The sequence below is a fragment of the Mesoplodon mirus genome, assembly GCF_964341445.2.
Source record: "Mesoplodon mirus genome assembly, chromosome: 1".
In the NCBI taxonomy this organism is placed as follows: Eukaryota; Metazoa; Chordata; class Mammalia; order Artiodactyla; family Ziphiidae; genus Mesoplodon; species Mesoplodon mirus.
In genome coordinates, this window is record NC_138976.1 from 57,066,136 (window position 1) to 57,129,436 (window position 63,301).

General features: G+C 41.1%; 5 protein-coding genes across 5 annotated transcripts; all 5 read left to right on the forward strand.

Annotated features, from left to right (window-relative positions):
- Positions 1-11,485: 11,485 nt before the first annotated feature.
- Positions 11,486-12,055, forward strand: LOC309813582 (interferon alpha-1-like; the record flags this gene model as incomplete). The annotated part of the gene is made up of 1 exon (XM_082638568.1): positions 11,486-12,055. One exon carries the CDS (start codon positions 11,486-11,488, stop codon positions 12,053-12,055), a length of 570 nt encoding a protein of 189 aa, XP_082494694.1.
- A 10,003-nt stretch (positions 12,056-22,058) lies between these two features.
- Positions 22,059-22,741, forward strand: LOC309802889 (interferon omega-1-like; the record flags this gene model as incomplete). Its single annotated transcript, XM_082618763.1, is given in 2 exon segments — positions 22,059-22,083; positions 22,086-22,741. Coding segments are annotated over 2 exon segments (681 nt in total).
- Positions 22,742-33,431: 10,690 nt separating this feature from the next.
- Positions 33,432-33,944, forward strand: LOC309802795 (interferon alpha-13-like; the record flags this gene model as incomplete). Its single annotated transcript, XM_082618674.1, has 1 exon — positions 33,432-33,944. One exon carries the CDS (start codon positions 33,432-33,434, stop codon positions 33,942-33,944), a length of 513 nt encoding a protein of 170 aa, XP_082474800.1.
- A 4,894-nt stretch (positions 33,945-38,838) lies between these two features.
- LOC309813638 (interferon alpha-1-like) lies at positions 38,839-39,408 on the forward strand (the record flags this gene model as incomplete). Its single annotated transcript, XM_082638700.1, has 1 exon — positions 38,839-39,408. One exon carries the CDS (start codon positions 38,839-38,841, stop codon positions 39,406-39,408), a length of 570 nt encoding a protein of 189 aa, XP_082494826.1.
- Positions 39,409-53,392: 13,984 nt separating this feature from the next.
- IFNB1 (interferon beta 1) lies at positions 53,393-53,965 on the forward strand (the record flags this gene model as incomplete). The annotated part of the gene is made up of 1 exon (XM_082620505.1): positions 53,393-53,965. One exon carries the CDS (start codon positions 53,393-53,395, stop codon positions 53,963-53,965), a length of 573 nt encoding a protein of 190 aa, XP_082476631.1.
- Positions 53,966-63,301: the final 9,336 nt, after the last annotated feature.

Below are 63,301 nucleotides of genomic sequence, written 5' to 3' on the forward strand. Positions count from 1 at the left end.
CAAATTATAGGCTGACAATCTGAATTTAGTGAACATAGCTGCCTTTAGCATTAATGTGACATATAGTAACTTGTAGAGTCCATGATCAGCCCCGCCAAGAGAGGCTTTGACTGCCGCTCCTTTAACACTGTCAGGGGTCTGCGTATTGAGGCCCCCAAATGCAAACTCTAGGAGAGGGGTTGCCTGCAGGACTGTGAAGGAGCAAAGCCCAAGTTTCCAGGCCTAGAGCAGTGCCTGGTACATTAAGGAGAGAAATCCTACAGCACTTGAAACATTTGCAGAAAACCAGCATCTAAGGAAAAATGGCTGCTCTGTGAATAGTATAAATGAGATAAACAGTCCCTTCCCTCATCCTCAGTCTCAGACCACCTCTGGTGATATTATTTTAAGACAAAGGTGTTTTTAAATGTTATGGGGACCAGGAAATGGGTTATAAAATGTAGATGGGGCAGAGGGTGACAAGAAATGGGACATTCCTTTATTTTTAGCTATGGAAGATCACAACATTACTTTGAAAGCTATTTCCTGGCTATTTGGGTAAAGAAAGGGAGGGCTTCCCTCAAGCATGGAATGTAAGAAGGCACCAAATCTAAGTGATCAAGATAAATAATATTTTAAGGCAATATATGAAAATGAAAACACCACAATATACATGCTAAAGAAAATGTCAAAATTTTAAATAAAGACAGAAATGACCCTGCATTTGGATGACGCTGACAGTCTTACAGAGGAAGGCTTCACGTTGCCAGTGAAATTTGGGTAATTTCTGTTTAGTCTATAAAATTCTTACCAAAGAAAATGAGAAGATCAGACCTGGTCAATGTCCTCAGCTGCTTGTACAGGACACTAATAACTCTTCTTTCTACCCTACAGTCAAGCTGGAGTCCTGAGAAAGGTGTTTCAGAAACTCGAGTTAAATAAAAATTATTTAAGGCTGCCACAGAGTCACGAGAAATTGTCAAACACTGCAGTTCTCTCAAACAAGTAAAGAAGTAGTCTTGAAAATATTAATGAGATTGCTTCCATTAAAGCTAGGAAAGTAAAATTATATTAAATTCTCGTTTTAGTATAAAGAAACTATAGTTAAAATAGTTTAATAAAATGCTGTTTTAATACCCATATATTTTAATATCCTACCTTCAATATTTAAATATTTTCAGAAAATATTTTAAAATATAAAAAATTCTAAAATATTTAATTTAAATCAAGCAATATAAATTTAATTTAAAAATATAAAAAATAAAATGCTGTGAGTTTTTTTTTTTTTTTTTTTTTTTTCGGTACGCGGGCCTCTCACTGCTGTGGCCTCTCCCGTTGCGGAGCACAGGCTCCGGACACGCAGGCTCAGCGGCCATGGCTCACGGGCCCAGCCACTCCACGGCATGTGGGATCCTCCCGGACCGGGGCACGAACCCGTGTCCCCTGCATCGGCAGGCGTACTCTCAACCACTGTGCCACCAGGGAAGCCCCCTGTGAGTTTTTTTAATGTTCCTACTTTTCAGTTATTCAGTACTTCCTCCCCCACTTTAACGCTGTATCCTTGAAAGACACCATGAAGTCCCAGAGCATCTACAGGGGCGCTCAGCTCCCGCCTCCTCGGCCCGGTGGTGGCCGCGCTCCGACTCACCTCCAGGGCGTCCCATAGCCGCCGCGTTCTCCTCTCTCTGAGCCGTCGCAGCACAGCGCCAGAAACGAGCCCGAATCTGTAAAATCGGCCCCAACTCGCTTCCCAGCTTCAAACCCCTCAGAAAACGGCTTCTTTCCCAAAAATGGCCTCGCTCAACTTTCTGTGCGAAAATAAAGCACAAAACTCAGGGGAAAGCCCGAAAATGCAAGGTTCCAGCTTCCAACCAGACAAAAATGTCGCTGGTGCGGCCGCGACAAGGCTCCCACTTGAGAACTCAGCATCGCGAAGACAAAAGTTTTTTTCGCACTATTAAATCAGTATAAAATTGCTCCGTGTGGATGCAACTCAAATTTCTCTCGCGCTGCCCAAACCGCGGAAACTGCAAACTCTCAGTACTCAGCGTTTTCCTAGCCGAACCGATCAAAATACATCCGCTGCTCTCTAGCCGCCGCCTAGAGAAGCGCGTTGTCCCGGTTTCCAGGGAAGGAAGCTTCCCGCTAATTGTTTAGTGGTGCCCGCGCGCCCCCTCGCGGCCAGCTGGTGAATCACTGAAATTCTCAACGGCCCAGATATATTTGCTAATGGCAGGAGTGATACTCCGCTCCATCCCTGCTCGCCCTCTTGGCTGGAACTTGCCTTGCATCCATAGCCTACAGAACCGAGAACTCTTCATACTTTTGAGACAGATGAAGAAGATCCAGTTTCAGTCATGCCTAGAGGACAGAATCGACTTCAAATTGCCTTGGAAAGAGGGAATATCACAGAAATCCTGACGACTCAAGGCACCGGCTACCACCATCTGACGCTCCAGCAGATGGTAACTTCTTCAACAAGGAGGAAAGCCAAGCTGCTCGGAACAACACCCTACTCCATAAACTACTCTCTAGCCTTCATCACACCTTGGAACTACTGCATAAGCAAGTGGAAAATGGCAATCTGGATTGCCCATATTTGGGAATTGTCCCGAAATATTTCCGAAGAATCCATCTCTATCTGAAGGAAATGGAATACAGCCCCTGTGCCTGGGAGGTTATCAGAGGAGAAATTAAAGTGTTCCTTTCTCTCATGTAATAATTTTCCAATTACTGTCAACAAATAAAGAAGAAAGGTACACCTGTGACACTTCTAATCAAATGATTATTGTTTGTTTAGTCCTCTAAAGGTATATCCACTCATATTTCTGCACATGCTGAAAAATATCTGAAGTATCACAAGTTTACAAAAATATATTTACAAAGAAGAACACAATCTATTTTCTTAAACAAGTAATTTTACAATGTGCTTTCTAAAATGTGTTTAACTTCTTGGAGGGTATTTGGATTCCTAACTATGACGTTTATTTTAAAATGGAAAGGTTGTTAGCACAGTATGCTGTTCAAGACATTTATCAGTTAATTTCATGCCAGCTGCTGTAACAGAGAAACAGAAAGATGTCAGTAATTGGGTCATAATAGAAATTTATCTTTCTATCCTTAAGAGAAAAATGCAGGCATTCCTAATCAGATGAATTTTCTAGTTGGCTTCCGCTAAACAGTGATGTAGGGACATGGGTGCCCTCTATTGTGTGGTGTTGCTCTATTCAACATGAGATTTCCAATTTGTGGTGTTTGAGTCTATTCCACTCAGTGGTAAAGGAAAAAGTATGGGGATTACATGGGATGTTTTCAAGGGCCAAGACAGTATAGGGCAATATCACCTCTGCTCACATTAGTTGGCCTGAATTTATTATCATGGGAATCTAAGTGCAAAGAAGTTGGGAAGTTATTGGGTGACTAATGGAAGAGGAGATAAGTTCAATGAATAAGACTACTTTTCATTTTTATACTATTTGTACTAATGACATTCTAGAGAAAAGAAACCAAAACAATGTTCTTGCTTACACTCACATTATAAAAAAATTTGACTTGGGGTCTGATTCCACAATTTCAACTTAAGTATGATGACATGGATGTCACTCATTAGAGTTCACAGCATGACTGACTCTTTGAAAGAAGCATTCAAGTTGATTCCCAAAGGCATAGACTAACAAGGAAAATATCCGCAAGTGTAGACACAAGTTGTTTCCTTTTTGCCTGAGGGAGACAAGAAAAGTAGGGCCACGTAGCTCCTTGCAAGTACTTGAGGATGACTGAACTAAACGTGGAGAGTGGGTCTTCCATTTACGTCCAGGCCCGTGATTCTCATCCTTATCTTCTAAATACTGAAAATGCGAACTTGAAGAAAATAGTGCTGCAAAGTCTTTTAAAAAATACCTCACACAATATTCCATTGTAACTTCCCTTGTAGAACCACAAAGAATTTTAAAGTATCTGTAGATTATTGTCCTCTCACATCATATCTATCAAATATATCTATCAAATATATGATTGAGCTCCTGAAATGATAGGGACTGGACTAGCTGTCTAGGAAACGGGGTTGGGTAAGATGGTGTCTCTCCCTTTAGGTATTTTACACACTCCTGGAAGGTATTCTGAGGATACAATAGGTCAGGACATGTCTTACTATTTGGGCATCTTCAACAAAATAGCATAGACTGGGTAGTTTGTAAAGAGCAAAAATTACTCACAGTTCCATAGTTTGGAAATCCAAGATCTGGGTGTCAGCGTGGTCCAGTTCTGCTGAAAGCCTGCTTCCAGGTCACACACTGTCCACTTCTCCTTGGCAGAGACTGGGGGATTTATCTGAGACCTCTTTTAAAAGGGCACTAATTCCAATTGTGAGGCCTCCATCCTCATGACCTAATCACCTCCCAAAGGGCCCACCACCTAACACCATCACTTTGGGGATTAGGACTTTAATGAATCTTGTGGGGTACCAAACATAAGAACATAAAAGTCTTGGGGCTTCCCTGGTGATGCAGTGGTTGAGAGTCCGCCTGCCGATGCAGGGGACACGGGTTCGTGCCCCGGTCTGGGAAGATCCCACGTGCCGTGGAGCGGCTAGGCCCGTGAGCCATGGCCGCTGAGCCTGTGCGTCCAGAGCCTGTGCTCCGCAACGGGAGAGGCCACAACAGTGAGAGGCCCACGTACTGCAAAAAAAAAAAAAGAACATAAAAGTCTTTAAAGGCTACACGCCTGTCATTTAGAAGTAAGAATATATTCATGCTGAGTAAATAAAGATGAAAGGGCAGGTTAGCAGGAAAAAAGAGCAGACCAAGGACTCAGAATCCAAACTCATGGTTTTGGACCTGAAGTCATGCTTTAATTATTACCAGCCAAATTTCGGAGATCAAACTGAAAGGAGCCCACTCTCCCATGGAATGGAACAAAGATACAGGATGCAACAGATCATTCATCATTCTTTGTGAAGAGTCTCCAAGGATTCTCAGGAGAAACGTAGTAATTGCCACATCAATAAAGGTCTACTAAGGAGTAATATGTGTCTGGTTACTGCGAGCTGTGAGATTCAGGGAGAGTCTGAGTTCAGCTAGGTGGCTCTGTATATGACACCAGGCTACTTCTTTTCTATTATAACCTAGTAGAGGGCAAATTAGAGATGAGGCCATCCTCATGAGTTTAATATAGTGCCAGGCAAAGGCTGAAAATTGTGCTGCAACTTGAATCCCCAGAGCCATATGCACCTTAAAGGAAACATAATCCTAGTGGTTTTAGCAATAAACTCAGTAGGCATGACTGATACCAGTAAGGGAAGAGTGGAAATATTAGCCATTTTGATTATAATCCCAGCAAATATGGCCCTGATGAAGCAAAATAGCTTGGTCATTTGCAAATGCCTTCCAGTAGGAGGAGAAAATCTAAGAAATTGCTTTAGTTAAAACTACTTGTTGAGTGATACACTGGGCCTGGTGCCGATGATACCGCAGACAATAAGACAGAGTCCAGTTACTACAGAGCTGATTTGTCAAAGATGGTCACATACCTACTGTTGGAAGATGGGAATGTAGAGGCCTGAAGCAACATAACTTCCACTGCAAAATAAAAAGTATTAAAGATTGGAGCTGAAAGTTAATTCTTTCCACAACATAATCAATATTTATTCAGTTCTAAATTAATTATAAAGATGGTTTCCTTTTGTTTGAAAAGGATAGACTTGGATTGGCACCTCTGAAAGTCCTTAGGGAAATTTGAAATTTAATGCAAAAATAGAAAGGTTCAAATTGATTATGACTGCTAAATCATGCATTCTCATTGGGGATGATAACTGCTTCCATGGGTGCAAAAATTAGTTTTTAGGGGTATGACAAATTTTGCTATTACAATGCTGTGGCACTCCAAAGCTTAACCCTATACAACAAAATCTTATTCCTTAGTATTCATTTTTGTCTTTGGGTTTTCTTGTGTATCATACATACAAGAAGCATTGACACTGAGTTCATGGAAGATAAACAAACTGCATACACGATCAGTGCTCCACACTATGGTGACTTGATGGCTCACTGGAGGACTTTCTTTCCATTATTTGCTTGATCTCAAAGTAATATTGTGAGAGGTGGTCTTTACTTACTTCTGAGCTCCCATTGGCTGTCTTGTAGATTTTGCTTATGTTTGAGTCTCAGTATGATTTACACTATGGGAATTAAATACAAATAGAAAATTGTATTTGTATATTAAATACAAAAAAGGTTAGGGGCTTCCCTGGTGGCACAGTGGTTGAGAGTCTGCCTGCCGATGCAGGGGACACAGGTTCGTGCCCCGGTCCGGGAGGATCCCACATGCCATGGAAGCTGGGCCCATGCGCCATGGCCACTGAGCCTGCGCGTCAGGAGCCTGTGCTCCACAACGGAAGAGGTCACAACAGTGACAGGCCCGCGTACTGCAAAAAAAAAAAAAAAAAAGGTTATATTTTATCATATAATTCTACTGAAGTTGTTCAACACATCCATAATTATGGCAAGTGCTTAACAGAAAAAAATGTTTACAATATCTAGATGAATATCTAGAGGCAGTGAAATTAAAAATTATTTTCTGAAAAAACTTATTTTATGATATGAAGCAAAATTAAAAGTTAAGTACCTAAAAATAAATATTAAGAAAATAATTTAAAATTTTCAATGATTTAGAGCAGTTTTGAATGATTTTTAAGTATATCTATACCTTGGTAGTACTATAAAGTTTATAAATTTTATTTGAATATGTAGTTTGCTACATTCCTGTTTATATAAGTAAATATAGTAATTAAAAGTCACTCTTAAAACTTAGTTGTAAAGTTAAATTAAAATTCAATAGCTTATCAATCAGTGTGATACACCACATCAACAAATTGAAGAATAAAAACCATATGATCATCTCAATAGATACAGAAAAATCTTCTGACAAAATTCAACACCCATTTATGAAGAAAACTCTCAAGAAAGTGGGCATAGAGGGAACCTACCTCAACATAATAAAGACCATATACAACAAACCCACAGCAAACATCATTCTCAATGGTGAAAAACTGAAAGCATTTCCTCTAAGATCAGGAACAAGACAAGGATGTCCACTATTATTCAACATAACCTTGGAAGTCCTAGCCACAGCAATCAGAGAAGAAAAATAAAAGGAATCAAAATTGGAAAAGAAGTAAAACTGTCACTGTTTGCAGATGACATGATACTATACAGAGAAAATCCTAAAGATGCTACTAGAAAACTACTAGAGCTCATCAATGAATTTGGTAAAGTTGCAGGATACAAACTTAATACACAGAAATCTCTTGCATTCCTATACACTAACAATGAAATATCGGAAAGAGAAATCAAGAAAACAATCCCATTTACCACCAGATCAAAAACAATAAAACACTAGGAATAAACCTACCTAAGGAGGCAGAAGATTTGTACTCAGAAAACTATAAGACACTGATGAAAGAAATCAAAGATGACACAAACAGGACTTCCTTGGTGGTGCATTGGTTAAGAATCCGCCTACCAATTCAGGGGACACAGGTTCGAGCCCTGGTCCGGGAAGATCCCACATGCCGTGGAGCAACTAAGCCCATGCGCCACAACTACTGAAGCCCGTGTGCCTAGAGCCCATGCTCCACAGTGAGAGAAGCCACCACAATAAGAAGCCCGCACACTACACCAAAGAGTAGCCCCCACTCGCCTCAACTACAGAAAGCCCGCGTGCAGCAACAAAGACCCAATGCAGCCATAAATAAATAAATAAATAAATAAGAAAGACACAAACAGATGGAGAGATGTATTGATACCATGTTCTTGGATTGGAAGAATCAATATTGTGATAATGACTATACTACCCAAAGCAATCTACAGATTCAATGCAATCCCTATCAAATTACCAATGGCATTTATCACAGAGTTAGAACAAAAAATTTTACAATTTATATGGAAACACAAAAGACCATGAAAAGCTAAGCAATACTGAGAAAGAAAAACGGAGCTGGAGGAATCAGGCTCCCTGACTTCAGACTGCATTACAAAGCTATAGTAATCAAAACCGTATGGTACTGGCCCCAAAACAGAAATATAGATCAATAGAACAGGATAGAAAGTCCAGAGTTAAACCCATGCACCTATGGTCACCTAATCTATGACAAAGGAGGCAAGAATATATAATGGAGAAAAGATAGTCTCTTTAATAAGTGGTGCTGGGAAAATTGGACAGCTACATGTAAAAGAATGAAATTAAAACACTCCCTAACACCATACACAAAAATAAACTCAAAATGGATTAGAGACCTAAATGTAAGACCGGACACTATAAAACTCTTAGAGGAAAACAGAGGCAGAACACTCTATGACATAAATCACAGCAAGATCCTTTTTGACCCACCTCCTAGAGAAATGGAAATAAAAACAGAAATAAACAAATGGGACCTAATTAAACTTAAAAGCTTTTACACAGCAAAGGAAATCATAAACGAAATGAAAAGACCATCCTCAGAGTGGGAGAGAAAATATTTGCGAAAGAGGCAACTGACAAGGGATTAATTTCCAAAATATACAAACAGCTCATGTAGCTCAATATCAAAAAAACAAACAACCCAATCTAAAAACGGGTGGAAGGAACTTCCCTGGTGGCGCAGTGGCTAAGAATCTGCCTGCCAATGCAGGGGACACGGGTTCAATCTCTGGTCTGGGAAGATCCCACATTTTGCAGAGCAACTAAGCCCATGAACCACAACTACTGAGCCTGCGTGCCACAACTACAGAAGCCTGTGCACCTAGATCCCCTGCTCCACAACAAGAGAAACCACTGCAATGAGAAGCCTGCGCACTGCAACGAAGAATAGCCCCCGCTCACTGCAACCAGAGAAAGCCAGCGCACAGCAACAAAGACCCAACACAGCCAAAAAATAATTAATTAAATAAATTTATATTTTAAATAAGCTTTAAAAAAATGGGCAGAATATCTAAATAGACATTTCTCTAAAGAAGATATGCAGATGGCCAAAGAGTACATGATGCTCAGCATCACTAATTATTAGAGAAATGCAAATCAAAACTACAATGAAGTATCACTTCACACTGGTCAGAATGGCCATCATCAAAAAACCTACAATAAATGCTGGAGAGGGTGTGGAGAAAAGGGAACCCTCTTGCACTGTTTGTGGGAATGTAAATTGATACAGCCACTATGGAGAACAGTATGGAGGTTCCTTAAAAAACTAAAAATAGAGACTTCCCTGGTGGTCCAGCAGTTACAACTCCACGCTCCCAATGCAGGCAGCCCGGGTTCAATCCCTGGTCAGGTAACTAGATCCTGCATGCCACAACTAAGAGCCTGCATGCCCCAACAAAAAGATCCTGCATGCTGCAACTAAGACCCAGCTCAGCCAAATAAATAGTTTTTAAAAACCCTAAAAATAGAACTACCATATGACCCAGCAATCCCACTCCTGGGCATATACCCGAAGAAAATCATAATTCAAAAAGATACATGCACCCCAATGTTCACAGAAGCACTATTTACAATAGCCAGGACATGGAAGCAACCTAAATGTCCATCAACAGATGAATGGATAAAGAAGATGTGGTACATATATACAGTGGAATATTAGCCATAAAAAGGAACAAAATTGTGCCATTGGCAGAGATGTGGATGGACCTAGAGACTGTCATACAGAGTGAAGTAAGTCAGAAAGAAAAAAACAAATATTGTATAATATCGCTCATATGTGGATCTAGAAAAATGGTACAGACGAACTTATTTGTAAAGCAGAAATAGAGACACAGATGCAGAGAACAAACTTATTGATACCAAGGGAGGAAAAGGGGAGTAGGATGAATTGGGAGATTGGGATGGATATATATACGCTACTATGTGTAAAATAGATAACAAATGAGAACCTACTGTAGAGCACAGGGAACTCTATTCAATGATCTGTGGTGACCTAAATGGGAAGGATACCCAAAAAAGAGGGGATATATGTATACATATAACTGATTCACTTTGCTGTACAGCAGAAACTAACACAACATGGTAAAGCAACTATACTCCAATAAAAAGTAATTTAAAAAATAGAGAAAAAAGGGAAGAAAAGATACATGCACCCAAATGTTCATTGCAGCACTATTTACAATAGCCAGGACATGGAAGCAACCTAAATGTCCATTGACAGAGGAATGGATAAAGAAGATGTAGTACATATATATAATGGAATATTATTTAGCCATAAAAAAGAACGAAATAATGCCATTTGCAGCAACATGGATGGACCCAGACATGGTCATACTGAGTGAAATAAGTCAGAGAGAGAAAGACAAATATCATATGATATCGCTTTTACGTGGAATCTAAAAAAAGGGTACAAGTGAACTTATCTACAAAACAGAAACAGAGTGACAGATGTAGAAAACAAACTTATGGTTACCAGGGGGTAAGCCGGGGGAGGGATAAACTGGGAGATTGGGATTGACATATACACACTACTAAATACAAAACAGATAAATAATAAGGATCTACTTTGTAGCACAGGGAACTCTACTCAATACTCTATAATGACCTATATGGGAAAGGAATCTAAAAAAGAGTGGATATACGTATATGTCTAACTGATTCACTTTGCTGTACACCTGAAACTAACACAACACTTTAAACCAACTCTACTCCAATAAAATTTTTTTTAATTCAATAGCTTTAAAAAAAAATTCAATAGCTTTAAAACTTTTTGTCATTCTTAACCCTGCAGTGAATACAAGGAGTAAGCTTTGCACTTTTTATATGTACAGAGTAGAGATATCCATGGAGTACATAAATACATACACAGGACATATGTGTTATCAAAATTTCATGTTGGGGGGGCAATTAGGAAAAACTATCTAAGAAGGCTCTGTGGGCAGGGGCAGAGGTAATAATGGAAAAAAATATTTGTGAAACACTGCCCTAACCCAATAGTATTTGTATAAATTTTTCTTGAATATGTAATTTGGTACATTCCTATTAAGTAAATGTATTACATTAAAAGTCATTCTGCACACTTAACCAAAATGTTAAATTAACTGCAGTAGCTTTTACAGTTAATTTTTAGCCTAAATCTTTTTGTCATACTCACCCCTGCATCGAATAAAAAGAATAATCTTTTCACTTTCTTTTTCTATTTATAAAGTAGAGATATGCATGGAGTACATATCGATGTACACAGTATATCTGTGTATCAAAATTTCATAGGGAGGCCATATGGAAAGAAAATATCTAGAAAGCCTCTGGGGGCAGGAGAAGGGGGGGCAAGGAAGAAAAACAGTGGTTGAGAAACGCTGCCCTAACCTATCTGGAGAGTGCAAAATGAAAAGCAAAAACAGAAGTAGAAAGTAAGAGGGAACATTCAGAAAATGGAAACCAATTCATTCCCATTTAAGACCCAGGCCTGAAGGAAGGTCTTCAGAGAACCTAGAGAGCAGGGTTCACAGAATCACCCACCTCAGCCAGGCCGGCAGCATCTGCAAGGTCCCCGATGGCCCCCACCGTGTCCTTACTCCTGGCCCTGGTGCTGCTCAGCTGCAACTCCAACTGTTCTCTGGGCTGCGACATGCCTCAGACCCACAGCCTGGCTAACACGAGGGCCCTGATGCTCCTGCAACAAATGAGGAGAATCTCCCCCTTCTCCTGCCTGAAGGACAGAAATGACTTTGGATTCCCCCAGGAGGCGTTTGGAGGCAACCAGTTCCAGAAGGCTCAAGCCATCGCTGTCGTCCATGAGATGATCCAGCAGACCTTCCAGCTCTTCACAACGGAGGGCTCAGCTGCCGCTTGGGATGAGACCCTCCTGGACAGGTTCTGCACTGCACTTTATCAGCAGCTCACTGACCTGCAAGCCTGTCTGATGCAGGAGGCGGGGCTGGAAGGGACTCCTCTGCTGAAGGAGGACTCCATCCTGGCTGTGAGGAAATACTTCCACAGAATCACTGTCTATCTGCAAGAGAAGAAATACAGCCCTTGTGCCTGGGAGATTGTCAGAGCAGAACTCATGAGATCCTTCTCTTCATCAACAAACTTGCAAGAAAGACTCAGGAGGAAGGAATGACACACACCTGCTTCAACACGGAAATGATTCTCACTAATGAGACCACACTTCCACCTGTGCTGCCATGTCAAAGACTCTCATTTCTACTGTCATCATGCCCTGAATTGAATTAATTTGTCAAGTGTTTTCAGGAATATTAAGCAACATGATGTTCTACTCTACAGGCACTAGTCCCTCATGATACATCAGCCCATGCTGATCTATCTACTTACTTATCTACTTAAATATTTATTTATCTATTTTAATATTTATTTCACTATTTATAAAGATTTAAATTATTTTTATTTACATAATATTATGTGCATGTATACATTGTGGTTAAGAGAAAAATATATATACTTTGTATTAACTCAGTTTATGAGTTTTCTTTGTTCATTAAATTCTTACTATAGAAAACTTCCTGTTTTGTTTTTTTCTTTGAAAAAGAAACACCAAGCCTGAATGTGCAACCTGATTAAAGAATGTATGTTACAATTCCTTGATCCATCATTACGATTTTCACGTTAGAAATAAAAATAGACTTCTTCTAGCCACGTTGTGTGTTGCCCTCAGGACCTAGAGGTGAACATAACTAATCCAATTCTGCTTTGGGTAACTTTGATTTTTTTTTAAAGGAAAGTAACCTAAAAACAATAATCAGTTAATACAGGGACTTCCTTGGTGGTCCAGTGTTTAAGACTCTGCTCTGCCAATACAGGGGGCACGGATTCCATCCCTGGTCAGGGAACTAGATCCTGCATGCTGCAACTAAGAGCCCACATGCCGCAAGCAACTAAAAGATCCTGAATGCTGCAACCAAAGATCCCGAATGCCGCAATGAAGATCCTGGACGCAGCAATGAAGATCCCATGTGCTGCAACTAAGACCTGGCACAGCCAAATAAATACAGAAATACTTTTTAAAAATCAGTTAATTCACAATTAAATTTAATTATTTTTAAAATAGTACTAATTTGTAGTAGAAATTAATATCAGTTAAATTTAGTGCTACAGTGAGAAGGTGGGAGAATGGAATTCCCCCAGCAGAAGGTGGATCATGTCATGCGAGGATGTAGAACTTAAAGCAGTAGATATTACCTATAGTTAACTAGTAGACATTTCAGTGCAAATGTCCATTGGATACTGGAGATGGCAATCTATAAGCAATTCCATGAAGTGTAAAGCATGGAACAGAAGAAGTGATCAAATAGGAGGAGAGTATCAAATGAGAAAAGGACTGAAAATTGAATCCTATGACCTCAACGTTAAAAGGGAGGGAATGCTACAAAGGAAAGCAAGGGGAAAGGCCATATGTTAACAGGACAAGAGAGAATGGTGAGAAGACCATGTTTGAAAGACTGAAACTGCCTAGAAGATTCAATGCATTCATGAAAACGTAGATGGAAAGTGCTCCTACATTGGGAAAAGAGATGGCATTGGCCACTTAGCGAGAGCTTGTTTGGTAGACTTAATCTGCAGAAACCATAGTGGAGAAGGTGGAAGCATGAATAAGAGAAGGGAATGACAATATATACAGAAAATAGGTTTGAGATGTTTGCCATCTGAATTGGAGGAGAGACATAGGGTGGAACCTAGAATGGATGTGGATTATTTTTTTCTCTGCATTGTTTTCCCTTTTTGAAATATTTTTTGCTTCTGAGGAGATTTCATGGATTTGATGTATTGAAAACTCATATCAATGTTCAAGATCTGATTTACTTTAAATCCTGACATTTAATCACTTACAGTAATAATGTATCATTATTTTGATGAATATGATGTTGAGTGTCAGTAAGCTGCTCTGTGCTTGAAACCATCCACTACAAGGGAAACAGATAGAACTGACCATAGTGAGAGCTGATTTGCTGAAATGAATCAGCAGAACCCATACTGGAGCAAGTGGAAGGGTAACAAGAGAAGAACTTCCATTGTCATTATTTCACCTGGGGAGTCACTTTACTTCTTTCACTCTCATCATAGTCAGATTTGCATTTGTTTTCCTTTTACCTCAGTACATCAAATGCAAGGACAGCTTTCCAAGAAAGTTGAATGGAGAAGGAAATCAATGATGTATTGAACATTATGGAAAATCATGGTATGGGCCCTTTATGTTTCCATTTTTGCTTCCCTCTTAAGCTACTCAACTCAAGAGGATAAAGGAAGTAATTCAGTAGTAGCAAGACAACCCTGCCCAGAAAAATACTAAATGAAAAAGAACGTATAACATTACAAAGACTCTGACACCAGGAAAGCAGAGAAGGCTAATTTTATCTAGCATCCTATGCCCTACATTTTCACCACCCTACGTCTTCACTGTGAGATGGAGAATGATGAACCAAGAGGCTCAGTAGAAATGTACTGAGTCATCTAATGATGCTTAATAATTACTTCAATATAAGGTTCTGATGCGAGGTCAGTAGAAGCTTCTGATGGGAGGTCTAATGGAAAATCTAAGAATACTCTTTGTTAATAATTAGGTGGAATAATTATTATGAACTCTGTACTAATCATAAAATGGTGAACAAGATATTAGACCTGTCACCTATGGTGGTCACTTGTCAAACAGGTCTAATAAATCTATTTTCAAGGAGACCAATCCCAAAGGATAAGCCAGCTTGGCTGATATGGAAAATAAAGAGGGCAGAAACAGAGTCCAGGACTAGAAGTAAGCACAGTCAACCTCTTAGCAAGATAAATGTAAATCCTCACCCTAAAGGCCAATTTACCTCAGGTCCTTTTACCCCATACATCATGTTCAACTTTCAACAGAAACTTACCATACTAAAAGGTGAAAAACACAGTTTGAAGGGACAGAGCAAGTATCAGAACTAGACTCATATACAGTAGAGATTTAGAAATGATCAGACCAGGAGTCAAAATGATAGCGATTATAGTGCAAAAGGCTTTAATATAGTCATCTATTTATTCTTCTACTTTATCTCAGTCATACTATGTATGGTATTTAAACTAGTTTTGTTCATATAATATCATGTTCAACTTTATAGTGTATTCAGTATAATAAAATATGCTTACCTGTATATTGTTTCAAATTATTTTCTTGTTTAACTTATGAAACTCTCCCCCAGATGACATCTTGGATTTTTTTATTCTTACAAAAAGAAGTAGTTTTAATTTGCAAGGCATACTGAAACATGGATGACAAATTCTACTCATCATTCATTTATTTCAGTGGTTTATATTTTATTTTATTTTTTAAAATTTTATTTATTTTTTGCCATGCTGGGTCTTGTTGCTGTGTGCAGGCTTTCTCTAGTTGTGGCGAGTAGGGGCTACTCTTTGTTGTGGCTTCTCATTGCGATGGCTTCTCTTGTTGTGGAGCACGGGCTCTAGGCTCACGGGTTTCAGTAGCTGCGGCACGTGGGCTCAGTAGTTGTGGCGCACGGGCTCAGTAGTTGTGTCTCACGGGCTCTAGAGCGCAGGCTCAGTAGTTGTGGCCCATGGGCTTAGTTGCTCCGCAGCATGTGGGATCTTCCCGGACCAGGGATCGAACCCGTGTCCCCTGCAATGGCAGGCAGATTCTTAACCACTGCACCAGCAGGGAAGTCCCAGGTTATATTTTAAAACTTCATATTTCTATATTGGATATATGATAGTTCTGAGAATACAGAGGTGAAAAAAGAAAATGCCAAACCTATTCTTCTGGAGAGTTCAGTTTGGAAGAGATAAAAGATATAAAAACAGTAATCATGCTAAATTATTTCAATTAAGTTTCCTATTACAATGAGAGATAGGGAAAAGGGGATTCTCTCACCAGAATCTGGAATGAGGCATCTCAAGAAGGGGAGAAAGCAGATGGACTCTATAAAGTGCCCAAGAAACATCGAAAGACAGACTTCCCGTTGGAAGCAGCATATGTGGATGTCGTTCCTTAGGAGTAGAGTGTAGAACGAGATGATGACCGAAAGCTCGTGAGGACCTTCAACTTTTAAGAGTGAGAAGGAGAAGGAGAGTCTGAAGAGGGCACAAAGGTGGAGTAGCCAGTGCACTTAGGAGTCAACCAGGGAAAAATGATCTTCAGAAAGCACCAAAGAAGAAAACAAAGGGCTTGAGAATTACAGAGGATGGAAGTTAAATAATTATTTATATGTGATATGGGTTTCTGCATTGAGTCTAGATTCTGCCAGGACACATGTGTGATGCTGGGGAATCACTTAACTTCCCTGAGCCTCAGTTTCCTCAAATATAAAGTAGGGAAAATATTCCTCGAGTTGTATTGATATTAGACCAACCAGAATATTTAAGAACACTTAGCAGAGTATCATCCACAGAGTGAGGGCTAAACAGGTAGTGTGTTGTTTCCTATATTTTTCACATAGGTCTAAATGGGAATAATGAATTCTCCTCCCCCTCTCTCTGTCACTGACTGAAAAACCATGACGGCCTAAAAAACAGAACTGGGAGAAAGTGTGTCATCAATTGTATGTAATTTTATATACAATAATATACATATATGGTACATATATATGAATACATAGTATAAAATATGCTACATATAAAATATACCATATATAATATACCATATATCCATCTGCTGATTCTGATACATGGCACAAATCCCCTTCCTCTCTGTTTTCCTGAATCCCATTCTTTCACTAAAATATCACAATCATTCAGTTCCTCCCAAGGTAGAAATCCATAGTGTACTTTCCCCATTCACTCTGCATGAAGCTGTACTGCCCATTCATACAGCTGTTTCCTTCTCCATTAGGGTTTCTGGCTGTCAATTTCCCCTTAAGACTACAAAGCCACCAATGGAAAGCAGAAGATGAGTGAAAGTTCTAGGTTTGGCAGAAACTTTCATATGACTCCACCCTCTCCACCTGCCAAGCACTGCAGGTCCAGACTGTCCAGACTCCCAGAGAAACACAGTAAATAGATGGCACCCTGCCCAACACTGAACAATGGTGGAGAACCCAGGAGCTCACCTGTGCCTCTATTTGCACACTTCCACGTGCTGACTGCACTAGGAGGAACTCACCTGGTTCAGGACTCTTATTTGCTCAAAAAGCCCAAAGCGCAGGAAACATGGAGTTGAAAGGCAGCAACAGCTTGAGAACTTGGAAGGAGAACAGAGATGTTTAAAGCATTCACTGGAACAGCGGCAGGTCCTCAGGACATGGAAGAACACCGATGAGCTGCATTGAGGCAAGTGTTTCTCCAGAACATTCCTTTTCAGAGAAAAAAAGATTGAGGTGCATGCGATAGCACAGAGTTCTCCCAGAAGGACGTGGCCACTGGCAGTGTCCCCAGCACTGATACCACAGCAGCCTGCGGAGTCTTGGAAGGGACGAGGGTTACCTCAGTGCCAGCTGCAAACCTGTTTTGTCCTTAGGACCCAGCAAGTTATCACAGAGCAGGGAAGGATATTCCTGGGGACAATGCAATCCAAGGAATTTCTTACATTCCATCATGATGTCTTTGCCCCTTTGAAAGGCAAACAAAATAAAACATGCTTGAATAGGAGGGACACAGGCAGGGATTTTAATATATTTAGCAACAACTGGGATAGAGCCTTTCCAGCAGGGCATGTATCAGTAACATGCACACTAGAAGGTCACAGTTTCTAAAAGCAACAAAGAGCTAAGTGGAAATTCATTTATTTAATTTAGGCAATTTGGAAAGAGGACACTGATGGATCGATCATCTCTCTGTTCTTTCCAGTTGGCGCATACAGCACTGAGTAGGTACTTTTAAAGTCAGAAGGACATTTAAAGTACATTTAGAGGTTTGGAAACCTTCCTAAGGATTAGGGTCCTAAAACAAGCAGAAACCATTCCTATATTACTGCTAAAAATATCATTTTATTAACAAATGATTTTTTAAATAGTATTTTTATTTCAATTCTTCAGTATTATGATGTTTTAATGGGCTGAGGCTAAAATTTAAATAAAGACAACTATACAAGGCCATGAGGGTGACTCTGAAGTTCAAGCCAGACTCTCCCTGCTAAGGAGCCCATTAGAAACCTTCACTCCTTCTGTCTAAGAAGCACGTATGCTCTTCCGTCTTGGTCACACATAAGGCTTCTTGGGTACCCACATCTTAACCAACAGTTGGAACAATAAAGAATAGAGATTCTTATTTAGACTCTCTCAGTAAACAAATGGATGTCCAGCCTGGACTGTAGGTGAGAAATGGAGGTGTCTTCATTGAGAATGAGAACAGCAGGCTGATCTGAGGAGGTCTCCTGGGAAATCAGTGAGGTCCTTGTTGACTGGAAACAAACAACAACATAGAGCTGGGAGCTCAGTTTTTTGGGAGGACTTATTGAGGACCATAACCCAGAGGACAGCCTTTCAGCTCTGACAAACTGCCCCAAGGACATAAGGCGGAGGTCAGTATATACGTGATTGTGGTGAAGGGGATACGTGCAATCAAGGACACATCTTGGTAGAAGGTTGCTGCTAGTCATGAGGAGCATTTGTCACTATTAATGATTTTAGTGCTTTTCTAAGTCTGAGAAGTTGCAAAAAATTGAATTCATAGAATTTTCTCAGGAAATTATCTAACCATCTGCAGGCCTATTCTGTCAGTTTTCCCAGAGCAGAGAGTGCCCCATTCCTGATCTCCACCCTGAAGTCCTGTCAGGGGTGTTGGGGTAAGGGACTGCTGTGGCTAATGACTTTATTCTTGTAGAGCCAGATGGTGAGTGACTTTTTAGTTGTCCTCCTGAAGGAGAAACGTCAGAGCTCACATGGCTAGAAATTGTTAGGTGCTTTTTTTTTTTTTTTTCTTAAACTCACAAGAAAACTCAAGTGTTAAAAATACATAGATTCCAGGGGTCAGCTCTTCTAGGGTTAATAAAGTTATTTTACTATATTTCATTGAAGAAATCACTCACGAAATCTTAGACTTGGCGCTGCGTGGCTTGTGTGATCTCAGTTCCCCCACTGGGTATTGAATCCGGGCCACAGCAGTGAGAGTGCCGGATCGTAACCACTAGGCCAGTAGGAAACTTCCTTTTTTTTTTTTTTTTCAATAGGCAGAAAAATCTATTCCTTTCTAACTACTTAATAGTGATTTTGTCTCTTTTGATTAGAACTTAAAGTCAGTTCAGTTGACTCAGACCACACCCCATGTAGCCCTACAAAACCATGGACAGTAACCCTTTGGCATCTTAAGTGGAATAAGGGTCCTTTGTCATCTCACTGTCCTCTGTCTGCTTATTTCATTGGTTCCTAAATATCATGTTCATGTGCAGCCTTCACTTTCTTTAAAGGGCGCTTTCAGACAAATCATTGTAAACACCCTAAGGTTTGCCCTTGTATCTTTGGTACGTTTGGAACAGTTCATTCGTCCAGATTTATATTTCTCTCCAGTTGTATAAGTGAGTTTGATCCAAATAGGGTTATTGAGAGGGTTAATTTTTTTTTTCTATTTTTTGGCTGAGCCATGGGGCATGCGAGATCTTAGTTCCCCGACCAGGGATCGAACTCGTGCCCCCTGAAGTGGAAGCTCGGTGTCTTAACTACTGGACTGCCAGGGAAGTCCCTAAATTTTAAAGAACTTAGAAAGTGGCTAGTCCATTAGTAGCAAGCAATAAAATTCAGTTATTACTTTTTTTTTTTTTTTTTGGGGTACGTGGGCCTCTCACTGCTGTGGCCTCTCCCATTGCAGAGCACAGGCTCCAGACACGCAGGCCCAGCGGCCATGGCCCATGGGCCCAGCTGCTCCGCGTCACGTGGGATCTTCCTGGACCGGGGCACGAAACCGTGTCCCCTGCATCGGCAGGCGGACTCCCAACCACTGCGCCACCAGGGAAGCCCCCAGTTATTACTTTTTAATATCATGATTACTATTAACCAGGTAAGATCAGGATCTTTTGGAATCATCTAATTCCCTTCCTTTAATTCTAGTTTTCTTAAAGTACCCTTCTCATTGCCTGAATGGATTTATCACCTAGATGGATGCTCAGCAAGACTGATCTTGCTGACCCTCCCAGACAGGGTTAGTGTTCTAGCAACTGGGGTTCTGGTTGCTAGTCACTTGTGAGCTGGTGAGTGTGACTTCTTCCTTTTCTCCTCAAAACTGATCATACATGGATTAAATGAAAGAAGAATGAAGAAGCTGGTCTTGTGAAGCTGAAGGCCATCAACTGACCCAGGACTTGGTCTTTTCTGAGCTTCTGGCAGAAGCAACCATGTTCCTGCCTTTCTGTTTTTCACATTGGCCTCATCCTTCCAGGACTTGGTCTTTTTTGAGCTTCTGGCAGAAGCAACCACGTTCCTGTCTTTCTGTTTTTCACAATGGCCTCATCCTTCTCCTCTGACATAGCCTCGTCCCCAACTGTGCTGCACTGAAGTTTGCTAACTTAGAATCTGTCATTGTGTCAGGGGAAAATTACTTCCCTTCTTTCACATTCATGACACTCAGACTCACATTTGTTTTCTTTTTGCCCACAAGACAGCTGTCGAATTTTACTTTCTAGGACAGTTGCAGTGATAAACAAAAAATCTAAAGTTTGAAAATGATAGAGACTGGAGCCCCTTTGCCTTTCTTTACCTCCCTTTATTGTTCTTACCTCCTCATGAATTAGAACTAATGCAGGAGCAGCGAGACAAATCTTGTCCAATAAGTCACTAAGTGAATATAAGTTACAAAAACTTTAAATGAAAAATTACACACAAGTAAAGGAAAGAAGGCGATTTCTCTCTGACCTAATCCTGGGCCTCACTGCCCTGCATTCTCAGAGGGAGACAGAGACAGAGGAAGGGAGAAGCCCAGTGGCATCAACTGACTGAATGAACAACTGAACCTCACTGGTTTCTGTGACATAAGCTTTAATGAGAGACAACACCAATGCTGAATTCTCTGCCCCCAGCTCAGAAACTTTGAGCATAACAAGTGTTGACTAGCTTTAGTAAAAGAGTTGAATAATAAAATTTGTATTTGGCCAAATAAAAATTATGTGTCTACTCAGGGTTAAATGATTAGAATTGGGTAACTCCTCCACCACCTTAGAGAAAACACACTTTTGCTCTCAGTATTTGAGGGCTGCTGACACTTCTGATACCTGAGGACACGGGTCAGGAGGGGAGGCGGTCACCACTGAGGACTAGGGTCCTTCACACAAACACTCCAGGGCAAGGGTGAGGGTCCTGGAAGATGAATTATTTTCCCAACAAATAAACAAGCCCCTCCACGGCAAAGAGATTTTACAGTCCTCAGGATGTGGTGAGCGTGCCCTCAGGGTGGGAGTCCAGGTTAGGAAGGGGACTCTGTCACTCTAGAGGAGAGGGTGTGACTAGATGTGATCTCTCCCTTGTGAGTGAGGTGCTGCTGGGGAAATACAATTTTCTTGGACTTAGGGTCTCCACACCCATGTTCTCCTCAAAAGAACCAGGATTCCTGGTGGGGGTATTGGCCCAGCCTGTGGAGGACTATAGGTCTCCAGTAAGAAAATGGTGGCAAGAAAGGACAATATCTGTAATAGTCCTCACCTCGTGGTCACCTGAAGCGTGACCACATGGACATGAAGGAACATGTTCTAGAAGGAAAGGAAACATGGGAGAAGCTCATGGACTCATAATAATCAGCCTCTTCTCTAAATCAAACACTAAACAAAACCCATGTTTTGTTTCAAAGAGCTTACGCCAGAGTGATCTGGGAAATCCTTAAGCAAATACAGAAACCATACGGCTGAGAGAGCCTGCCTTCCTATGTGAAGTAAGAGGTAAAAATGGAATCTAAGATCAGGGCTAAAAATGTGTTCCTGGAACAGAGAAGACCAACATTTATGCATGAAAGAGATATAGAATGCATGTATTTACAGACCTACATCACTTCTGACTTGAAGACAAAAACCTTTCTCATTTGATTAATAAATATCCATTTGGATGGGCACATCTGAAATTACTGGAAAAATTAAACTTCTTGCAAAATTAATAGCTTAGAATGATGACATCTTTGTAGACCATACTGAGAATACCTAAGTGAAAATCAAAAAAGGAAGTAAAAGTGTATAGAAATGTTTAGAAAATGAAAATTACTGTGCTCCCTATTTAATGGCCTTGCTTAGGAAGGATGTCATCGAGAACCTACCCACAAGGTTCCCCCAGACACCCGTCTCAGCCAGGCCAGCAACAGCCTCATTTGCCCCATGGCCTTCGTGCTCTCTCTACTGACCACCCTGGTGGTGTTCAGCTATGGCCCTGGTGGATCTCTGGGCTGCGACCTGTCTCAGAACCACGTGCAGATTAGCAGGAACAACTCCAGGTTTCTGGGCCAGATGAGGAGAATCTCCCCTCACTTCTGTCTGAAGGACAGAAAAGACTTCAGTTTCCCCCAGGACATGGTGGATGGCAGCCAGCTCCCGAAGGCCCAGGCCACCTCTGTCCTCCACGAGATGCTCCAGCAGATCTTCCGCCTCTTCCACACAGAGCGCTCCTCTGCTGCCTGGGACACCTCCCTCATGGACAAACTCCGCAGTGGACTCCATCAGCAGCTGAATGACCTGGATGCCTGCTTGGTGCAGGCGATGGGAGATGAAGAAACTTCCCTGGGAGTGACGGGCCCTACATTGGCTGTGAAGAGGTACTTCCAGGGAATCCATCTCTACCTGGAAGAGAAGAAATACAGTGACTGTGCCTGGGAAATTGTCAGAGTGGAAATCATGAGATCCTTGCTTTCATCAACCAACTTGCAAGAAAGGATAAGAATTATGGATGGAGACCTGGGGTCACCTTGAAATGTTTCTCATTGACTCAGATGCCCTATCACCCTTGCACATATGTCTTTAGTCATTTCAGAAGGCTCTTATTTCAATTTTAATCACAGAATTTATTGTATTAATTCAGCTAATACTTTGCCAGTAGTAATAAGCAAGTATATTATTCAGCTTCAGGGGCATCAGTCCCTAAGTAATGACTACCCTGTTATTTATTTATTCTGTTTATTTATTTATTTATTTCTGTATCTTATTTTTTCATATAAATATATTTATACTTACATTGTATTAAAATTTAGAAAATATTCACCTTTCCATTTCATTAAATTTGCATTTTGTTTTATTTATTAAATTCTTATGAGAGAAAACTTCTTGAGTTTTTTAAGTTCTGAAACCTACATTCTTACTTTTTTATGTAAATTTATTTCAGACTAGTATTTGTCCATTTTGTCCTCTGGAACTGTCCTACCACTTTCCTTTCAGGAAATGCTTGTCAAAAGGTGGAATTCCATGGAATTGAGGGAAGTCCTGGAAATTATGGAGAATGGTTAGTCCTGATGTCATAGGTGTAACTGATTTATACCACCAGGAAGAGTGGTCGGTACAAATACCTGTGGGAAGGAGTCAGCTCCTCGAGGGAAGCTGGTGACATATGGTGTTGACTAGCCGATCCTGGCACCTTCCTCCCACCTTCTCCCTGGTCCTGCTTTACTGAGCCATTCATCCCTTATGCATACATTCAGTCCCTCCAACTCACTGACCAGCCACACAGCTGCTCTGGTTCTGTGCAGGTTTCCAGCTTCAAGGTTTCTGTTAGAGTGAAAGCCACAGGAAGAGAGCACAAGTGAAAGGAGAGTTCTAGGATTTTCAAAACCTCTGAGAAGGAGCCAGGGTTCACGGCACTGGATCCCAGCTCTGCTATTAATAGCGGTGTGACCTTGACAAATAACACAAACACTAAGCTCCCTAGTTTCCTCATCTTTAATATGGGGACAATAGTAGTATTTTTTCATAGGATATTCCCAGGATTCAATGAGTAAATATACACAAGAGGCATAAAAGTGAGTCCGTCAGAAATAATCAGGACTGTTAGAGTCACAGAGTGGCTACCGTCAGGGAGGAGAAGGAGAGCTGCTCTGAGGTAGCAACTGGAAGGCAACATAAGAAACGTGCTAGGTCCTGGGCAAAATCTATTACTTTTAACTTGGGTGCTAGTTTCACAATGTATTCAGTGTGTGAAATTTCCCTGTGCTGTATGTTGAAGATACTTGCAATTTCTGTGTATTATACTTCTTTTTAAAAAAAATAAATTTATTTATTTATTTACATTTTATTTTTGGCTGTGTTGGGTCTTCGTTGCGGCAAGCGGGGGCTACTCTTCCTTGCGGTGTGCAGGCTTCTCATTGCAGTGGCTTCTCTTGTCACGAAGCATGGACTCTAGGGACACAGGCTTCAGTAGTTGTGGCTCGTGGGCTCTAGAGTGCAGGCTCAGTAGTTGTGGCACATGGGCTTAGTTGCTCCGCGGCATGTGAGATCTTCCCGGACCGGGGCTTGAACCCGTGTCCCCTGCATTGGCAGGCAGATTCTTAACCACTCTGCCACCAGGGAAGTCCTTGTGTATTATATTTCTGAAAGATTTTCCGGGAATTAGTAAAAATTCTTTGAGAAAGAAGGATCAGTAGAAAATACTTGGATCTACTTTCAAAATGAATAATATGGAAATAACAGAGACCTCAAATAATGCAAAAAGTCACAAACATTTTTCATTAATAATGTTTGTTGCTTCTTTAGTATGAGAAAGGCACAAAACAGCTTCTGAACTCTTTCATTTTTTGGCCTGTCGGCAGCAACGCAGAAGTAGGAAGAAAAAAGCAGGAGCTATGAAAGGTAAGGTTCTGCTCTCTAATCCTGGGCTCTCCCGGATTTGATCTTAGTTCTCTTCTCCATACAGTCCCAGGTCTATAATTGCTGGCAATGTCACCTCCTAGAGCCTGTACTCTCAGAAACTAATGGCCCCCCAGATGAGAGACTCAGAGCAAGAAAGCAAAGAAGTCAGGACCTGGGACATTTCTAAACCACGCTCTGCTCGTCCATGTGAAAGCTGGGCCATGGCACTTACCCATCAAGTGACAGTGTGAGACGTGGTGGAACCATGACTGTTTTGGTGGCAAAATTTTGGGTAATGACTCAGACAACTTAAGTTCCGTAAGTTTCATAGTCTGTGTCTGGGAGAGTCCCAGGATTGTCGTGATGATTGCCTGGGGCAATGTGTGTGAAAGAGCTTTAAAATGACACCGCTCTACACACATGGACCTTACTATTAGTGTCATTGAAACTCTGACCTCGAATTCTAGTTCCTGGGAATTAATCTTTTTTTTTTCTTTTTTTTCTTTTTTTGCAGTACGCAGGCCTCTCACTGTTGTGGCCTCTCCCGTTGCGGAGCACAGGCTCTGGACGCGCAGGCTCAGCGGCCGTGGCTCACGGGCCCAGCCGCTCTGCAGCATGTGGGATCCTCCCGGACCGGGGCACGAACCCGTGTCCCCTGCATCGGCAGGCGGACTCTCAACCACTGCGCCACCAGGGAAGCCCCCCTGGGCATTAATCTTGAAAGAATCTCTTCCCAGTGGAACAGTCTACTCAGCATGTTCCACTCTCTCTTTGCTTCCACTCTCGCTAGACACACCCAGGCTCCTATTTTTGGTTTGCAGAGCTCACCTGAAAGGCACTCATGTGACACCAGCCCCACCCTCTCTTCAGAAAGGTGATTCATATCTTCTGTCATCTCAGGCATCCCTCTTGCTAGCTGGCCCTGTGGGATTCCAGGGTCCTAGTCCAGCAAGAGGTTGACACAAGGGAGTCCCACTGGGAACAGAATATGGAAGGAAGACTTGGGGTCAGGCATCTTCTGAAAACAAAATGGTCTCTCTCAAAAACAGCAAAGTTCATTCTTCACAAGTAAATTGTTTCTTCTAAAAAAGAGTGTTTTCTTTTGTCTCTGCTGCATTTGGGGGAAGGATGCAGTAGTCCGGGAACTGGGGTTAGAGAAAAGAAGAGGTTCTTCCGTTCTGATTGAGAGCTTCTGTGTTTGAGGCAGAGGAAGGTTAGGGAGGGAGTCTGACAGTGGCCTTGCACACCCTCTACCATCTCAGCTGCCTTCATTTGTGTCATGATGAATACAGCCTTTCACAAAGCAAACACGAAAGCATAGGAACTTGACAAATGCTGAGGGGCTTTAAAAATTGAGAAAATCCATTAAAGAACGAGTCTCAGGAACTGGACTTCCCAGTCCTTCCCCTTCTCCATCATGATACTGATCTGTAAACAGCTGTGGGTTGGAATGTTTGGGGTTACACAGGCACATAGATTCCCAAATGTCCCAATCAGCCTCTAGGAACAGAGACAAGAAACTTCACATATTCCCCCAAACAGCACTGGAATTTGGCATTCCTGAGGTCTCAAGTTCAGAAGGAAATGGAACAAACCAGAGGACCCCAAATATTTTGATGGAGAATAACTTTCATCTAACTCCAAGGCCTTCTTGCATCCTCAGGAAGGCTGGGCAAAGTAGCTCAGCTCCCCAGTTCTCAATTTAGCCTTAATGAAAGTGTACAGCTGAGGACTTTTCGCCTTTCCTTTCTCATGGGACAGGCTCTGGAGCAGCAGGGACGCAGAACTCCTGGCCATGTTTCTGGTTGAGCAAGCAGGGACAAGAGGAGGCCAAAGGGGAGGCAGAGGCCTTCCCTGGTGGCGCAGCGGTTGAGAGACCGCCTGCCGATGCAGGGGACGCGGGTTCGTGCCCCGGTCCGGGAAGATCCCACATACCGCGGAGTGGCTGGGCCTGTGGCCATGGCCGCTGGGCCTGCGCATCCGGAGCCTGTGCCCGCAACGGGAGAGGCCACAGCAGTGAGAGGCCCGTGTACCGCAAAAAAATTTAAAAAATTAAAAATAAGAAACACTTTAAAAAAAAGGTGGGGGGAGGCAGAGCAGTATAGGGTGTTAGCAAACCTGGGAGTGGAACAGCATAGTCTTATCAGGCTTAGGAACGAGATCTCCATCTGCATCAGGTACTATAGCACTCAGCTCACTTTCCAGTTACACTTCTTATTCCCACCCAGTATCCTGCACACTGTTAGGGACATCATTGGTCCCCAGAGTTGTTAATAAAAGTGATAAATGTAATAAGCTTAACATAGTTGTGCCAGTAAAACTGTTTGAAAATGACAGTCTTGCTGCATCTTCTCTTGTGGGTTACTCTTGTCTTCTCAGGTGACCAGTAAATTTGTTAGCTCGGTATCGCCTTAGTCTTCCTTCAGCTTCATGCATGATTTAGGGCAATTGTTTTCTTTTTCCTATAGTACAGTTTTCTCAGCTTTGGAATAGGGATAATGAGACTACTATATTCCATTCAACATACCATCGCATGTTATATGCTCTGTATAATGAGAATATAACAAGTCATAAAGTTATCTTAAGTGAGCAGATTATTTTAAGCACCAGGGATATATTAAACATAGCAATGATAGTTGTTATTGTGACAGGTATGCACAAAGGAGTAAAAGCCATTATTTCATGTCCACTCAAAAGATACATATTTTTTTAAGATTTTTTTGATGTGGACCATTTTTAAAGTCTTTATTGAATTTGTTACAATATTGCTTCTGTTTTCCTTATGTTTTGGTTTTTAGGCCCTGAGGCATGTGGGATCTTAGCTCCCCAACAAGGGATCGAACCCACACCCCCTGCATTGGAAGGTGAAGTCTTAACCACTGGACCCCCAGGGAAGCCCCCAAAAGATATTGGTATAATGACATATTTGTGCCTTACTGAGCTCATAATTTTGTTATGCAAAAATTCTACCTCTGTGAATTAAAATAGGATCATCTTTTTAAGTACTGTGCAAAGCATACACACAAATTTTTAAATTCTACTAGCAAATGAAATATTCTCACAGATGTACCAAACACTAGATTACAAATACCTATGGATCTCTAGTGGGCATCAAAACAAAATGCAATCAGTGCATTGGCACAGAAGATATTTATCAATTTTAAGTAGAAAGTAATATATTAAGTTTACATTTACATCATACTGAAATTAAAAGCATTTTGATGCAAACAGATTACAAATTTTTATGCAACTTATCCATATAAAATGACATTTTGAAGAAGTGAATAAAACTCTCCAATGAAAAACCCTGATTATATATATATATAAAGCTGAATGCTTAATCTATGAATCTTCTAAGACCCTTGCTTAAAACAAATGAGAGGAAAAAAATATCTTGAAAATTGAGATTAATTTCTTAAGATACTTACTAAGTCATAAGATATTGCCAATAAGCTACATCTTACTGAAGTTAGAGATCAATGTGAAGCAGCCTTGGCTGACATGTCCGAAGCATCAGATACTTGTTATTATACCCGCCATTTTAAAGTCTGACCCTCATCTGGTCTCTGTGTCACCACCATCCTCTGCTTTTCTGCTCCTCCTCCTCTCCTTCCTTTGTTGACTGCTCCCTCTCATCTTAGGGAATTGGTGCTCCTCAAAGATCTGTGCTAGTCCCACACTTCATCCTCTCGGCACATATAGTCTCAACCTCCCAAATAGTTCCAAACGTCATCTCTATGACTGTTGACTTCCATATGCATGTCTTTCCCCAGGGTCACATCTCCAAACAAATGTCATTAGCTCCAAACCCTCATATTTACCTGCTACCCTAGATGATCTCCATACATGGCCAAACTTGACCATCATGCAATTACCTGGCAAACTCCCGCAGACCCCTGGGATGCCAGCTTACCAACTGCTCTTGCAGAAGCTTTCCCTGATCCATGCAAGCCCACATACTGCCAAGAACCTGTCCTTTCCCTGTCACAGCATTAACATTGCTTTCATTGAACACCTAGTTACCCATATCCCCATCAGACTGCAAGCTCTGTGACAGTGGGCAGGCAATGTGTCTACTATTTCCATTGTACCTGGCACCCACCACAGTGCCAAAAATACAAGGGAGAGTCACACTTCTTTATTGAAGTTTAAATTCCATGATTCTATAATATATTGCACAGTTTATTGATCATGCAACTGCTGAAACTGAATCAGCAACCATTAGACATGCTTTCTCCGAGAAAGAACAAGTAAAAGAGAATAGCTCCAGCTGCTATAACCTGTCATAATGCCTTGTGCATCGCCTTTATAACCTAGAAAGGGTTTCAAGCTAATTTTTTACTCTTTAAGGCCTGTCTCCTCTGACACGGTGCTCCATTAAGAAAGTAATATCTTTGTTTTATCTACCAATATATTAAAAAACACAAGTAAAATCCTGAAAGCAGAGATACTTCAAAATATTTGAAGAACCAATGAAATGAATAAAACTATCTTCCTTTTGGATTTTAAGGCAGATTAAAGGTTTAAGGACACTGATTTTCTTTAAGAGTATGAGTTAAACCTAACACTTAAAATATACCTTTTGCACCACCAAAGCAAAGGAAAACAAGACACAAAGCTGACCATATCATACTATGAAGAATAAATTTGGTAAATATAACAATCATCATAGAGAAATAACTTCTAATTATTACAAATTAAAGATAAATTTTCTCTCCATTCAAAAGTATTGTTTTCACTTACTGTTGAAAAACAACGTGCTGAGATGACTCGATGCATTTACAACTGAATCAGAAGAAAAGTCATCGAACTGAGTGAATATTGACGCGCTCGAGGCCACCTCTAAGCAGAGAAGACTGCATTGTAGAAGATTGGGTCCAGGTCTCCTTTTCCCACTCCTGGGTTCTCTGAGGTTGAACATACAGGGAAAGCACACTCTGATTTTCACGCCTTAACTTCCACTCTCATATTTTCCTGGGCACAGCAGCTGTGGACTTTCTTTTCAGATCGAGCCTGGTCCTTTGGAAGGAGTTCTTCAAAGTCAGGCGGGAGTCCTCATTGACCAGGAGGGTCTTTTCCTCCCCATCTCCTGCACCAGACTAGTCTCCAGATCTTCCCACTGTTGATCAAGCCCACTGAGGAATTTCAGCTGTTTGTGCTGAAGACGACGGAGAAGTGCCGTATCGTCTCATGGAGAATGAGGCAGCCTGAGCGTTTTGGAACTGGCTGTCAGCCAGCTGGTGCTGATGGAACCTGACAACCTTCTTGTCCTTCAGGCAGGAAAACAAAGAAGATTCTCCTTGTTAGGGGCAGGACTGTGAGGGTCTCCTGCTTTGTCAGGCTGTGGTTCTGGGCCAGGTCACAGCTAAGGGTGCAGACAGGGCTGGAGAACATCACCCTGGGTGTCCTCAGTCAGGAGGGTGGCAGGCCCCGGTGAGCCTGTGATGCAGGTGTCTGGCTGTGGGAGCCTGTATCCAGCTGCTCTGAGTACCTGCCTGCAAATGAGATTCTTAAATAGGCCAGGATTGTCATTTCTCTACTTATCCTAGTGTTGTTTCCATGTTTTTGCAATTTGTCTTCCATTTATGGGCAACATAGAATGTCACAACTTCAATTCTTTCATTACACTGGAAATTAAACACACTCCTGGAACATGAAAGAGTATCAATCCAACAGGATGTATTCATCTAAATGAGACCCAAGGTTGAAATAAAACCTGAGTCTCATTATATCTCTTTTTCAATTCTAATAAGAATACTTAGAGGTTTGACCCTGTACTCTATTTTGACACTTCTTAAATTGCACCAAAATACAATTAGCATCACCTCTCTGCATTTTCCTCTAAAGGGACTCATACATTAGATCTAAATTCTTCCACATTTCTTTACAGGACCATAGCTCACATTTTCTGACAGCTTACACATAATGGTGACATAAAAATGAACAGCAAGGGTGAATTCATGCAGTTCTCTTCATTCTGTCACCAGATATGTTCTGACTGCATATATATGTGACAATGCGCTTGGCAATGTGGATTCCAGGAAAGTAAGGCAGGGATGGTGACTGCCCTCCAGGGAGCAGGGAGGACAGACACTAGAGGCAGGATTAGGATGAAGGAAGCACCACGTGCTCAGTGCAGCTGAGGGCCAGTGCTCAGAGCTGATGAACAGGAGGGCCTGGGAGCAGCAGAAGGCTCCACTCTGACAAAAATCTGGGGCTCCTGAATTTAAATGACATCAGATTTTCATTTCCTCTTTTAAAAAATGGAGACAACTTTAGTTGTGGTCACACAGGACATTGCCTAGATCAAATAAAATAAAGTTTGCAAAGTACAGGCTGAGAATTTGAACAGGGTGAATGATAGCAGCCTTTTGTATTAATATAACAAATGGTAACCTGTATAGTCCACCCTCAGCCCAGCCAAGAGAAGCTCTCACTACAGGTCCCTTAACACTCAGGGGTCTGCACGTTGAGGCCCCCAAATGCAAACTCTAGGAGAGGGATTGCCTGTAGGCCTGCGAAGGAGTAGAGACCTAGTCTCCACCCTTAGAGCAGTGCCCGGTACATTAAGGAGAGAAATCCTACGGCATCTGAAGCTCTTTGCAGCATCTAAGAAAGTGTTTTGACCTCCTCCTCACAAAAAAAAAAAAAAAAAAAAAAAAAAAAGGCAGCTCTGTGACTAGTACAAATGAGAGAAATAGTCCTTTTCCTCACCCTATTTTGTTTCAGACCACCTCTGGTGTTAATTTTTAAGACACAGATTAAATTGTACTTTAAAAACAAACACATAACCTCAGAGAAAAAGATCAGATTTGTGGTTACCATAGCCAAGGGGGTGTGAGTTGAGAAAATCAGATGAAGGCAGTCAAAAGGGTTTTTTCTTCCTTAAAAAAAAGACATTAAAATAATGTTGTAGAGACCAGGAAAATGGTTAGAAATATATATATGGGGGAGAGATGATGAGAAGTAAAGCATTCCTAGATTTTCAGCCATGGAACAGCACAATACTCTAATTCAAAAGCTATTTCCTGGGTTAGCATTAGGGCGACGTTAAGCTAGTACTTCTCTTAAGCACGAATGGTAAGAAGGCACCAAATCTAAGTCATCAAGATAAAGGATGTTTTAATGCAATACTTTAAAATGAAAATTAATACCAAAATATGCACGAGGAACAAAATATAAAAATTTTAAGTAAAGAAATGAAGTTGACCTCCATTTGCATGGCCCTGACAGTCTTACAAAGTAAGCCTTCATGATGAAATGAAATCTGGGCAAATTCCACTCAGTGTATAAAATTCTTACTAAAGAAAAATGAAAAAGTCTGACCTGCTAAATGTCCTCAATTGCTTGTACACACCAACTCTTCTTTCTAACCTTATAGTCAAGGTGAGGTCCTGGGAGAGACATTTCAGGAACATGAGTTAAAAATCAGTTAAGACTATCACGGGGTCATTAGAAATTGTCAAACACGGTAATTCCCTCAATTAAAAACAAGTGAAAAAGTAATCTTGAAAATATTAATGAGTTGGCTTCCGTTAAAGATAGAAAAGTAAAACTGTATTAAATACTTGGGACTTCCCTGGTGGCGCAGTGTTTAAGAATCCAACTGCCAACTCAGGCGACACGGGATTGAGCGCTGGTCTAGGAAGATCCCACATGCCATGGAGCAGCTAAGTCCATGTGCTGCTACTACTGAGCCTGTGCTCTGGAACCCGTGAGCCACAACTACTGACGCCTGCGCACCTAGAGCCTGTGCTCCTCAACAAGAGAAGCCACCACAATGAGAAGCCTGCGCACCGCAACGAAGACTGAACCCAGCCTAAAATAAATAAACCCAGCCTAAAATCAATAAACAAAAAATTAATTATATTAACTACTTTAGTATAAAGACAATATAGTTTAAATAAAGTTTAATAAAATGCTATATTTTAATATGAAAATATATTTTAATATTCTATGCTTAATGTTGAAAATATTTTAACATAAATTTATAAAAATATGAAACATTTAAAATATTTACTTCAAATGATATGAATTAAGTTAAATATAAAACTAATTTTAAAATGTAAAAAATAAAATGCTGTGAGTTTTTTAATATTCCTACTTTTCAGATATTCAATACTTTCTCCCTCACTTTAATGCTGTATCCTTGAAAGACACCATGAAGTCCCAGAGCATCTACAGGGGCGCTCACCTCCCGCGTCCCCGGCCCCGGTGGTGGCCGCGCTCCGACTCACCTCCCAGGGCGTCCCCAACACCGTCCTGTCGTCCCATCGTCGCCGCCGCGTTCCCCCTTCTCTGAACCTTCGCTGTCTCGCGCCAGAAACGAGCCCGAATCTGAAAAATCGGCTCCCCATTCTCTGAGGCGGGGAATCGCTCTGATTCCCCACCTCAGACCGCTCAGAAGACGGCTTCTTTCTCAAAAATTGCCTCGCTCAAGTTTCTGTGAGAAAATAAAGCGCAAAACTCAGGGGAAGCCCCGAAAATGCAAGGTTCTGGCTCCCAGCCAGACAAAAATGTCTCTGGCGAGGCCGCGACAACGCTTCCTCTTCAACACTCAGCACCGCGAAAACGAAGGTCTTTTGCGCACTATGTTGACTATTAAAGCAGCCTCAGTTGACTGTTTGGCTCTGTCTCGCAAGCTTCAGGAGACGGCGGCAGACCGCAAACTCAGTAGTGGGCGTTTCCCAAACAAACCCTGCGCCCTCTATCGGCCGCCTAGGGAAGGACGCTGTCCACAGTTCCAGGGAAGGAAGCTTCCCCCTAATTGTTTGGCGGTGCCCGCGCGCCCCCCGGCGGCCATCTAGTGAATCACTCATTCTCAATGGCCCAGATCTATTTGCTAGTGGCAGGACTGATGCTCTGCTCCATCCCTGCTTGCTCTCTTGGCTGGAACTTGCCTAGAAGCCATAGCCAGGAAAACAAGGACGTCTTCCAACATTTGCAACAGATGCAAAGGATCCCCTCACAGTGGTGCCTAAAGGACAGAACCGACTTCAAATTTCCTTGGAAAAGAGAGACTATCACCCCAATCCAGATGACTCAAGGCACCTGTCACCACCACCTGATGCTCCAGCAGATCTTCAACCTCTTCACCACGGAGGACAGCCATGCTGCCTGGAACAACACCGTCCTCCATAAACTTCTCTCTAGCCTTCATCTGAGGCTGCACCGACTAGAGCAGATGAAACAAGACAATCTGGATTGTCGAGATTTGGGACTTGCTGCCCGGGAGTATTTCCATGGAATCCATGCCTACCTGAAGGCAAAGGAATACAGCCCCTGTGCCTGGGAGGTTGTCAGAGTGGAAATTGAAAGGTGCCTTTCCCTTATGTAAGAATCCTCAAAGAAATGTCAACTGATACACAATATTTTTTATACTCGTGACACTTCTCATTCAATTACATTAGTGTTCAAGTCCAAAGCAATCTCCACTTGCGTTTCCTCACAGGCTGAAAAATGTCTGACGTGAAAATCATGATTTTAATAAAGGTTTTGACAGAACACAATCTCTTTTCTAGTATAAATAATTTTATAACGTAATTTAACAGATCACTTTAAGTTTTGGGAGGGGTATTTGCTATTTCAACATATGAAGTATAGAAAGGTTTTTTGGATAGTGTGGTGTTAGAGACATTTGTCAGTTGACTTAATGCTGACTGCTGTCACAGGTAAACAGAATGCTGTCAGGAATTTGATCATAATAGAATCTTATCTTTCCCTGGTATACGAACACAAGGCAGGCATACATGATCAGATGGATGTTCTAAGTTGCTCTCCAAAGAGTGATTCGGGGACATGGGTAGCCCCTGTTTTGTGGATTTTTCCATCATCAACAGGTGACTCCAAATTTTTCTGCAGTATTTGAGTCTATTCCACTCAGTGGTAAAGGGAAAAAGTCTGGTGCATCACATGGGAGGTTTTCAAGGGCCAGGACTATACAGGGCAAGAGCACTTCTGCTCACATTACATGGCCTGGATTTATCCTCGTGGAAATCTCACTACAAAGAAGTTGGGAAGTTATTGGATGACTAATGGACAAGGAGACAAGTTCAGTGCATAAGACCACTTTTCATCTTTAAACTACTTGTCCTAATGAAGTTCTGGGTGGGGTGGAGGGGGACAACTAATGTTCTTGCTTGCACACACATCATTAAAAAACAATCAGACCCACAGAGAAAGAAAAATATCATTTATATGTGGAATCTAAAAAAAATGATACAAATGAACTTATTTACAAAACAGAAATGGACCCACAGACTAACAGAAGAAACTTATGGTTACCAGGGAGAAGGGTGGGGGAGGGATAGTTGGGGAGTTTGGGATTGCCATGTACACACTGCTATATTTGGGATGGATGGCCAACAGGGACCTACTGTGTAGCACAGGGAGCTCTGCTCAATATTATGTGGCAACCTAGATGGGAGGAGAGTTTGAGAAAGAATGGATGCATGAATGCGTGTGGCTGAATCACTTTGCTGTACACCTGAAGCTAGCACAGCATTGTTAATCAAATATACTCCAGTATAAAATAAAAAGTTAAAAAAAATCTCATCCTCCAGTTCTGCCTTAAAAGAAAGAAAACAGTCAAGTTTGGATGTTTATTCTCAGACTCAGTGGTATTATGATTTCATGCATTTTTATTGTTCATTTGCTGAAATAAAGAAAATTTTATAAAAAACAAACCCACAGGGCCTCCCTGGTGGCGCAGTGGTTGAGAGTCCGCCTGCCGATGCAGGGGATACGGGTTCGTGCCCCGGTCTGGGAGGATCCCATATGCCGCGGAGCGGCTGGGCCCGTGAGCCATGGCCGCTGGGCCTGTGCGTCCGGAGCCTGTGCGTCCGGAGCCTGTGCTCCGCAACGGGAGAGGCCACAACAGTGAGAGGCCCGCGTACAGGAAAAAAAAAAAAAAAACCCACAATCAGACCCAAATTCTTATTCCACAAGTTCAGCTTGGGGAAGATGACACGGATGTCACTCAGAGTTCACAGCATCATAGAATGTTGGAAAGAAGCATTCAAATTGATGCCCAAAGGCATAGCCTAGGAGGCTACATCCACAAATGTAGACACAAGTTGTTTCCTTATTGCCTGAGGGAGACGAGAAAAGTATGATCAGGCAGCTCCTTGCAAGTACTTGAGGATGACTGAAGAAAAGATGGAGAGCGACTCTTCCATTTGTGTCCAGGCACATGATTCTCATCCTGATCTTCTAAGTATTGAAAATGCAAACTTGAAGAAGAAAATATTCCTGCAAATGATCTTTAAAAAAATATCTCACACAATATTCCATTATCACTTCCCTTGTAGAACCATGAAGAATTTCCAAAGTCTCTGTAGATTATCGTCCTCTCATATCATCTATCTAATATATGTTGGTATTGTTCCTTCTCCTATTACTATCATCACTGGTCCCTTCAGGAGTATGGATTGAGCTCCAGAAATGACAGGGACTGGACTAGCTGTCTAGGAAACGGGGTTGGGTAAGATGGTGCCTCTCGCTTTAGGTATTTTACAGACTTCTGGGAGGTATTCTGAGGACACAATAGGTCAGGTCAGGTCTTACTATTTGGGCTTCTTCAACAAAAGAGCATAGAATGGGTAGTTTGTAAAGAGCAGAAATGTATTGCTCACAGTTCTAGAGTCTGGAAATCCAAGATCTGGGTGTCCACGTGGTCCAGTTCTGGTGAGAGCTTGCTTCAGGTCTCACACTGCAGAGTTCTCCTTGTATCATCATACAGCAGGAGAGGGAGGCATTTATCTCTGACCTCTTTGATAAGGGCACTAATTCCATTTGTGAGGCCTCCATCTTCACACCCTAATCAAGTCCTAAAGGGCCTGCCACCTGATACCATCACTTCAGAGATTAGGACTTCCAAATACGAATTTTGTGGGGACAGAAACATTCAGACCAGAAAGGGCATTGAAGGCTACATGTCTTGGCATCCAGAAGAGAGAATATATTCATGTAAATAAAGAAGAATGAGCCATTTATCAGGCCAAAAGAGCAGACCGAGGACTCAGAATCCAAACTCTTCATTTTCAACCTGCAGTAATGCTTTAATTATTATGTGTCAAAATTTGGAAATCAAACTGAAATGGACCCCATTGTCCCCTGGAAGGGAATGAAGACACAAGATGAAAATGATCGTTCATCAACGTTTGTGAGGAGTCTCCAAAGAATCTCAGTATATAGATAGTCATTGCCACAGCCATAATGATCCACCGAAGAGTAACGTGGTTAATTTTCTGGTTGCTGTGACCTGTGTGAATCAGGGAGAGTTTGAATTCAGATATGTGGCTCTGTATGTGACACCAAGCTGGTTATTTTCTGTCATGACCTAGTAGAGGACAAATTAGCGACAAGGCCATCCTCCTGAGTTTAATAGAGTGCCGGGCAAAGGCTGAAAATTGTGCTGCTCTCACAACTTGAATCCCCAGAGCCATATGCACCTTAAAGGAAAGAGAATCCTAGTGGTTCTAGCAACAAACTCAGTAGGCATGACTGATACCAGTAGGAGTAGAGTGGGAATACTAGCCACTGCCTATTATAATCCAAGCAAATAGGACCGTGATAAAGGAAAATAGCTTGGTCATTCGTAACTGCTTTCCAGTGGGAGGAGAACATCTGAGAGTCTGCTTTAGTTAAAAGTACCTGTTGCATGATTACACTGGGCCTGGTGCCGAGGATACTACAGAGAATACGACAGGGTCCAGTTGCTACAGAGCTGATTTGCGAAAGATGGTCACATCACTATTATTTATTGAAAGATCAGAATTGGAGAGGGCTGAGGCCACAGAACATCCACTGCAAAATAAAAGAAGTCATGATCAGAGTTGAAGGTTAATTCTTTCCATGATACCAATCAATATTTATCCAGTTCTCAATTAATTACAAAGATGGTTTTCTTTTGTTTGAAAAGAATAGGCTTGGATTGGAACCTCGGACAGTCCTTTGGGGAATCTGAAATTCAATGCAAAAATACAGAGAAAGATTCAAATCGATGATGATTCCTAAATCATCTGGGAGCAGATCACTCCCACGGGTGCAAACATTAGTTCTTAGGGGTGCGAATAAATCTTAGCTACTACAATGGTGGTGGTACTCCAAAGCTCAACCCTATCCAGCAAAATCTCATTCCTTTGTATTCATTTTTCTCTTTGGGTTTTCTTGTGTATGAGACGAGAGGCATTGACATTGAGTGCATGGAAGATACACAATATGCAGGATCAGTGCTACAAGCTATGGCGGCTTGATGTTTCATTAGAGGACTTTCTCTCCATCATATGCTTGAACTCAAAGTCATAGTGTGAGAGGTGGCCTTTGCTTACTTATAAGCTGTCCTTGTCTGTCTTGTGGATTTTGCTTATGTTTGAACCTCAGTGTGATGAGGGCATCGGGAATTAAGCACAAATAGGTTGTATTTTAGTATTTAATTCTAAAAAAGTTACCTAGGAGATCAATAATTACGTCTAGTCCTAAAGAGAAAAAGTTGTTGACAATATCTAGATGAATATCTAGCAGCTAGTGAAGTTAGAAATCATTTTATGATATGAATCAAAACTAATAATTACCTACAAATAAATGTTAAGAAAATCATTTAAATTTTCAATGGTTTTAGCAGTTTTGATAGATTTTTAAATATATCTATACATTGGTATTCTTATGAAGTATTTGTATAAATTTTTATTGAATATGTAATTTGATACATTCCTATTTATTAAGTAAATGTATTACATTAAAAGTCATTCTGCACACTTAACCAAAATGTTAAATTAACTGCAGTAGCTTTTACAGTTAATTTTTAGCCTAAATCTTTTTGTCATACTCACCCCTGCATCGAATAAAAAGAATAATCTTTTCACTTTCTTTTTCTATTTATAAAGTAGAGATATGCATGGAGTACATATCGATGTACACAGTATATCTGTGTATCAAAATTTCATAGGGAGGCCATATGGAAAGAAAATATCTAGAAAGCCTCTGGGGGCAGGAGAAGGGGGGGCAAGGAAGAAAAACAGTGGTTGAGAAACGCTGCCCTAACCTATCTGGAGAGTGCAAAATGAAAAGCAAAAACAGAAGTAGAAAGTAAGAGGGAACATTCAGAAAATGGAAACCAATTCATTCCCATTTAAGACCCAGGCCTGAAGGAAGGTCTTCAGAGAACCTAGAGAGCAGGGTTCACAGAATCACCCACCTCAGCCAGGCCGGCAGCATCTGCAAGGTCCCCGATGGCCCCCACCGTGTCCTTACTCCTGGCCCTGGTGCTGCTCAGCTGCAACTCCAACTGCTCTCTGGGCTGCGACCTGCCTCAGACCCACAGCCTGGCTAACACGAGGGCCCTGATGCTCCTGCAACAAATGAGGAGAATCTCCCCCTTCTCCTGCCTGAAGGACAGAAATGACTTTGGATTCCCCCAGGAGGCGTTTGGAGGCAACCAGTTCCAGAAGGCTCAAGCCATCGCTGTCGTCCATGAGATGATCCAGCAGACCTTCCAGCTCTTCAGCACAGAGGGCTCGGCTGCCGCTTGGGATGAGACCCTCCTGGACAGGTTCTGCACTGCACTTTATCAGCAGCTCACTGACCTGCAAGCCTGTCTGATGCAGGAGGCGGGGCTGGAAGGGACTCCTCTGCTGAAGGAGGACTCCATCTTGGCTGTGAGGAAATACTTCCACAGAATCACTGTCTATCTGCAAGAGAAGAAATACAGCCCTTGTGCCTGGGAGATTGTCAGAGCAGAACTCATGAGATCCTTCTCTTCATCAACAAACTTGCAAGAAAGACTCAGGAGGAAGGAATGACACACACCTGCTTCAACACGGAAATGATTCTCACTAACGAGACCACACTCCCACCTGTGCTGCCATGTCAAGGACTCATTTCTGCTCTCATCATGCCCTGAATTGAATTAATTTGTCAAATGTTTTCAGGACTATTAAGCAACATCATGTTCAACTCTGCAGGCACTAGTTCCTTACAGATGATTTATTTATCTATTTAAAAATTTATTTATTTAACTATTTATAAAGTTTTAACTTATTTTTTGTTTGTATAATATTATGTGCAACTTTAAATTGTGGTTAAGAGAAAAAACAAAAAAATTATTTATTTATTTATTTATTAATTTTTTAAAAATAAATTTATTTATTTATTTATTTATTTTTGGGTGTGCCGGGTCTTCGTTTCTGTGCGAGGGCTTTCTCTAGTTGCGGCGAGCGGGGGCTACTACTCTTCATCGCGGTGCGTGGGCCTCTCACTGTCGCGGCCACTCTTGTTGCAGAGCACAGGCTCCAGACGCGCAGGCTCAGTAGTTGTGGCTCACGGGCCTAGTTGCTCCGCGGCATGTGGGATCTTCCCAGACCAGGGCTCGAACCCGTGTCCCCTGCATTGGCAGGCAGATTCTCAACAACTGCGCCACCAGGGAAGCCCGAGTCTATTTATTTTTTGCTTTGTGCATTAAATAAATTTTAACCATAGAAAACTTTTTATATTTGTTTATTCTTAAAAAAGAAACACCGAGCCTGAATGTGCAACCTGATTAAAGATTTGCATTAAAGATGCAATTCATTTACATCATTATGTAAATGATATGATACACTAGTTAGCGTCATTATGATACTCTAGTTAGAAGTAAATATAAACTTCGTCTAAGCCAGGTTGTATGTTGCCCTCAGGATATAGTGGTGACCATAATGAATGTCCTTTGATTTTCTCCTCTGATTTTGTTAACCAGGTTATAATAGCCTTGTAAAGTGAATTGACTAACTTTCCATCTTTTCCATGTCCTATTAAAATAGGAACTAAACATGTTTTACTGAATAGTTTTATGACATTCTCCACTTTGCTCTCTCTTCAAGACACTTCAGTGTGGACCTATGTTGCCCTTTAAAGACTTTTGATACTGAATTTCTATTTCTTTTGGACAGCACACCATGCTGAAAAGAGTCTAAGAAGATCCTCATGCATTGGAGCTAAACTTGCTAAAACAGTATCTAAGTTTTATCAAAACAAATTGTATTCTATTTCTTTCTTGAATTTTATTTTATTTATTTTTTATACAGCAGGTTCTTATTAGTTATCTATTTTATACGTATTAGTGTATATATGTCAATCCCAATCTGTATTCTATTTTGATTTTTATTTGTCTCCCTTTGTTTACATTGCCTACCAATGTGCTCAGGAATATATCAGGTGCTCGAATTCTTGTCAGGAGAACTTATGAAATGAACCCTCAGCAAACAGTGCTGAGACAACCCCTTGCAATTTGATAGTCAGAAGCTCATCAAACCACATATTCCTAGCATAGCATTTATTCAATCAACAATACTTAAATTCCTACCATGGGCTGGACGCTGTGCTAATGACTGGGCATACGAAATTCAGACTTAAAAGTCTAATCTGCTGGAGGAGCCAAAAATTAGCTATCAGTTACACAACAGGATGATAAGTGTTCTAATGGAAGCACTGGATTTGCAAGGCAAACGCATAGGCCTGGAGCCGCATTGTAAAGTGGAGAGACATTATCAAAGAATGGGTACTTTAGGACTGATAGATGGATATAGAAAGACACTTAAAGAACTGGACAATGAGAAAAGGGCCAGAGACACTGTGCAGGCCATTTGGAAGCAAGAGCTAAATCAAAGCGTTGACAAAATTGGACATTTTAAAAAAATAAGAAATAAAAAAGAAATAAGGGCTAGGAACAAGACCAAGTTTTCCTCCCTACCAGGGATCTTGAAATGAGAGATGGGAAAGTTATACCAGGCCTTGAATGTTCCTGCTGAAACTTGGAGACCAGGATGCTATTGTTAAATTTTGTACCAGAGGGAGGGAGAACTGGGTGCAGTTTCCTTAGCTGTTAAACTGAGATCATCATAAAACCACTTCATAAAACTGTGGTGAGGATTAATTGCTTTAATTTATGTAAGGTGCTCAGAATGGTACCAGGCAGTTACTAAGTGCTCCTTACTTATTAGCTCTTCTATTTGAATCTGGTTAGAAGATTAGTTCCTGATGTTCTGGGTCTGTGGTCAGGAAGATGAGGCAGTTCCAAGAGAGCTGTTCAGGAGGCATTTTAGTGCCAGGTCAACCACTGGACAAGGGAGAGGAGAAATAGCCATTCACTGGGATGACTGAGTCAAGTGCGTTGCAACAAATATCCCAGAGTTCCAGACAGAAGCATTCATACTTGGCTCACACGCCAGCTGTCTACAAGGACGCCCCTTCCTCCACTGGTTTCTTGCTTATCCCTTGAGTTTAGGAGCTAAAAGTTTCCACCAGAATGACACAGGCATCTTGCAGGCAGTCGGAGGAATCCTCTGCTCTGTGCACTCAACTCAGCCAAGACGCCAGGCCAGAGGGGAATCCCAACCTCAATCTCCAAATCCAATTTGGCAACTTGCATTTAGATTCCTTCACTTGTTGCCTCAAGTTTGTTGCTATTTTTGCATTCCCCGGTTCATTACACAATCCCTGATGATGAAAGAAAGCTAAAGTTCCTTGTAAGTTTGAACTATGTAGAGGGTTTTGCTTTCCGCTGTTTCACTTTAAAGAAGATTCAGAAACTGCTTCAGAGACAGGAAACTCACACAGAACACATACAGTAAGACGTGCCCACGTGTTAGCAGAGGGAAGGCAGCTGATGCTTGCTCAGCAGCTGCTGGAAATGTGTTGCCCATTTAATTCTCTTCTCAACCTTAGGCTGGCCTGGCTCAATTCACTCCTGAGAGTGATTGTAAGAATTAAGTAAGTCCAGCTCAGAGAATGGCCTGCTATTTGAAGGGGAAAGTAAATCCAGGCTTGATGTAGATGGGGGCATGTTCAGAGAGGGCCAATCTGGAATGTCCAGCAGCAGCGGGGTCCTGGCAACAAACAGTGAGAGACATGGGATGGGCAGCTCCTGCGTGTTCCTGGGCCATCAACCTTTCGATGGGAGCATTCTGAGGGTGACGGGGGGTGCAGAGTGTAGGATCCTCTGGTTGTGCACATGCTGGGGGAGTTCGCTAGAACTAGGCAGGGCCCTGAGCCAAGTGGCCTAGTCCCAGCTGCATGCTGAAGTGACCAGGACAAAAACTGTGGAATGAGTCTAGTCAAAGGCCTGTGACAAGACATCCAGGATGTGAGAAAAGGGAAGAGAGAAGAGGTTGAAACCAGTGGCACTTAAGATCTTATCTGCATATTCAACCTCTTCACACCAGGTCGGAGGCCTGAAGGTGGAGGTCTGTGTGTCACCAGCTGTTGGCTGTGGATACAGGGAAGCCCCAGCCTGGACAGAATCAGCCTCGGGTGCTGAGTGAGGGTGAGAGCGAGGCCGCACTGGGAAGACAGATGCTTCCCTCAGGCTGGGTATGGACTTCTCCATCATCGTCCCTAAGTTTCACAGGAACTCTCTAGGCCACTGAGTAAAATTTCTCCAGTGAAATTAGGACTCTTGGTGAGATTACCGCTGATGAGTGTGGAGAGTATTGTTTTGGAACCAAGCTCCTCCTCCTCTCCTGTGCCCTCATTACCTCCCAACCTCAGCCTTTTTCAATGGACTTTACTACTCCAAACATAATTTCACACCACAGTTGCTACCCAAGGTCAGGAAAAACGGTCACATTTTTTATCCCGCGATTTGAATACAACAACCAATAAAGAAAAAGACGAATGTTATTGTAAACCCATAATACTCATCTTTGTTAACCACCCAAATAGGTACTTGTAAATATTATCAACATCAGCAGTTTGCAAAGGTTTTGGTCTCAAGACCCACTGATACTCTGAAAATTATTGAGACCTCAAAGAGTTTGTATTTATACAGGTTATATTCATTGGTATTTACCATGTTAGAAATTAAAACTGAGAATGCTTTAAATATTTATTCTTTTAAAAATAACAAAACCCCATTATATCTTAACATAAAAACACTTTGATGAAAAATAACTACAGAATAACTACAGTTTCCAAAATTAACAAAAATTAACAAAAAAGTCTTAAAGTTTTGCAAATCTCTTGAATGCCTAGTTTAATAGAAGGCAGCTGGGTTCTCATATCTGCGCTGCATTCAGTCTGTTGTGATGCATTGCTCTGATTCAAGTCTTTGAAGGAAATCCAGTCTCACGCAGACATCCAGTTGGAAAATGGATGATCTTGAAGACCCCAGAAAGAGTATCTGGGAACCCCTGGGGTCCTCAGACCACACTTTGAGAGTCACTCATATACATTTATCATACCAGATTGAAAGGATACTTACTGCCCAGAGTGAGTTTGAATTTCTGTTCATCTTCTTCTTATTGTCCAATTCTGCTTATTTTCATTATAATTTAGACAAGTAAGAAGTATGGGAAAACATTATACTCTTGTGGTTGCTATTGTCCAGGATTATCAGCTAAATGATTTACATAAGAGGAAGTATGCGTGCACAGTTTTGATTCTTGTTTACTAACCTCTTTTATTATTAAGTATAAAAATCATACACAAAAGTGCACAGAACAGTAGCACAAATTTTAGAATAATTAAAGCAAATACTTAGGTAACTACCAACCAATAAAAACAGTCAGATTTTGCAACATTCTGGAAGCCTCACCACCGATCACAATCCTTCATGGACATAACTCCTACCCTCCTCATTAAAGGTGACCACTATCCTGAATTTTATGGTAATCACTTCCTCACTTTTCTTTATAATTTTACCCTAAAATATAGTCTACTTTTGCCTATTTTAAAATTTTATATAAATGGAATATGTATGCTTTGGAGTTGAGTTTCTTTCACTCACCACTGTGTTTGTGAGATTTATCCCTGTTTGTGCATACAGTTGTGGTTCTTACTTTTCATTCTTATTAACAACCCTATTATAAGCACAGATAACAACATATTTATCCAGACAATTTTAAGGGATATTTGGGCTGTTTCTAGTTTGGGACTATTATGAATAATGCTGCTATGAATATTCTTTACTTATATCCTGATGCAGATTTACATGATTTTTTTCCAGGGTAAGTGCTAAGAGTCGACTTACTGGGTCATAGGCCGTGCATATTTTCAACTTTGCTAGATAATGTTTTTTAAGTAGTTGTACAAATTTACACACCAAAGAGCAGTTGCTCCATATGGTCATCACACTTGAGATTTTCAGTCCTTTAATTTTTTTACTTGCAGGCAATGTATTTGTTTATCTAAAAATTTGAAAAATCAACCAAAAACATTTAGACACAGTGTTTGCAAAGTTGGCTGGATAAAAAACCAAAATTAGTTATTTTCGTGTGTGTGTGTGTGTGTGTGTGAAAATGTAACAAAACAGTCCATTAAAAATTAGAAAATGTAATGAAAAAATCATTGCATTCATACTTGCAACAATAATAAAGCATAAATATGTTGAAATAAACCTCAGAACGACTGTGCAAGATATATAATCAAGCCAGCAGCAAAACTTTACTGAGAGACATTTTTAAGATAGTCCAATGAAATGGCAATAGTTGCTTTTTTTTTCTTTATGAAGTGGTTAAGAAATGTTTGCTAAATAAATATTTGTTCACTAAATGAATGTGTGTCTTTCAGGAGAAGGCTGGCCTTGACAGTCTCCTATTGCAGACTCTGATTTCCCTTCTCACTGATGCTCACCGCCTCATCATGTGCTTACATGTCCGTTGCTCACTTCCAAAAAGAATAAGTTGGAGAAGTTGCTTAATCCTCATTGATGGTCAAGGTGAAAAAAAAAAAAACACAACCTCAGTGTAAGAGAAAAAAAAGTTATATTTTTCATTGGTTTCTGGCCATCTTATTTGAATCAAAAATTCATCTATAGACTTGTACTTAGAGGCCCAAGGTGAAGATAACTTGCCCTGTCAATGCTAGCTTTTTAAAAAATTAAAGTCGACACTTTATTCAGATCTCCTTAGTCTTTACCTAATATTCTTTTTCTGTTCTGGGATATCATTTAGAATATGCCACATTACCTTTAATTACTATGTCTCCTTAGGCTCCTCCTGGCTATGACAGTTTCTCAGTAGTAGACGTTTCATGTTACTGTCAATGGTATCATTTTTATTTTATTTTTTATTTTTTAATATTTATTTATTTATTTATGGCTGCATTGGGTCTTCGTTGCTGCATGTGGGCTTTCTCTAGTTGTGGCGAGCAGGGCTACTCTTCGTTGCAGTGCATGGGCTTCTCATGGCGGTGGCTTCTATTGTTGCGGAGCATGGGCTCTAGGTGCATGGGCTTCAGTAGTTGTGGCAGGTGGGCTCAGTAGTTGTGGCTCGCGGGCTCTAGAACAAAATCTCAGTAGTTGTGGCGCACGGGCTTAGTTGTTCCACAGCACATGGGATCAGGGCTTGAACCTGTGTCCCCTGCATTGGCAGGTGGATTCTTAACCACTGTGCCACCAGTAAAGTCCTGTCAACAGTTTTGGTATCATTTTTAAATGTCATTTTCCAATTTTTTATTGCTACTATAAAAAGAGGTGATTGATTTTTTTTTTCTTTTTTTTTTTTTTTGCGGTGCGCAGGCCTCTCACTGCTGTGGCCTCTCCCGTTGCGGAGCACAGGCTCCAGATGCGCAGGCTCAGCAGTTATGGCTCACGGGCCCAGTCGCTCCGCGGCATGTGGGATCTTCCCAGACCGCGGCACGAACCCGTGTCCCTTGTATCGGCAAGCGGACTCCCAACCACTGCGCCACCAGGGAAGCCCGAGGTGATTGATTTTTAATATTGATCTTATTTTCAATGACATTGCTAAATTCATTTTAAAATTCTAATAGTTTATGTATTCTTTTGTAGTTTGTATGTACACAATTACATCATCTGTAGATAATGATAAAAATATCTGAGACAGTCAGCAAGAGATTTGACTAGGCCCCTCATGAAGAAAATAGCCAAATGATCAATAAGCATACGAAAAGGTGCTGAACCTTGTTAATAATCAAGGAATACGAATTAAAACTATAATGCGATATCACTATGCATAACTAGAATGGCTAAAATTAAGCAGACTGGCAATACCAAGTGTTAGCAAGAGTGTAATGCAACTGACATCCCATACATCGATAGTGAGAATATACATTCGTACAAACATTTGGAAAATATGTTTGTTATTAACTGCTAAATCTGAACATATGCATATTCTATGACCCGTTTACTTCATCCTAGGCATATAGCCAACAGAAGGCTGTACAAATGTGCACCAAAAGATACCAACAAGGTTTTTCATAGCAAAATTAATCATAATGACAAAATCAGGAGGAAAAAATTCCAAATGTTTATCAGTAGTGGAAAAGATAAAACACTGTGGCATTTCTGCATGGATATGACACATTCCTTCAAATTAATGAACTATAACTGCACACAAAAACATAGATGAATCTCGCAGACATACTATTGAGTGAAAGAAGTCGTTCATACAAAGTTCAAAAACAGGCAGAATCTAGGCTGTTAAAAGGCAGTAGTGATGCTGGGGGAGGAGCTTAGTGATGGGGAAGGAGAGAGGGGCACTGGAATGTGATGGGGGAGGGGAAAGGGGCCAGGTAGTGTTTATGTCTGTTGGTAGTGTTTATGTCTTCACTTAGTTTGTGGTTTCAAAGGTGTGCAGAAGTTTATATTTTATGATTTGTTGATTGTATACTTGACATTTGTGCATGACTTTCTATGTATATTATGTAAACTTTTTTTTTTCAGAAGGAGGAATGGGGAATTCTCCCCTTACGTGTCAAAACACTCTCTTAATATACACGTTGTTTCCCCTTCCAAGATATCCCTGAAAGATTGTTTTTTGCCTTAATTTCTGTTTTGCCACTGCTCACGAACTTCTTGCTAACTCTTCATCTTGTCCAATTTATCATCTTTTATAGGGCCGTTTTTGTTGAAAAAGTATTTGAAGAGATGAGGAAGAGAGAAGACAACTGTAATTTTGATTTCTAGAGACATAGTTTTCCTCCATAGATAATTGTATCAAAAAAGAGAAGGAAACTCTTTCTGTCTCTGAGGTTTATAGCAAAGCAGTTCCAAATTCAAAAGATTTCAAATGGCTAGAAACATCATTCAGGTTTTACTTTCTAAATGTCACTCTGCCTCTCTGAAAAACCTCATTAACCAGAAGAAACTGATACAGGGACTGGAAGTAGTTCTCTGGACCGCAGAAAGCTGGTAGGAGAGAATGCACAAAGAAAAGTCTCCACAGAGGGAGGAAGTGAAAAATGGCTTCCAACAACAGAGGACAAGATGAATTTATAATTCTGTACCCACCCCCTTCTTCCAGTTCCTTAGCTAGCATCTCTATTTTCAGCCTCTACAGCCATGAGAGCCCCTGGGTGAGATTTTTCCCTGCTTCAGTTCACCTCCAACATTTCTGCCTATTCTTCTGCCCAGAGCAAAACATAGTGCCCTCTATGCCCAAAGACCTCTTGAATTAAGTACAAACGCCGCACTCTGGTATTCAAGAGCCTCCACAGTACATCTCGAGCTGATTTTTCCACCCTCAATCCCCTTGACTCTTAGCACAGAGCTTGTCCACAATTTGAAGCTCCTTCTATGTGTTCCCTGCAAACTTGTCCATTCTCCTGGCTCTGTTCGTGCTGCTCCCTCTGTCTTCAGCTGTGCTGTCCACCATGGTAGCCATCAACCACATGTGGCCAACTGAGCACTTGACTAGTCCCAACTGAGCTGTACTATGACTGTAAAAGTATTTTGAAGGCAGTGTGAAAAAGAAGAATGTAACTATCTCATTAATAATTTTATATTGGTACATGTTGAAATGAAAATATTTGGATATATGGTGATAAATAAAATATACAGTCAAAATTAACTTCACTTGTTTATTTTTACTCTTTTGATGTGGCTACTAGAAAATTTTAAATTGCATGTATGGGGGCTTCCCTGGTGGCACAGTGGTTAAGAATCCGCCTGCCAATGTAGGAGACACAGGTTTGAGCCCTGGTCCGGGAAGATCCCACATGCCGCGGAGCAACTAAGCCCATGCACCACAACTACGGAGCCTGAGCTCTAGAGCCCACGTGCCACAACTACTGAGCCCACATGCCACAACTACTGAAGCCTGCGTGCCCTGAGCCCATGCTCCACAACAAGTGAAGCCACCACAATGAGAAGCCAGCGCAACACAATGAAGAGTAACCCCCGCTTGCCACAACTAGAGAAAACCCACATGCAGCAACAAAGACCCAATGCAGCCACAAATAAATAAATAAATAAATAAATAAATAAATTGCATGTATGGCTTGCATTATATTTCTTCTGGGCAGCACTGATCTAGAGCGACCTCCACCATATTGCCTGCACCATGGCCACCATTTCTTAATTTGCACTGCTTGCCTCCTTATCCTCCCCATCAGCTATAATTCCTTTTTCCTTTGAGAGTTAGCACTGCCACCATGGTTTGTACCATGTATCTATATGAAGGCACTGTCCGTGGTCTACTTCATATTCTAACTGTGGCATAAGGAAAGAGCACAGCTTTGACTGTAATCAGCCCACCTTGTTAGCTGTGTGTATCTTGGGCACGTTACTTAGCCTCTCTGAGCCTCAGTCTTGCCCTTTTAAAATGGGGATGACAATAACTCATCTCAAAGATTTACTATGAGGATTATTCAGAGAATGGCACATAGTAAGTGTTCAGTATATGGTAACTAATACTACTGCTACTAATGCCACTGCTATTATTTTTATTCCATTAGAGTATGAACTCTCTTAGCAGGGAGGATCAGAAGCCGTTGGATGTGGGCAGGATGAGCAGACCCTCTGTCACACCTGGGGAGGTCAGCTCTACACGAATTTTCCTGGAGGGGCAGGCCCCAGTGACCAGACTCCTCAGACGACCTCCCTTCCCTGAGTGCAATGGACCACTTCTAGGTTGACTGACCTCTGTGACTCCTTGCATTGGCCTTTGTGTGTGAGCCATGGATGATTCCAGGCTAATCCAAGTATCCTTTTAAAAAAGAAGAAACCTTGAGGAATTATTCAACGACTGACATAACTGAGCATTTTAAAGTGGAACAACTGAGGGGCTTCCCTGGTGGTACAGGGTTTAAGAATCCGCCTGCCAATGCAGGGGACACGGGTTCGAGCCCTGGCCCGGGAATATCCCACATGCCGCGGAGCAACTAAGCCCGTGCGCCACAACCACTGAGCCCACGTGCCACAACTACTGAAGCCTGCATGCCTAGAGCCCGTGCTCCGCAACAAGAGAAGCCACGATAATGAGAAGCCTGCACACCGCAATGAAGAGTAGCCCCCGCTCACTGGAAATAGAGAAAGCCTGCTCACAGCAATGAAGACCCAACACAGCCAAAAAAAAAAAAAAAAAAAAAGTGGAACAGCTAAGAGATGATTTTGCTTTTTCCAAAATCCATTGTGCAGAACTCATGAGATGGCTGACATTCTGTTCAGAGCTGGCATGAAAAGATCAAAAGGCCAGAGAGAATGAAACCCACATAAGATGCAGAGTAACCAGAAATGCTGAGTTTATTGTTTCTTTACTGTAGATTAATCAATAATGAAAGAATACATTCACTGTGGAAAATTGAAAAAACATGCAAAACAAATCATCCTTTAGTTTCACAAATCAAACATAATCACTATTAAAATATTGGCATATTTCCTTTTATTATTTTTTTTCTCTACATACTTCTACATAGTTGCATAGTATGTACAATTTTGTGTCCTGCTTTTCAATATAACTAGGTGCTTTTTGTTTTCTAATGGCACAAGTAACATATAATCATTATAGAAAAAATTTAGACGTGAATAAAACAAAAGAAAGGCTAAAAATTAAGTAACCTTAATTAAATTCTTTCAAACAAAAAAGTGCACAAAATTTTGAAAATGCCTAATAATCCTATCTCCCAGCTATCTTTTTTTTTTAAAACATCTTTATTGGAGTATAATTGCTTTACAATGGTGTGTTAGTTTCTGCTGTATAACAAAGTGAATCAGCTCTACATACACATATATCCCCATATCTCCTCCCTCTTGCGTCTCCCTCCCACCCTCCCTCTCCCACTCCTCTAGGTGGTCACAAAGCACTGACCTGATCTCCCTGTGCTATGCAGCTGCTTCCCACTAGCAATCTATTTAACATTTGGTAGTGTATATATGTCCATGCCACTCTCTCACTTCATCCCAGCTTACCCTTCCCCCTCCCCGTGTCCTCAAGTCCATTCTCTGCGTCTGTGTCTTTATTCCTGTCCTGCCCCTAGATTCTTCAGAACCATTTTTTTTTTTGGATTCCATATATATGTATATATGTGTTACCATACGGTATTTGTTTTTCTCTTTCTGACTTACTTCACTCTGTATGATGGACTCTAGGTCCAACCACCTCATTACAAATAACTCAATTTTGTTTCTTTTTATGGCTAATATTCCATTGTATATATGTGCCACATCTTCTTTATCCGTTCATCTGTCGATGGACACTTAGGTTGATTCCCTGTCCTGGCTATTGTAAACAGTGCTGCCATGAACATTGCGGTACATGACTCTTTTTGAATTATAGTGTGCTCAGGGTATATGCCCAGTAGTGGGATTGCTGGGTGGTATGGTAGTTCTATTTTTAGTGTTTTAAGGAACCTCCATACTGTTCTCCATAATGGCTGTATCAATTTACATTCCCACCAACAGTGCAAGAGGGTTCCCTTTTCTCCACACCCTCTCCAGTATTTACTGTTTGTAGATTTTTTGATGATGGCCATTCTGACTGGTGTGAGATGATACCTCATTGTGGTTTTGATTTGCATTTCTCTAATGATTAGTGATGTTGAATATTCTTTCATGTGTTTGTTGGCAATCTGTATATCTTCTCTGGAGAAATGTCTATTTAGGTCTTCTGCCCATTTTTGGATTGGGCTTTTTGTTTTTTTGATATTGAGCTGCATGAGCTGCTTGTAAATTTTGTAGATTAATCCTTTGTCAGTTGCTTCATTTGCAAATATTTTCTCCCATTCTGAGGGTTGTCTTTTGGTCTTGTTTATGGTTTCCTTTGCTGTGCAAAAGCTTTGAAGTTTCATTAGGTCCCATTTCTTTATTTTTGTTTTTATTTCCATTTCTCTAGGAGGTGGGTCAAAAAGAGATCTTGCTGTGATTTATGTCATAGAGTGTTCTCCCTATGTTTTCCTCTAAGAGCTTTATAGTGTCTGGCCTTACATTTCGGTCTTTAATCCATTTTGAGCTTATTTTTTTGTTCTCCTAGCTATCTTATTATCATAGGGAAAAATCCAGGTACAAACATTCTCTGACCACTCTCTGACTTGAAAATCACAGTGGTCTTCAGTCTAGTCCTTTACCTTACCATGCATCCTCCCACCACAGGGCTTTTGCACATGCAGTCCCATCTGATCTTCCTTCTGATTTTAGCTCCAGTGTCATTACCCCAGGGCAGTCTTCTCTGATTTCTTCTACTACATTATGTCCTTATATCATAGGTCCCCTTATATCATAGGTACCCACAATATCACTTACCCCTCCTCTGTAACACTTGTTACCATTGCATTTTTAGTTTTGTGTATTTCTTTGATAAATATTCTTGTCCCCTGCTTAACTGTATGATCCATGAGAGTGAGGATTACAATCTGCAGCAGCTCATGCTACAGCTGCCCACAGTGTGGATTTAGTAAATTCAGGTTGAAAGATAATGCAAGGTTTCCTGAAAACTGAATGTGATTACTTTAAATGTCATAATTATTAGAACTTATTTTTGTCTTGAAATCTTTAAAAATGTACTCTACATCTCCCTGTCTATAGAAGCAGGACAAAAAAATCATAATTTGATTATTTTTACTGAGTCCTCTCTTATCAAAATCAGTTACTAAACTCAAATTCAAAAATGGTCTCCAAAATATTGAGCTAGAACCACTTGTCTCAATAGTAAAATCCCCTGATTACTTGATTGTTTTCCTCCATTTTCCTTCTGGACCTCCTTTTAATATGAGGTACATATTTGCATGCAAATGGAAAATCAGACACTTAGATTGTTAGAAGTATGTACAAAAAATACATTGGCCCTCAATAATGGTCACAAAGGCCCCCTAAAGAGGAACCATGGACTTTTATGCATGACCCATGTAACATTCATTTTGCCTGCTTAGAGATATTACTTAATTTCTAGTTCTCAGTTATATTCTGGAGAGCTGAGATTGCCAGATAAAGCAATAAATTAAGGATGAAAAAGTCATGTGATGTCTCGCTGCTTATGGTTAAGGCCCTACAAAAAAAATTCAGATCAGCTTAGTTTGACATTATTCTATTTTAGTTAGAAGAAAAATAGGTGTCTTTTTAAAATAATAAACTGCATGTATTTATTGATTTGTAATAGTGTATTGGGACTGAAACCTAGTTCTTAGGAAAAAGAAAACTCTCTTACAAACAAAGACCACCTCCCAAATCTCAAACTATGCAAAAAGAAAAAGAAAAAATCCTTTCCAAGTGAAAGAACCCTGTAATAGTCAAGTTCAAAATGATTTGGCTTATTTTTTTCTTTAGCATTTAGCAATTCACTGAAACTTTACAAAACATTAGAAATCCTCACTGTTTGTATATTTCCCCCCCTAATATATATAAAAGAAAATAACAAGGAGCTTAAAGAAAAAGAATTTTAGAGACAACTAATAAGTTAAATGACATAGGAAAACTGAAAGGGAGAACTGAAAGTGGGAAATTCCTCCCCAACAGAAGGAGTGGAGGGCCACCCTATATAAGTAGTCCACACTCATGGAGAAAGGACATTCACACTGCAAACTCTTGAAGACTTGGCTTCAGCATCTAGTAGTAGACCAGATAACGCTGTTCCTGTTTTCATCATGACCCACAGGTGCATCCTCCAAATTGCTCTCCTGTTGTGTTTCTCCACCACAGCTCTTTCCACGAGCTACAGATTGCTTCAATTCCAACAAAGGAGCAGCAGTTTGGCATGTCAGAAACTCCTGCTGCAGCTGCTGCAGTTACCTGGAATGCCTCAACACTGCCTCGAGGAGAGGATGGACTTCAAGGTCCCTGATGAGATTAAGCAACCACAGCAGTTCCAGAAGGAAGACGCCGTATTGGTCATCTATGAGATGCTCCAGCAGATCTTTTGTATTCTCAGAAGAAACTTCTCTAGCACCGGCTGGACAGAGACCATCAGTGAGAAGAACCTCCTTGCGGAAGTCTCTCGGCAGATGGATCGTCTGGAGACAATCCTGGGGGAAATAATGGAGAAGGAAAACTTCACCGGGGTAAACATGACCATTCTTCACCTGAAGAAATATTACCTGCAGATCGTGCAGTACCTGAAGTCCAAGGAGTACAGCAACTGTGCCTGGACAGTAGTGCGAGTGGAAATCCTCAGGAACTTTTCCTTCCTTAACCACCTTACAGACTACCTCCATAATTGAAGATCTCCCCTCTGTGGCTCCGGGAACGGACAATGCTGCCAATGATGTCAGGCTCCTCAACCAGCGGCGGTTCTTTAAGTAACGGACAGGCAATGCACTGGATTTGAAAGGACAGTTAAAGACTTTAAGCTTTTTAAAAATTAATTTATACATTATTTATTTATTTAAACTTTTACCATGGGAAATAAACTTTTTATGAAACAAAGTCAACATGGCAGTTTTCATTTCAATTTGATTTATGTAACCATCATATTAAAAATTGCAGAGCAGGGCTTCCCTGGTGGCGCGGTGGTTGGGAGTCCGCCTGCCGATGCAGGGGACATGGGTTCGTGCCCCGGTCCTGGAGGGTCCCGCATGCCGCGGAGCGGCTGGGCCCGTGAGCCATGGCCGCTGGGCCTGCGCGTCCGGAGCCTGTGCTCCGCAACGGGAGAGGCCACGGTAGTGGGAGTCCCGCGTACCGCAAAAAAAAAAAAAAAAAAAAAATCGCAGAGCACTTAGGAGACGTTCTTTGTAAGATGAGCCTGCAGAATAGTAGGATTTCTGGGCCCTGCCTTCAAGGAATTTGAAATACAAGGAAGCCGTGTGGAATATACAAGGTAAAAGATGATAAGGGGATGGGATTTTAGGAGAAGAAATGTGGCCTGAGCCTCTACAGAATTAAAATGGGAGAGCCAGGTAAGTGACTGTGGAACTAGAAGCAGGGGTGCCTACTGCTTCTACACTGTGCCCCAGGCTCTTTGGACCTAAAGTTAGAATTTGACTGGCTGTCAGGGTAACCAGGGGAATATTTCGGCTCTTGTGTTTGTCCTAAACTCATCCCTGTTATCTGTGGGATGCTCTGCTTCCCTCCCCATGCCCCACGGGATTTTAAAATATTTACGTGCCCATCCCCCTCCTCCGGCCAAGCCTAAGAGTGAGAAGTCCCAGGCACTTGTGTGACACTGTTAAGTAGCAGTCCCTTTATTTTACTCTTCATGGTACAGCCAAGATGTATGGGTGTCTTAGGAGAGCTGGGGTCTCTGTCGACTTCCAGGGTACAGACACCAGAGGGAGAAAGAACTCTGCTTGATACCCCTGCTGTCTGGCTAGGTTTTCTCCCCATTTTTTTTCAGAAAAGCGAGCCTGCTCCTGGTTCCCCCTTCCCTGTTCGTACAGAATTCCAGGACTATCCTATCTGTTTTTTCTGCTGCTCTGCATCTCTGAAGCTACATACTCTCTAAAGTCAAATCCAAGACAGGTGCAGCAGATTAAGTTGTTTTAGGCCAAGTGAAAAACCAGGGAGCATGGGAGAAAGGGAAATTCGGGTGGGAGAGAGGGGGCACTCACTTATTCCAGGCCTTACCCTGAGGAAATAAAGTTTCCCTAGGAGCTCTTTGGAACCTGGCCAGCATGGCTGGGTTTCTGTCTTTGTAGTGAACCCTGTGGGAATCTGAATTTTTGATTGTTCCTGTCATTAGCAGCTACCATCCAGGCACTGAGCTGAGCACCTACCTATGTAATTGGATTTAGTCCTCTTCAAAAGCAACCCTCAGGGGGCTTCCCTGGTGGTGCAGTGGTTGGGAGTCTGCCTGCTGAGGTAGGGGACACGGGTTCAGTGCCCTGGTCTGGGAGGATCCCACGTGTGGCAGAGCGGCTGGGCCTGTGAGCCATGGCCGCTGAGCCTGCGCCTCCGGAGCCTGTGCTCCGCAGCGGAAGCACCCCTCAGGTAGGCACAATTCCATTATTGCTTTTTACAGAAAACTAAGTCTCCAAGGGGGTTAGTAACTGCACCTGCTCATATAGCTAGTGAGTGGAGGTTAAAAACAAATTACAGAGGGAAGAATCATATACAGCATTATTTGTATCTAAGAGTTTTCTCCTAGAGCAGCACGGAAGTCTGTGGTACCTTTAAGGGATTCAGCTTTGAGAAGAAATGTTAGTCAAAAGTTTCAGAGCAGACACTATCCTGCAGACAATGAACTCGGGTCTCCCCCTTCTGACTCAAGTTGGGTAAAACACCAGCTGTGGGACAGAGAAGTGCCATCCTGGTGGGTCTCTTGCTGTTGTTGTCCTCCCAAGCCAGGCAAGGTCCTGTAAAATGATAACTTTCCCTCTCTCCCCAACTCCCCAGAGTCTGAGACTCCAAACCCCAGTTCTGCCAAAAGCCCTTCCACAGCCGTGCTTCCTTTTGCCTAGGAGTCAAAAACAAGATCCGTACATCAAAATGCAGAGTGAAAGGCTTGTCTAGAGCAGCCAAGAGGATGCTAAAGAAGTTTGCCCGGTCTCCATTGTGAAAATGACTAGACTACTCAAAGCAATTTACAGATTCAGTGCAATCCCTATCAAACTACCAATGGCATTTTTCACAGAACTAGAACAAAAAATTTCACAATTTGTATGGAAACACAAAAGACCCCAAATAGCCAAAGCAATCTTGAGAAAGAAAAACGGAGCTGGAGGCATCAGGCTCCCTGACTTCAGACTATACTACAAAGTTACAGTAATCAAGACAGTATGGTACTGACACAAAAACAGAAATATAGATCAATGGATATATTTGGGTTTTCTATCCTGTCAACAGGATAGAAAACTCAGAGATAAACCCATGCACATATGGTCACCTTATCTTTGATAAAGGAGGCAAGAATACACAATAGAGAAAAGATACCCTCTTCAATAAGTGGTGCTGGGAAAACTGCACAGCTACATGTAAAATGAAGTTAGAACACTTCCTAACACCTTACACAAAAATAAACTCAAAATGGATCAAAGACCTAAATGTAAGGCCAGACACTATCAAACTCTTAGAGGAAAACACAAGCAGAACATTCTATGACATAAATCACAGCAAGGTACTTTTTGACCCACCTCCTAGAGAAATAGAAATAAAAATAAACACATGGGACCTAATGAAACTTAAAAGCTTTTGCACAGCAAAGGAAACCATAAACAAGATGAAAAGACAACCCTCAGAATGGGAGAAAATATTTACAAATGAAGCAATTGACAAAGGATTAACCTCCAAAATATACAAGCAGCTCATGCAGCTCAATAACAAAAAACAAACAACCCAATCCAAAAATGGGAGAAGACCTAAATAGACATTTCTCCAAAGATATACAGATTGCCAACAAACACATGAAAGGATGCTCAACATCACTAATCATTAGAGAAATGCAAATCAAAACCACAATGAGGTATTACCTCACACCAGTCAGAATGGCCATCATCAAAAAATCTACGAACAGTGAATACTGGAGAGGGTATGGAGAAAGGGAACCCTCTTGCACTGTTGGTGGGAATGTAAATTGATACAGCCACTATGGAGAACAGTATGGAGGTTCCTTAAAACACTAAAAATAGAACTACCATACCACCCAGCAATCCCACTTCTGGGCATGTACCCTGAGAACACCATAATTCAAAGAGTCATGTACCACAATGTTCATTGCAGCTCTATTTACAATAGCCAGGACATGGAAGCAACTTAAGTGTCCATTGACAGATGAATGGATAAAGAAGATGTGGCACATATATACAATGGAATATTACTCAGCCATAAAAAGAAACGAAATTCAGTTATTTGTAGTGAGGTGAATGGACCTAGAGTCTGTCATACAGAGTGAAGTAAGTCAGAAGGAGACAAACAAATACTGTAAGCTAACACATATATATGGAATCTAAAAAAAAAATTGTTCTAATGAACCTAGGGGCAGGACAGGAATAAAGACACAGACGTAGAGAATGGACTTGAGGACGCTGGGAGGGGGAAGGGTAACCTGGGACGAAGTGAGAGAGTAGCATTGACATATATACACTACCAAATGTGAAATAGATAGCTAGTGGGAAGCAGCTGCATAGCACAGGGAGATCAGCTCAGTGCTATGTGACCATGAAGAGGGGTGGGATAGGGAGGGTGGGAGGGAGACACAAGAGGGAAGGGATATGGGGATATATGTATATGTATATGTATAGCTGATTCACTTTGTTATACAGCAGAAACTAACACAACATTGTAAAGCAATTATACTCCAATAAAGATGTTTAAAAAAAAAAGTAAAAAAATTTAAAAATTAAAAAAGAAGTTCACCCGGGCCGAACAGCTAAACTGGCCGAGAAAGAGAGAGGCTGGGGCAGCCCTGGAAAGGCCTTCTCTGTGTGTGTCCAGGGGACTAGAGGACAGAGGAGAGGCTTCTTCTGCAGAACTGTGAATAACTGTGCCACTGCTGAGCATTCTGGTCCATCCAGAATATCAAAAGTATGTTCATCATAGTAGAGGATAAATGATAATTAATATTAATTCTAATAAGAATGATGGAGATTAACCTAAAACCACATGTTTGAGTGTTTGCATATGTTAAACAACTATGCCACATATAAGGCAGCATATCTTCATAGATAGCTACATATGAGGAGTGAAGTGATTATTTTAGCTGGCACCAGAATACCTCCCTAGGAAAAGCACTTGTTTAGGAAAATATCAAATGGGCCCCTTGAGATACAAGGTGAGATCTTGAGTTTGTGGGCATGGCAACACAAAAGACAGCACAACATCAATAGCATGTTTTTGTGTGTCTGTTTTTAAGGAGGAAAGAGAGAGAAACACAGCCGATGGTCTTGGAGCTCTGATGCTCCCTGGAATAAGGCAGCAGTGAAAAATTTCTGATGAGGGCAAACAAAGGACTTTTAAGAACAAGGATGTCTCACAGACAACTTGAAATTATGTGTACTGATGTGATGGAATCCTGTCCTCCGTCTTCTTCAAACCTTCAGTAGAGGTGGCTACCCACACAGAGTCGCCGTGTGTGTAGAAATCATAGAGTGTCCAGGGTTGAAATGGTATGGGGAAACAAGCAGACGGTGGCTAGATGTCCATACATGAACCAAATCAGTGGGGACAGAAGGCAGAGCCATGACAACAGAGCCACTTCCCATCTCCACCCATCTACCTCCCAAGGAAATCGTGGAGAGGACATGGATTAGGGGGTCGAGCAGTTTTATCTACTCTTAAGCAGTTCGAAGGGCCTGGTGAACATCTTGGTTAACATAAATATCATGTAAATATTGCCTAACCATACGGACATGTAGATACAGAGTAATATCAGTGTACATTTGTATGGTATTTTTCACACTTAACAAAGCTGGTATTTAGGAATTTGGGGTGTCATTAGGCACTGTTAGGTCCTGAGATATATCTGATGCAGGAACTTGTTTACAAAATGCTCTTAAGAAAATGAAAAGAACATGCCACAGTCTGGGAGAAACTTTTACAAATCACATATCTGATAAAGGACTTGTGTGTAGAATATATTAAAAAATACTCTCAAAACTCAACAATAAGAAAATAACCCAATAAAAATGATATATTTGAATGAATACTGTACCAAAGAGACAGATGAAGAGTAAATCAGTACCTGGAAACATGCAAGCCTTCTTCATAGGTATTTTTTTGTGTGCTTGTGTGTATGTGTGTGGTTTAGATCAGATAATGAATGTGAAATGGTTTTTAATTACACAGGAGCCCATTTGATTACATGAGGACCTACCATAGCCACTACCCTTCCTGAGGAATGTCCAGCAGCCATCCTGGTCCAATTCTGTATGTGACACACTTGAGGTCTGTCCAGCAGAGAAGGCAAGGCCCTCACTGATATGGACTTCTGTGTCGACTAGTCTAGTTATGAGACAGAGAGTCAACAGCTGGTAGTGCAGTCGGAACGTGAAGGGCACCCAGAACCAGGTCTTGCTAATTGCAAACATCTTCTCTAAATCTGTCATACCGGTGCTTACTGAGCCTGAAAAAGAAATTGTTTTATGAATTTATCCTATTTTTTCTCAACGTTAATTGTTGCTTTATAAATATCAGTTTAATTGTCTAAAATCTCTTAGAATATTTAGTTTAAAACAATCAAACTCTGAGATTGGACTAGAATTGCCAGCACAGAAAAGCACTCTTAATTTAGCAGGACCACGTTAATCACTTAATTTGTTAATTGACTTGATGGATAGTACTCCAAAACCTTGTTCCCATCAAACAATTATCACCAAATCAGTAAATTTGGCTTCAGTTGGCATTCCGTTTCAAAATCTTTGCTTTACTTTATAATTCCCTGCGTAGGGTGTTCTTAGGAAACTCAAAATGCATTATTTAAATTATATCCCCCAACAATTAGCCTAGGAATAAGAAAAAAATGGAGTTCCCTTCAAAAGACCTTCTTAAGAAAATTAAAAGACTGTTACAGACTGGGAGAATATATTTGTACGTCACATATATGATAAAGGACTTAACATCTGTGCATAAAGAACTCTCAAAACTCAAAAATGGTAAAACAACCCAGTAAAAGACTTGAATCCATTTCACGAAAGAAGATACACAGATGGCTAATAGGACAGGAAAAGATGATCAACATCATTAGGCATTAAGGAAATGTAAATTAAAGCCACAATGAGACACCACTGCATACTTACCAGAATGGCTAAAGACTGACCCTATCAATAATTGGTAAGGATGTAGAGCAACTGGAACTCTCATACACTGCTGGTGGAAATAAAACACTGTACAGTCTCTTTGGAAAATCATTCTGCAGTTCCTAAAAAAGGTAAACATACACTACCATACGACCCAGCCATTCCACTCGGTTATTTACCAAAGAGAAAGGAAAGCATGTTTCTATGCATAGACTTGTATATGAATGTTTGTAGGAGATTTACTTGTAATATCCCCAAATTAGAAACAACTCAAATGCCCATCACAAATGAATGATTAAAAAATGATTGTAGTATATCCAGATAATGAATACTATTTAGCAATAAAAAGGGATGAATCCCTGATAAACACATGGCATGGATAAATCTCGAAATTATGCTGAGTATAAGAAGACAGACCAAAAAAAGGAGTACATTCTGTATTGTCCCATTCATACAAAATTCTAGAAGGGAAAACTAGTTTATAATGACAGAAAGCAAATCGATGGTTACCTGAGGATGGGGGTGGTGGGAGTGAGGAACGAGATGGAGGGAGAAACTACAAAGGGACATGAGGAAACTTTTGGGGGGACATGGATATGTTCTCTGTGTTGTTGTCGATGGTTTCAGGAGTGTACATATATGTCAAAACCAATCAAAGTGTTCACTTTAAATATGCAGTTTATTGGATGTCAGTTATGCTTCATTAAAGTTCTTAAAAATATATAAGAAAACAAATACAAAGTAAAATGGAGCCAAGGCATTGTGTGTCCCTTTGTCAGAATCAACATACTTTGTTTGATGGCTTAAGATCTCTTAATAAGAGTCCAAGATAAGATTAAATCAATAGGCTCTCAGAAAGGAAAAATTATCTTATAGTCTAAGTTCAACATTGTCAGCAGTTAGATTGTAAGAGGCTTTTATGTCACACTGCAATAGTCTTTCATATTTTAAAAGGTTGCCCAAGAAGTTGGTCAATATCCTCTCACGCTAAAACTCTGAAAAAAAGCCCAGAGCACTTTATAAATAGTATAAAATTTATCATTTTAACCATTTCTAAGTGTACATTTTTGTAGCAGTAAGTATATTCACATAGTTGTGCAACCATCACCACCATTCAACTCCAGAGCTTTGTTATCTTTTCCAACTGAAACTCTGTACCCATTAAATACTAGTTCACCATTTTCCCCTACCCCTACCCCTGGTAATCACCATTCTATTTTCTTTTTTTTTTTCACCATTCTATTTTCTGTCTCTATGAATTTGACCACTCTAAGTACCTCATATAAGTGGACTCATATTTATTTATTCATTTATTCATTTGTGACTGACTTATTTCACTTAGTATATTGTCTTCAAGTTTCAGCCATGTTGTAGCATGTGTCAAAATTTCCTTCCTCTTTATGGATGAACAATATTCCATTGTATGTATATACCACATTTTGTTTATCCATTCCTCCATTGATGGACATCTGAGTTGCTTCCACCTTTTGGTTATTTTGATTAGTACTGCTTTGAACATGGGTGTACAAATACCCGTTTGACTCCCAGGTATTTGTATTTTTTTCTAAATTTCTAATTGAGCATGGTAACCTGAATTTGTTGCATTAGTTACCTTTTAGACCTCAAGACAAAGTGGCATGGGGGTAATTTACATAAAGACACGAGTTTAACCAGAAGTGGAATTGCTGTATCAATGGTAATTCCATATTTAATTTTTGAGGAATCATCAAGGTAACTATATTTAAGTTGTGTCTTTAAGATGCAAACATCTGCTATAATAGCATAATGCAAACACAGCAATAATAGCTACATTTCTTAAGGACATACATTCTGCAAGGGACTCTGCTAAACGTGTTATAAATATATACCATCTTATTTAATCCTTCTGAGAGGATTCCTCCCTAGGAGGAAAGTATTACTGTATTCTTTCTACACATGAGAAAACCAAGGCTCAGTAAGGTTAAGTAACTTGCCCAAGTCCACAGTTGGTAAGTACAGAGACATATTTGGAACCTGACACCATACTCTCAACTACCTGTAATCATCTACTACCTGCCAAACTGTTATTTTTATCCAACAACATAGCACTGATCTTGTGGTTTAAAGAGAGCACGAGGAGCTCTATGGCCCAGTGGCTCTGGCTCCTGGCTTTGCTCCAAATGCCTATGAGGACCTTCTGCAGAAGGGGCTGCTCTCTTCCCTCAAGAAGTTTGTCTCCCTTCCATCCCCACCCTTTCATAAAAGGACTTTCTCTCCCTTGCTGTAGGGAGATTAGTAGGAAATTCCCATCTGCTCCCTAGCCAGACTCTACAGAGACTATTTTCTCTTCAGGTTTTAGGAGGCAATTGTCTGAACCATGAGTCATAGTTTTCCCTGGCAAGGCTGCATTTCCTTCTCCAGACCACTATGTTTTTATCCTTGTACCAGCAAGAAAGCTCTGTATGCAGTTTCCATTTCAAGTCTTATACCAGCTGCTTTCGTTATCTCATAGGAATGTTTAAGAACAAAAAATGGCCTGTGTTTTTTTGTTTTTTTTTTTTTTTTTTTTTTTTTTTTTTTCTTTTTTTGCGGTATGCGGGCCTCTCACTGTTGTGGCCTCTCCCGTTGCGGAGCACAGGCTCCGGATGCGCAGGCCCAGCGGCCATGGCTCACGGGCCCAGCCGCTCCGCGGCATATGGGATCCTCCCAGACCGGGGCACGAACCCGTATCCCCTGCATCGGCAGGCGGACTCTCAACCACTGCGCCACCAGGGAGGCCCCTTGTTTTGTTTTTTTTTAACATCTTTATTGGAGTATAATTGCTTTACAATGGTGTGTTAGTTTCTGCTTTATAACAAAGTGAATCAGTTATACATATACATATGTTCCCATATCTCTTCCCTCTTTGGC